General features: G+C 44.0%; 1 protein-coding gene across 3 annotated transcripts; it reads left to right on the forward strand.

Annotated features, from left to right (window-relative positions):
- The first annotated feature begins 1,568 nt into the window (after positions 1 to 1,568).
- Positions 1,569 to 39,565, forward strand: LOC112454118 (protein apterous-like). 3 transcript variants are annotated; one of them, XM_025015341.1, is made up of 6 exons: positions 1,569 to 2,369; positions 15,026 to 15,389; positions 15,566 to 15,977; positions 32,263 to 32,789; positions 35,103 to 35,320; positions 38,055 to 39,565. In XM_025015341.1, exons 1-6 carry the CDS (start codon positions 2,325 to 2,327, stop codon positions 38,268 to 38,270), a joined length of 1,782 nt encoding a protein of 593 aa, XP_024871109.1. In that variant the 5' UTR covers positions 1,569 to 2,324; the 3' UTR covers positions 38,271 to 39,565. The 3 variants fall into 3 exon arrangements, with proteins under 3 accessions (XP_024871109.1, XP_024871110.1, XP_024871111.1); XM_025015342.1 differs by having other exon boundaries at positions 15,029 to 15,389; XM_025015343.1 differs by having other exon boundaries at positions 1,573 to 2,369; positions 15,026 to 15,317.
- Positions 39,566 to 72,089: the final 32,524 nt, after the last annotated feature.

Raw genomic sequence — 72,089 nt, forward strand, 5'->3', positions numbered from 1 at the left:
GGCGACTGCGGGCAACGATGATAACGACGGCGCGGGTCAAGTGGGACGCGAGTGCTGTTTTCGCGGATTCCATCATCGGGACACCACCCGGGCATCGCATCAGGAATTTCTGATCGGAGAGCGACGGTTTCCGTCTACGTTGTGACGAAACCGGTTTCTCTTTATGACGGGATATCGAATGGTCACTCTACGGTGTCTCTTTCTCCCCCTCGGCTCGGAACTTGTCTCTCTCCCCCACTTCCACGTCGTTTTTTGAGCAAAACGCAACCGTGACGAGAGGGTAAAGGGTTTAAACATTACGCTGGAACAGAAAAAATGCTGTTTGTTTTTATTGTGTGTATCTCTTTGTAAGAAGTGCCTGATCTTGTGAAAGCTTAAGGAATTCTGTTTGAGAATCATAAAAATGTTACGATAGTCTATCGTGAGTATTTGTCCATTGACAGTAATGTCCATTTTTACCTATGCTGATTAACTTTAATCTCAGTTTCATTTACTTTTTATCCTTTTCTACTTTTAAGAATTAGAAAAAGATAAAAAGTAAGTTAAACCGAAATTTTAAAGGTAACGCAGATTAATTTTAATCTCAGTCTAACTTACTTTTTACCCTTTTCTAATTTTGAGAATTAAAAAAAAATAAAAAATAATGTATTAAATCGAGATTAATGTTAATCTGCATTGGTACAAATGGTCATAAATATAATATCTAAGAAAAATAAGTCATTATTCTGCAACACCTGTTTTGTACTGATGAGAATTATTAAGTTAGAAAAAGAAAAGTATCAATTTGTATATAATACGTATTTGATTATACATATATCTGGACATCTTATATCTCTATAAATACATGATTCCATTTTTCATATTTTAGAGTATAATATTGATTGACGTACAGTATCAAGTTTTAATGTACATATAAATGTCTTCTAAGTTGTCATAAAAAAGACATTGAAGAGATTTTAGAGGATATAAAACTCTCTTCAAACGGTTATAAAAAAACCTTTGAAAAAAATTTTAGAAGAAACATTACGGTAGAAAAATGTATATTTAAATTCGAGAACTTATTTCGCTTTTAAAATGTGTAACTGTAATAAAGTTCTTACATGGATATGACACTCACCAGAAACTTACTAGAAATGTCAGAGAAAACTCTCCTATAATCATAAATTTCACGTTTCAAAGCGGAGGAAAGCTTATGGAGGAAAGAGATGTTTTTCTTCTTTTGTCGAGGAAGAAAAGATCTTCTGGTATTTCAACACGCACAATTTATGATTACCCTGGAGGTTACGACAATGCGTGGCGCAGCGCGCAGCGGCGCCGGCTTCCTTTTCTCCCTCGGTCTTCCTTCTGCCCTTCTCGAGGCAAACCCGTTCGCCGGGAATGAACGCTTCATCACAGCGCGCGCGAGACGCAAAAGGGGTAGTGCCCACATATCGCGCGACGAGTGGGGTGGCGTGGGAGTGGCCTCACGCGTGCCCAGTGCCCGCCCCTTTTCGCGATGTTGCCACTGATTCCGATTTCGTCGCCAGGCGGCGCTGCCAAACACCCGGGAACTGGACTCGGCCTTGCCGGTACCCTCACTCCGTATCGCGGCTCCGGCTCGTCGGAACCGTTCGGAACCTTACCTTGGCGCAGCAGAGTCGTTCCTCGTCTCGTGCGCATCAAAAGCTCCGTTCGCCGTCGCGTTTTTCTCACGGAGCACATGGTCCCGGAAGATCACCCCCTTACACTGAACGTTCCTCCGGGAGTAAAGGAACAGTTACGAATGGGTGATCCTTCATCAGTGTGACCAGTGGGCGAATTATTTGTTCAGTGCGAGTGCGCGAACGCTCAATTCGGTGGTTCTTTTTTTTTCTTTTTGGTCGTCGCAGTGCACCGGGGGGCGATATGGAGTATAGACCGCGAAGTACAAATTCTGGATTGTCGATGACACCGATGACGGATAGCGGACTTCAGTGCTAATCTGTGAAGTGGCATGGGTGTTCCTCGCGTATGATAATTCGCGGGACTGTCGTCAATTTCGTTATAAAGAATCGCGAGATGCGCCCGTGAGGGTTCCTCCCTCGACTATTTTCAAAGGTGTCACGGAGGGATTCAACCCCCTCTGCGTTAGTGTCGTGATATCGGGGAGTGTTTGCGGGGGGAGGTAACGCGAGAGAGGAGAGGACTCGAGGGGTGGACGGTAGAGGTGGAAGGAAGAGAGGACTCGAGCCACAGCGGACGCCATCTCCGCGTTATCGGCAAGCGGACCCCTCGGGACTCCCCCCCGAGCAACATCGGCGTCGCGCACCCTCGGCGGGAACTACCCCGCGACAGCGGCCACCCTGATGGGAGTGTATGAGGAGCGCCCTCCTACCACCGGCATGCACTGGGTGAGTGTCATCCCTGTGTCCGCGTTGCCCATTGGCCGCTGCGCACCAGCTGGTACACCCCGCCCGGGGCGGAAGCTCCTCGCTCAGATTGCGAATCTGCGATAGCATCTTTGCCTTCGCCAGCATTTCTCCCTATCGAATTCAAGATGGTGAATCTAGGGCTGCTTACGCTTTTGCGAGTGCAATTGAATTTTCAAGAGCTTGCTCTCCAATTCCGTAATTTTAATCGGCGTCCACCAAGTATATCGGGATTTGATTTGTGCAACGTGACAGGGTCACTTCTGATAACGTGCATTGTGAAAATACAAGAGACACGAAATGACTTATACTTTACGATATAGAAATAATCAGAAGAATAAAAACTTAATTAAATTATTCGTTAATATTTTTTTGAGGGGCGAGAAGGGTCTTAACTTTTGATTGATGTTTCAATTGTCAGTCGTGTTTAAAAATCAAACGCTATTAGAAAAATGGATGCCAATTGTACCCTTTCTGAGTTAATTTTATACAGTCAAATGAAATTGACTGCTTGTTCTCCTCTTTGTTTTCGGCAAAGATAGCATAAAATCTTTTGTAAACATTTGAGATAACGATACAGAAATGGAAAAAAATCAATCAAAATTTGTTCAACAAATCCCTTTATCTCAGCTGATTATTATTGTAACATTTGATCTGACATTTCTCAGTTTGACATTATAGGAAATTGGATGACAGATTAATATTGAACATAATTTGTCTAGATTGAGAAATAAAATCAATTTTTATTTATATATGTCTTTACCGGTATTTTTAAATATATACTGCTGCAAAACTATGCAAAGAATGGAAAGTATTCATATATTATTTATTTAATGTGTACAAGTAATTTAAAGTAATAGACTGAATATTTTTTCTGGTCTTATCAAATAATTATGAATAATAGAGCTAGAATTGAAAGAAGAATTATTTCAATAAGAAACTTTGTCATTTCGACTCAAAAAATGTGCATTTTCTTTCACTTCCCAATCTTTACATGAATTGTTTGTATCTCTAATTTCCTAAATAAATAACAGAATTAACAATTTTACTTTAAACTTGCATTAAAATAGTCAGGAAATGAAATTACTTAGCTCAGTTACAAAATAACGTTGCAGCAACAAAATAGTTTAATATAGATTCGCACGAATATAGAAAACGGGCTAATTAAGAATCAGGCGCGGTAAATGATGCGCAAAAGTTTTATTTATATTTTTATTTTACATATTTACCAACCCATTTAACTGCGTGCCAACTAGATTTGTCAGACTTGAAACACAGCTCCGGTTGGAGTAGTAAAATTCCCCCCTCTATACCTAATTAAATCGATTCGATATAATTTTTGATGCTATATGCATCTAAATAACTGTAAAGAAATCATTGCGAAAAATATTACCTCAGCCAGGGTTCGAACCTGGAACTTCCTTCGTTCCGTGAAGGTGTCGTACCAATTCGACCACTAGGCATGTATTATGTAAAATAAAAATATAAATAAAACTTTTGCGCATTTACCGCGCCTGGTTCTTAGTTAGCCCGTTTTCTATATTCGTGCGGATTTCCATTGGAACCTATACTTCAAATTTTAATGTAAATTATTTTGACGGTTTTCTGTAGCAATCAAATTATACAATGCAGACAAATTTATGTACAAAATCTTGTAATAATGTCAGTAATAATACGAACTGTCGTAAAACTGACAGGTCCTCTCTAGTCCTATATTAATAGATTGTAGTTTTCTCCCTCTTGATTCTGTGATTTCGCTCAGCTATTTTCATAACATAGTCCACACATATTTTCTGTTTCATCACAGTAGAATGTGCGTGCGCGCGCACGACTGACATAAAACTATAATACAGACTCTAATACTTGTTAGGTGTCCATATTTACGGAATGATATATATATATCAAAAGTCTAAATATAACTTTTAAAACGGCGTCAATATTTAAGATCTACATCAATGGAGAAATCAGTAAAACGTCTGAAAATATGATATGATATATTATCGAGGAAATATCAATTCGGATTATTCGATGAAACCAGTTTTACGTAATAGCTTTGGCAAAACCGGACTACAGCTTTAGATTCATGTGAGAATATGGTTTTGTACGAGTGTTTGATGAACATAGATTTTGATGACAACACAGAATTTATGTGCAGACATATAAATAATCTCTCTGCCTTTGCCAGCGCTAGAATTTCATCATTATTATCACCATCAATGGTGTTGAAGTCCGATTTGAACCTTGGCCCCCTACAGAGAAGCTATCTTATGTGGACTTTGGCTTCTTTCTGAATTCATTACAATCACAATTTTTATAGGAAATTCTCATAAGCATCTTGTGGTTCGATCTTTGAAGGGCCGAATTTTGTTTTCGAAACTTATTCGTTATTGCTGCTATTGTTTGAGGGTTTTCTGTTCAGGGACGACGCAATACCGCGATTTGTTTATCCCCAGTTACTTTAAGTTCACAATTCAGGTATTTTCTTAACGCTGGAATTTACGTGTTTCAAATAACATTTTAAATTTGTATTCACTGAGTTTATTTTACGGTTTATTATATAACAAACCTTATAATCTCTTTGTCGTGTGACCGTCGCTGCAGTGTCGAATCAGCTTGATTTGAAAGTATAGGTATGACAGAACGTCATGTAGGTTGAACTTAGCTCGCACAGGTGCGATTCCGAGATGTGCGACGGGCGCACTCCAAAGTACAGATCCGACCACAAAACGTCTTGGACTTTATAAAATGATAAACTTTATGATACTATTCTAAACGACATTTTATCAGTATTAGGAGTTGGAGGATATTAATAGTTACATAATAAATTCTTTTGCAACAAGTTACTATTTAAAATAAAGTCTAAAAATCCACTTTTATCGAACGTGAAATCGATGTGAAATGTTAATTTACGCCACTGCGAGAATCGCAGTAAATATAAACGAATTTGTTATTTTGAAAAGATTATAAACCGTAAACGACTTTAATCATTAATTTATTGAACTGCAAATATAAATTTATGTTCGATATACTGAATTATTGATAATTCATCATTTATAGGCACATATCTTCTAGTTGGGAAGTGGACTTTAAAGGCGTAATTATATCGCAGTTTGACATTTGGAAAGATTATCTAAAGGTCATAGTACGTTATGTAGAATGACTGATTCTGCGCAAATTTGATATGATTAATTTACCCGATTTACCGCCAGCAGATACGCACTAATTAATATTTAAATCAAATTTCTTGAGATTAACCCTTAACTAGCACACGTCCGCGATCGAATGTTATCTACACACGGAGTGTTGTACACTTTGAACGTTGAGTACGGCGAAATGGAGGCTCCAATAGGCTTGAAAAAAATGAAGTACATACATTAAACACTGGAAAATGATACCCATTAGCTTAAACTATGAAATTTTTAGTTTTAAGGCTTCAAAAAAAATCTTGAAATAAATTTGTTATGAAAAAAAAATGGTTATTAATTAATTTTATGCGAAATTCATAGATTAACCGACCGAGAAAGATGCCTAAACTTGACGAAATTCGTTTTGGGGTGTTTGACACCCCGCGTGCTAGTTAAGAGTTAAAAGACAAAATTACAGATAAGAAAGTAAGATTGTAAATAACTACGTATTACATTTTTATGTGGAAGTTGTCCCGAGAAATTTTGACGTCAAAATTAATTTCTATTAAATTGACAAGCGCAACAATAATGTTTTAAAAATATATTTGTTATGATTTAACCATTTCTGATGACAAAACTATGATCCAATCGAGTGAACTAATAAGAAAGTTCAATAGGCGATTTTTATTCGGAAGTTGAAAGCAGCGGGATTACGTGGCCAGGTGTGATAACATAGTCCACCTTCGAGTAACATTAATTTGCTCTTAATCAACCGGTCGAGGCCGTCGCAAGCAACGAGTACCTACTGCTTGTAAACAAACGTAATTAATTGTCCCTTGTCGACGATTAATTAAACTGACGCATTAATCACGTGTGCGCCAATGAAAGAAGCGTAAAATAACATTGCTGAGGAAAATTAATGCGATGTCTCTTCCTTTAAATTACGATCCACGAAACACTATTAATCAACGTTCGATGAAAAAAATATTTATGCTTCTTAGAAAATGTCCAAAAATTGTATATTATTAGTATTTCATATTATAAATATAAATTATCGTTTTATATCATGTCGGTCTATTCAAACAATTATGTGGAATTTTAAAACAGAAATTAAACATACACAAATATATTTGCATTTTAGAATTCGAATTTCAAGCTTTTAAAAGCGATATAAGCGATACACAAGAAAAGTAGGCTTTCTGTTGTGGAGAAATAATTTACGAATATTTTCCATCTTAAGCAAACGGAAATGTAATTAGCATAGAGATATTACAGTACGAAATTTCGTGCAAGCCATATATCTTCTCAACTTTTTATAATGCTCTTTCCTTTCAAAAGAAAATTTTACAATATAAATATGCATATTATGATAATAAACGAGTAAATCAATAAATTTATTCACGCCCATTAAACGTGTATAAATAAAATGAAATTAATAAATACAACTAATTTAGATTTAAAAATGAGTTTGTACATTTTCATTGGCAATTAATCGAGGCCGAAATATGAGAGTTCCAAGGACTGGTTTTGAGCTTTCATTATGCATAAGTTACACGCGTTTATCTGCGTTTAAATAATTTTTGTTCGATTTATGTATAATTTAAGTAAAAATAATATTTCTTTTATATTTGACATTTAAGATTTAAGATTATTTTGAGCTTATATAGTTAAACATTACACGCGTTAGAGAGAGATTGGACACGTGTATGCGTCCATTGAATATTCCACGGATGCTGATACATGCTTCGCACCGTTCGGAAAACCGTTTAATTCACAGTTGCCGTCTCTTCCGGGAAAGCGCATCGAGCTTATCAACGATATATCATTCGATTTGGCGTCGATTAGTCTCACAGCGCGAACTTTTCCGAGCGCGTGACTGCCATGAGAGAAAGTGAGAGGGGCACGATCGATGTATAGCTTCGACGAGATAAAAGGATATCTTGCTGCGAACGTATCTTGGCTGAGATAGCGCGCGCCGTTTGTGACGAGTATAATTTATTATATTCCGAGATTATATCCGTCGCCCTTCCTATCCTCCCCGCCAGCCAACGCCCGTCGCGGCAGCCGTCGTCGCGGCCGAACGCCCGACGTTTAACTTCGCACTCGAAGCTCCAACTTGGTCGGCTTCATCGCTGCACTTGTTGTTGACGTTATCACTTATTTCAGAAATGGAAGCACGGGTGGGTCGTTAAGAGAAGCGTTTCGAGCGTTCGAGGAGGCAATCGACGAATGGCGAAAATTCTTCGCGCGCTAAAATACCGACGCAGTTCTCATTTGATTTCTTTAATTCCCAACGTTACGTAAATCCGTGATATTTATTTGATAGTTTAAAAAGTGACGCTCGTTTTTCAAGATAAATCGTGTAATATTAGTTGAGCTGATGTATCGAGGGTTTAAGGTCGGAATATTATTGCAAGCTGATTGACGTATATAATCGTGGGTTCGCAAAGGCAAACCGCGGTGGTTTAAGGAGAAAATTGATGGCTCTCAAGTTGTTTTTAAATTTTGGAGACGCCATTCAGCTTGCGCCGGCGGATTATTTCACTTATTAATAATATTGGTTCGGAATGCGTACTTTACCACGTTTATTCGGTTTAATTTCCCAACGGGATAGAATTTCTCGGCCTGATGTGATCTCGATATGGGAATCAACTCCGATAATACAAGGAGAGGACAAAAAGCTCGACGAAGCGGACGACGCCATATCGACGCGACGAAGAAAATGTCTTACATAAGTTACTCGTTATTGATTGTAGATATCGGAGAGAATATAAACTAAAAGAAACACTTTTCGTTTTAAGAGGTGGTTCAAGACGCGCGCGTTGATAATATTGAAGTTATTTCGTATTAAAGTTAATGGCGAATTTCGAGGAACACGTAAAGTTCGGTTTTTTTTAAATCGATTTCGCCTAAATTGCATCTTAAGAGAGATTTAATTTAAAGGTTGCCATGGCGTCAAAAGATTTACCGTTGTAAAGATTAAAAATTCTTGGCGGCCACGTCAAGGGGTTAATGTGATTATCGCGCGATTCTTTCTTGTCGATCATGTCATGTCGTGTCACGCATTGCACTTAATTTACCTCGATCCAGAGGGAAGCCAGATTTCGGGACCACGACGTTTGCGTGTCGAAATCATTTAGCATGCAAGCGCGCATTGAATGGCGTCGATGAGCCGCACGCAAATCCGCAAAGATATATAACTGTATAACAATAAAAGGGGTAATTCTACACTTGCATCCTCCTCTTTACCGTGGGCAACTTTTCGACATCTTGATGCGAATCATGCTTTTTGGTGACGCAAACTTTTTTGTACGAAGATTGAAATAATTGTCTTTGATTTAAATATTTTTTAGACTATTTTAGAAATACTGAGAGCAAAATTTGAACGTTAACATTGCTGGGAATAAGTTTTAAACGTTAGCCTCGCCAAGCTCTGGGAATGTTAACGTTTCGCTTAACTTTCGTTTAACTTTCCGATCCACCAAGAGGCCCCGAAAAGCTTACGCGCCTGACGGCTGTATACCGTTGAGCATAATAATTGAATTGATATAAGCGTCCCTAGCTGCCGGGCGATACTCGTGGAATGCAAGAGAAGCAGGATGATGCCCATCTAAAGGGGGACCGCTAATCTCCCGGGGTCAGGTCGCGATTCTTGGCCTCCTCGGCATGCGACACTCGCCGCTCCTCCAGCGTGTTAACAGAACTCCGTTTATCAGGGCAATCACGGGTGAGGAGGGGTGAGAGGGAGGGGGAGGGGAAGGGAGAGGAGAGGAAGAGGAACGGGTTTAGTTTAAACCTCGCGGGAACTGGTAACCGACTATTTTTCAAACGCCTCGTGTGTTTTGGCCGCTGCGAGCTTTGAAAATACAGCCGTGATTTATGTATCCATCGCTCTCGTTCGTGATTTATGCAGCGCTCAGAGCCATTTTTACTGACTGCAAATGAGGATGAGGAACAAACAAAGAACAACGACAGTTAAATGTAGAGTAAACAGACGCATAACTGAACGCATAAACTGCATATTTGCAAATCGTCTCGTCGTGAGAATACGATTCGTTATTATGTACCAAAAGGCTACGTATAAAATTATTTATATATAAAATTCCATACATATATATGTACATTAAATATATGTATTAAGTTCTTGGCAGTGAAGTTCCGATTGCTGTACAGTATAAAGAGGAAAACGAACTCACAGGGTGATAAGTTACTTCAAAGTGAAGTGAATTTATGAGCCGCCTGATATATGTACATTCTATTCATAAAGCCGAAGCTGTTAATTGATTCTCGGTTCAGGAGATATTTTGCGAATAAAATTAGCAGCGCGTAAACCACACTCGCGCGATGCACCATCGATACTCTTTAGGGCGGTCTAATAATACGCTTCAAAGTGGAGCGCGATGTGGTGCGAATCAACGATCCGGCTAATTTGCGACGTACACACGTCACCGTTCTAGAGAGACAACGCTTCTCGCTTTGGCTTAAGAAACGGTATCAAAGGAATAACACCTGCGACACGCCGGGCGACCGAATGTGTATTCGCCGAAAATCCGCTGGGATAAATTTGACTCCCACAACGCACATTGAATCGCGCCGCGATTATTTAATCTGTCATGTGTCTGGCGCAATTCTAGCGCATTATTGTTCGTCGCCGTCGCTGAAAATAAATTCGCGCGTATCGGAAACTGTACTCTCGTCAATGAATTAGCGCGGGTAATGACACGAAAGTTTGGGAAGATGTTAGAAGTCAATATAAGTGTCCGAAAATTTTATCACACATTATTTAAGATGTACGTTATTTGAGCATCATTAAATTCTGGCAGCGCTGCATCGTGAAAAATCCGCCACCTAGACAGTGAAACAACCGGTAGCCCTTTTCTCCCCTGACCTTCAGTATCTGCGATCGGCGAGGATTTGGCGACATCCCATATATGGGGCACGGTAGCGCGCCATCCAATATTTCCGTGGCCGTTCCCGCGATGTTCTCGCCAGTCCGATCGTTTGGTAGCCCGCAACGACAACGCGGAGAAGTGCAGATAGCCGCCGGTTTATCGGCTCTCCGCGGTGTTAAGCGTCGCCCACGCGTTTTCAAGAGCGAGAAAGAGAGGAGAGAAAACCGCGGTCGGCGCGATGGACGAGGCTGTTTATTGTTATCGCTATCGTTCGCCGAGGGAAGCTGATACGCGCGTCACCAGCACACGTGCCGCTTCGCGCGTGCATGAGCCACCGAACGGCGAGACGCGAACGCTTCCAGTTTTAACGTTTTGCTCGGGAACGCTCACCGGTTTTTGCTGGAGAAACCTATCCGAAGAGATGCTCCGTTTTCTTCTCGCATCTTGAAGAAGACTTTATGAAAGAGAAACTATCGGGGGATATCCTCTCTCTCCGCCGGAAATAACAACACGTTTATTCGATCGTGAAAAGACACTGTTATTTGCAGTCGAATATATCGAATGTGTTTCTTTTGCGATTTATGAGAGGCTATTAATAATATTAAATTGATTATCAATTTAATATAACGTGATGTTACATTTCCAATTTTGGCATAAAACTGCGTTTTGAGACCGATAATTGATGCATTGTTCAAAAGTATAAAGGAGGAATGTAAAAAATTTACAATTTATTGTTAGGCATAAGATTCCGTCCGACCATTAAAAATATATTTTTTGCGCCATGTACTTGTAACATAAGTGTTAAAGTACGTCTGAGATTTTGCATCTTTTTAACATTTAAATATTTTTGTAAAGGAAATAAAATACAGATACTTTCTTTCTTTTGCTAAAAAACGACAGAACGTTTCAAAAGCATCGGGCGATTCTTTTTTCAGTCGTCGATACAGAAAGTTATTTGCGATTCGGTATATCGAGGTTCGAGTTAAAGTCGAAGAACTCCGACGTCGGCGACGTTGCTGCGCCACTGATATCGAGGACGAGCCATCCCGATAATTTTTTACCCGTCGCCGTCGTTGTCGATGCTGAAAGAAATTTCGCTGACTCAGCCGCAGCCGAGCCGAGCCGCGGGCTTCTTCTTCGGGCTTGAGCGCTGAAAAAGAGAGCCGAGTTACAATTTACTGCGATAACGCTGTATCTCGGTAGGTCGTGACGTAAGGTTATCGTGCATGCTTTTCCGTGGTCGGAACGCGCGCTCGGTCTCGCGTTTTCAAACAAATTACCGTCCGCGACCGGCACGACGGCTCCATTTTTCAAGCCCCGCCGCTGCGCAACGTTTCTTAACAACGTTTGTTCTCCGCTGCGTCGTTCACCAGGTATCCCAGGATCACCGGATGTCCTTTCGATTAGCGGCGGTAGAACTTCACACAAAATTATATAACTGCCTTCGCACGCGCTTAAAATTCGAAGCGTCGAAATCAAAGAATAAACGTTTGACCTTCAATAAAAAAATATTATAATTATTCTATTATGCTTTTGCATTTGACTTTACGCTTTTTACATAAAGTTAATAATATTTGAATGTTTAAAGAAATTAAATTGAATTACGTAAAAATTTTATATTCAATTTTACATTTTAAAGTGACACTGTTTTATCGTTACTTCGTTTACGCACGGTACTATTCTTTACTTTGTTTTTTCCACTATGAATCCTCAGTTATGATAAAACAGGTGCTCTTTCTCGTGTTCTTTCAATTATCGCGTCGCCGTCGCAAAGTGGCACTCGCGCGGGTCTCGCGCGTATATATATACATATGAAAAAAAAAAGAAAAGGAAACATAAACAGATTCGCGCAGGTACGAAACGGTAGGACACTGCGCTTTCTGCCGGCAGCCGAGCGACATTTCTGACGGCATTCTAACTCGTTTCCGTGCCGGCATTCTCGTGACCGCGGATTCCGCGCACGCGCGCGTTATTTACTCCGCGATTTCGCGAAAATGAGAGGAGAAAAAGGGGCAAGGATGGGGAAAAAAAAGAGGAAGCAGAGAAAAAGAGATGGAAGGCGAGCGCACACGTTTGCTCTTGTGCAAGCTTCGCCGGCGCGCCGGGTGAAAGTCTGTTTGCAGTCCGCGAGAGCACGTCGCCGGACCGCTCTCGAGATGGATAGGGATCTCGAGGATCGATCGGCTCTCGCCCGTCGATCTCGTGAGAAAATTTATCGGTCGATCACGTCAGTCCAGCCTTTTCCTGTATTGTCTCTCACGTCGCAGTCGCAGTCGCGGGAGACGCGGAATCTCGGAGACGAGAGCCGCGGATTGGCACCGTTCGAGCTCAAACTGAATCTTTCGGAATCGTTATTTATTTTACGTCTCTCTTGAGATTACGAGCGACGTTTGCGAATCGCTCGCGAACGTCGCGTGCGACTGTGACGCGCCTATTTTTATTATCTTTTCCGTCAGCCATCGTCAGGGGAATTAGGGATGAGTCACGCCCGCAGTTGAATTCGTTTCCGTGCGGGATTTCCGTAAAATTGCATACGTGCATATCGATTCGCAAATAATTCGCGGCGCGGCTTAACGAGCCCGTTACCGCACACGACGGCGGGTTCATTATGGGATAGGACAATGCGCGGGGAGACACTTTGAGGAACGCGCATTCCTGTAATGCCTGCGCCGAGCCGATCCGCCGTTACATAAGGATCAACAGCGTGCACGTGAAGATTACGTCGCGTCGCGAAAGCTTGCTGAAACAAAGTCAACGGTTAAGTAAAGCCGGGTCGGGGAATTAGCGATTCCAATCACGTCCCGCGCGGTGGTTAATGCGATATGATCGCCCTACGTAGACTTTTATTCCCCGTTATTCCACACGGAATGCCTTTAATATTTATTAATTAAACTTGGAGAGATTGGAAACTAATCCTACTCTAGCTGGCAAGATCTTTGGGAAATTGATTTTTGCGAGATCGGAAGTTGACTCTATATTCGACCGAAAATTTTCTCTCTAAATATAGGAAACTTTTTGACTAGGAAAGCAGGCATTGAGGATTTGTGGAAAACTTGCAAGAATCTTCAGAAATTTCACAAATTACTAAAGACTTTTACGATTTGTTTAAACTGATTCTAAGTGTTGACGGTTTTTGACATTTGTGAATCTTTGGACAACTTTGAATTGTGCAAAGAAAGATTTAAAAGAAATTGCAAGTTTTTAAATTTAGCAAAAATATGATCTATTACCTTCTTTTCGCAAACTATCAGTGTCTTGACCTTTTTGCATTTTTTTTACAATTCTTCTTTTTCTCTTTAACGCCTATTTCATTTTAAGTGCGGAAAACGCAATGTATAGCGCAGTTGCAAAGAACGGGCTTTGTGTATCGGATTTAAAATTCAGCATTCTGGCAGCGGGATGTTCTGAATCTATACTTTCCCCTCGCGGTCCCAGAAGCTAAAACAAGAAACATTGAATTAAACAAATGGATAAATAAATCGAAAAGAGAGTATAGAGAAAAAGGGGGGCAGAGAGAAAGAGAGAGAGAGAGAGAGACAGAAAGAAAGACGACAAGGAGGCAGCTTACAATTTATATCTACGCAACCAGCGGCGGGCGCATTGCGAACACTTGAAACACACGGTGTCTGCCATCGGATTGGCCGCCTTCGGGCGCCTTATAGGGCCCCGCGCACATGCGCGCGGGCGCGCGGTGCGTCTTGCGACATCCATCAGAGGCGACCGGCGCGGCGGCGGCGGCTACCATCGCCGGTGTGTGTGCTACTCTTTCTCTCCGCGCGTTTCTTCCCTCCGGTGACAGCGGCGGTTGCAACCCGTCGTCACTTCACCTCCATTCCATTCGCGAGCTCCGTCCGATCGGGCCTCCTTGTCCTCGCCGTGTCGCCACGTCCTTTGTCCTTTTACCTCTCTCTCTCTCTCTGTCTCTCTTAGCTGCCTCTTCTTCTTCTAGTCCTGTTGGTCTCTTTAATCCGTTGATCCTCTTCGTCTTTCCAGTCTCCCTAATTGTTTTAATATTTTTGCCCTCTTGATTGTCTTATTTTTATGATGCCTTGGTCCTTCCGTTAAACTTTCACGTCCCTCTCTTTTGTTCTCATTTGCATTTCATTCTACTTGTCGTTTTTCTCCTCCAAACTTCAACAGTATCTTCCCTACATTCATTCTTATATTTTGGTACTTCCAGTTCTTCTGTGCCTACCCGATTCTCTTTTAATATTTTTTATTTTAATTTTTTTATTGTTGATAATCTTTTATCTATTATATCTATCTCCCTATAATCAACTACAATCTCCTTTCACATGCCCTCTTTTTAAATTACACATCTCGATCGCTTAAAGCTTAAAGGAAGTCACAAAAGTGCTTAATAACCATAATGCTACTTTTACTCGCAAATTCCCGATAGAGGATGTTACGTATAAGAGGGACTTTTTATTGGTTCTCAATTTCAAGAAAAATGACAAGTCACGATTAATGCGGATTTTTCGCCGAATATAACGTAAGAAATATGTCTCGTACTTGCGTCATACTCAATATTACCGGCTTCACCTCTCGCATGACAAAACACACACGGACACCGGCCGATTCGATGCGCCAACTAAAGTGTCGATACATCGATTTGTTCCAGCAGCCGCCCAGCTCGCAGGAGCGTGGCAGCGGCTTGGCTGTGGGGCGCCAGGTGGGACCCGGCAGCACGGGAGGGCCCGGCGCGGTGGACCAGGCCCGGGATCTGAGTCCCTGCCTTCCCGCGTCGATGGGCGATGCTGCGCGACCCACCACTCTACCGTGCAGTCCTCCTGCCGCCCATCACCACGGGTCCCATCATACGCCCCTGCATCAGACCCACTGCGGCACCAATAACAACTGTTACGACGGCTCGACCACCCCTTATGAGTCGAGGGACTACGACTCACCCGGAGGTACGATTATCTCTTACCTGTCGGAGGGGGTTGGGACGGAGATGTCAGGATCCATTAAGAAGAAGAGACTCGGTTAATAGAATTATCCATTTTTTTTCCTATTCTTCAGATTTTTTTTTGTAAGTCTCTAAAGTCTTTTGAATCTTCTTGGATATCAAGATTAGTTAGTTTGTTAATATGGTACTAATAACGCTGGCGATGAATAGAAACACAAGATTAATGACGAATTCTTCCGGCGTGTTCCTCAGCGGGCGGACAGGAATACCGAGGCAGCGGTGGGAACTTCGAGAACGCCAATGACCTGAGCATGCCATCGCAGACCGCGCACCATCACCACCAGCATCACCACCACCATCACCATCATCATCCCCATCTGCAGGCGCATTCCCAGGAACAGCAGAACACGACGGAGCAGCATTTGCACGCCATCCCGAAGCTGGAACCGCCACCCACGCCACCCTCGCAGTCCGAGGACGTTCCGGGGAACGTGGTTTGCGCGGGATGCGGCCTCAAAATATCGGACAGGTTCTACCTCCAGGCCGTCGACAAGAGGTGGCATGCCGCGTGCCTCCAGTGCTCGCACTGTCGCCAGGGCCTCGACGGGGAGGTCACCTGCTTCAGCAGAGACGGGAACATCTACTGCAAGAAGGACTACTATCGGTAAGCGAATATTTTTAAATTTGCGTTAACCAATCTAGACGAGGTAGGCCTACCTTAGCGCGATTAGCTCTCCTATCTATTCGACGTTAAAAGGGAAAGAAGGATTTTAATAATACCGACGTTAGCCGTGGGCGAGATTCGCGCGCAAACCGATGTTTGACAATAAGAGAAAAACGCGCGCAGAAAAAAGAACGTGTGAATCGGCGACTTGAATAGAAGAAGATACGCGAAGTCGCTATTTAACGCGCTCGCAATTGCACTTCAGGCCCGAAGAGGCCCCCTCTCAGCTCGAGGATCGCTGAATACCTTCGCGTAAGAGAGGGTCCCGGCACTCGAGGAGAGAATCTTGATTTCTCCGACGTGGACGATCTTATCGATGCTCCTCGCGACTGCCTTGAGCGATTTCGTCCTATTTTCGATCGGGACGAGGCCGCGATTCGTTACGAAGTCGTCGAGAATAGCCGTCGCGCCGCTCACGCGAGCAAGTCAAGCGCGAAGTAATTTTTGCCGATTTGAAGAGCCGCGCGCTGAAGAAAAAAAAAGGAATCGCGTCCCGCCTGTTGCGTAACCGCGCGTTTCTCTGCGAGCGTGCACCTGTGATTTCAGTCGTTACGAGTGCCCGCAAATTGCGTCGACGACGGTGCCGCATTACGGAGGATAATGCGGAGCGCAATTTTTGAGCGAGTTTGCCTCCTCGAGGCTGTCTCGCTCCGAGAAATACGCGATTCTCGGAACGTCCTCGAAGCCTCGGGGTTCCGGAGTTTTCCGGAAATTTTCGGATTTCTCGTGAAACGATAAAGGAGTATGTATATTTAAATTGAATCGTATTGTATATATGTTTATACATGCGCATCTTCTACACTGTTAAATATTTAAATCAGTACCTTGAGTTAAATAACATTTTGTTATTTTTAATTACCATGTGTATCGAAATTTATTATTTCAACACAAAACAGTATTATTTTAACTCTATTGTTTCAAATTAACGACATATTAAATAGGAACAATGGCGACTTATAAAAATTAAAATGATTCAAATTGAGTATAATTTGACACTATAAATTTAATAGTGCAGAAAGAAGAATGATTGACTAAACTCTAACTTAAAATTTGTAAAAGTAGGCCCGCAGTGAGAGTAACTTCCGTCAGTTTGTCGTAGGGATTCAATAAATGAACTCTGATGCACTCTCTTACAATATATCGACGGCCACTTGGCGACGCGTCGTTATGCAGGGCCTGAGACGTCGTGTCGGGATCCAGTCGGGCCTCACACGGTGTCGATTCGCGCACGTTGTCGCTTCGCAGGTACGGGGCCCCCGGCCCCATACGTACCGTGGTCCACGAACTAATGGTCACGACTCGACCATTTACCTCCGGCGGAGCGTCGATTGTTGATAAGTAAATCACCGGTCGATCTACATTTCGCGAGCGGCGGACGTGTACGTACACGTGCATCGGCGTCACCCCCGCCGATGCACTCGATTGGCCGTTTTCGTGTGACCTCTCGGGCCACGTCAATTACCGGCAATTCATCAATCGCCGAGTTTCCAGATCGCTTGGCGGAACGTGACATTTCCTTCGTCCAATGTAGATATTCTCTCTCACGTCCACTGACTCGCGTAGTGATTGCAAGAAGAGAAACAATTAAACAGATAATATTATAAATAAATGGATAAGGAGGATATTAAAATTAACAAGGAAGAAAGTGGGCTTTGAGAGTCAAGCGCGATTAGTTGAGGTAACGTTATGTAACATTTAATTAACAATTTAATATAAAGTTGTAAATCGTACGTTTTAGCTCTACTTCGAGCGGTGACAAATAAATTAAATAAGCTTACGCTCTCCGAGACGAGCATCTTCTAGTAGACAATATAATTACTCAGAGGATGTATAATTCGTAGTTTGACTCGCTATTAATAAATCCCGCTGCAAATACTGTAAAACTTTAAATTTTTTGCGAGTTGCGGACATCGAGGCGCCTGTCCCGCGTTACATGCCATGGATTTAATTTCGGCGTGTCCGCCATTGCGGCGTCGTCACGCCACGAACTCATCAATTACTGTGGCTTCATCGGTGTCTCCTTAATGTCTTATCGTCTTAAAATCGTCGCGAGCGAACATAACTCGCCCGTTGGTTCTGTCGCAATTTCGGGAACTCGCCTCTCCGCGTTCTCCCCTTCTCGCGCGCTGCGCCTTCCAAAATCGCATTAGCCGATCTTAGAGAGGGTGAACCCGAGATCCTCGGGATAAGCAGCTGGTTCCGTCGTCGCGCGTGCTCCGACTTCGCTTCGCGGCCGAGCGCGCGGGCAAGGAAGAAGGACGAGCGAGCGGTCACATGCACATGCACGCAGTTCGGCGAGCTAAATTAGCCAGCGCTCGTCACTTACGGTGATTCGGTTCGTTGGGTACCTGATGCGATCTTAATAGCATAATAATATAAATAAATATGTAATATGATTTACTTTACGCCTAGAGATTCGGGGGAGACGTCGTGCGAGATCCGCTCAATCCTCTCGATGATTCAATCTCGTGTTAATTATGATTAGGCAGCGTCGCAGCGATAACTTATTTCGCTTCTTCAGGCCAGGTACAACGTTCTCCAGGGAGACGCTCCATGTCGAGCTTTTTGTCATGTTCGCGACTTCGTACGTTTCTTGTTTGGGAAACGCGACATCCCGCGAGAAGGGTCGCTCCGCGTCGCGTTCACACGTCGCGTCGCGCACTCGTGCACGCGAGTTCCGCGGTGCGAGTGCGTGCGGTGCCGCATACGTATAGCCGACACCGAGGATGGAATAGCACAGACATCCCGTCACGACACGGTTTTAGCCCAAAGCCTTATCTTCGCGCCGCATGCGCGTTTGCGGCGACCGGCTGTTATTAGCCGCGGACGTCGCACGTCCGTGCGACGAGCTCGATTCTGCCGTAACATCCATTCGAGTGTTCTCGACAGCATTAATGAATATCTGTTTGGACCATTCACGTTCTTAGACAATATCCCCGAAAGCACTCTTTCCAAACAATCTATAGGGCTCCAAACAGTCTAAAAAATATCTGAAAGAAGTTTAAAAAAATATCTAAGAGTCCGTACGATATATATTTTATATTTTAATTTAAAACCATTGAAAAATTTATTGTCTGTTTACACTGCTGAATTTCTTGTGATTTGAAATTTGGCATAGTTTGCTGTATATTGTCACTTTGATATTCCATTATAATAATTTATTTGTTTTACAGAGAGCAAAAAAGCTCTCGGAAATTTGTTTCGAAATCTTTACCTCGTAAAATCGTAAAGAGATAAGTGATATTAAGCTCGAAATTTCGCCCGAGTCTTCAAACAGATGGCCATTACGATTCACTGATTGTCCGGTCGCCCCGAGGCGATCGCAAGGCCAAGGATGGGCCCTGCGTGTCGACGGCTCTTAAAGCCTTAACGAGTCACTTTCCAGGAGAAGAATACGAATATCGCCGCGTTACATGTCGAAAGTACCTCGTCACCTCGCGTGTTACCTCGGCCCGCCCGGGTGGCTTCGTCATAAAAATTGCTTGCCCGTAAAGAGATTGTTGCACGCCGAGGAAGTAAGAGCTTCCTGGACTCTGGACTGTTCCGTTCCTTTCTTGCTCCCCCTTCCCCTTGTTTCTTTCTCCGCCCTACCTTCTCTCGCTCTTTTTTTCCCCTCCCTCTTGCCCGTACATTTTTCTCGAGCGCGCCTTCGTCGTGCTTCGATCCACGATGCACGGCGAACTGTACATTTGCTGTTAATCGAGGCGTGAATGAAAGAACACAAAATTGCAAAAATTTACGTTTCCGTGAATTCAGGTGAATGCAACACACATCAAAGTCGGCATATATACAGAGATCTAGAATTATGCCAGAGTACCAAAACGCGAAATTATGTAGGTATATGCATGAGAATTTAAATTTTTGCTGCAGCTTCAACACTGCAGAATTGCAAAGCCATAAAAATGCCAAAGCTTAAAAACTAACGAGCCTCTACAAAATATAAAGTTCTACAAAATTTATAAAAATCTAAATTTTGAAAGTAAGAAGCAACCGAGAGAGTAATGGAGATGTTTGATAATTCAATAATTCAAATAGATATTAATATATACATATAAAAATTCTGCAAAAATTTTTATAATTTGTTTAAGTTCGAGGAAAATTTATATAATAATATATGGATATGTAAGCGCGAAGCGTTCTCTCTCTGAAAATTCACGGGCTTCCGCGTGTCGGTCGCGGCAGCGCGAAGAACGAGAGGGACGAAGTCGTTAAACTTGCCGACGATTCCGAGTAGCGAAGGATGCGTCGGATCGGATTTGCCAGAATGTAGATTTCGCGGTAGGTTTATTTTCGTTATGGATAACCGTTGAAGTGATCGCCGGTGTAGGGCGCTCAGCCCTCGCACTTTCCTTCGCCACTGGTTATTTATCGGCCGCACTCGCAACCACGTGGGACGCTGGACACGCATAATTTATCGCGCGCGACTCCCTTACACATGGCGGTCGTAAGGAAACTCCACCCGAGTCGACGTGAATCCCGATCAGCCTCGCGTTCCCGTTTTACTCTCGATCATCTTTGAATTTGTCGAGAGTCTTGATTTCTCAGATCAATAATTAACATTGATCCCACGGTCATTACACTCGCTATATAATGATTAAAAAATTAGACCGAACGATTAATAGATTCGGGAAGCGCCTTAAAAAGCATACTTGATTAGTAAGTGCGCTTAGATATCAGAAAGTTGGGTGTAATCTCTGATGAACCTCCGCGTTTGATCCTTTACCCCTTAATGAAGCCTTTATTGCGCAATGTTAATTTTTCATCGAGATGGACAGCGGGGGGATTATTCGATGATTCCAGTACCTCCCGTATACCATCATAATCATCTGCACTCATTCGTAACTAATTTCACGCAGCACTTAACGTAAATAACGCACGCAGCTGGTGCATTTACCTTCCCTTCATAAAAAAAGAGAGCATCGAATGGCACACGGAATTCAGGTGTATGTACGTACCACCGGATCTGAAACGTGTATCTGCTCATTCATTAAATGCATTAGCGCGATTTATCAGCGATCAAGAGTATAGACACGCTTCGATTCCCATCCGTCTACAGTTGCGTCGACGAACGGAGCGGAAAGGACGAAAAAAAGTGGAAGAAAAGGGGAGAACAATGTGATTGAGGAATCCGTGGCTTTTCAACTGTGTTTCTTTGAGCCGCGATTCCAGGCCTCACCCAGTTTTTGACCCTATTGCTTCTTCATCTTGAAACTCAGACCTTCGAATTTTTTTAATCTTTCGAACATTCGAGTCTTGCTATCTTCTGACGATGTTTGAGCAAATTTGAGCCACTTGAAACTTTTAATAATCCTACTGTTTAATTACTTTGGAAAGTTTCAAAGATGCCCGATTTTAGAATCCCCCAATTCTCGTAATTTTTGTCGAGGCATAAATACGTTTCTTATTAAGCATTTTTAAATGTTTTAGCACGAATAATAGCTAAATAGTTGTGCTCTGTCATTCAGTATTATTAGGCTTACGATTCCACGTTTGAATTCTCCTCGGTTTTGAAAGCGAAACTGTTTGATCGTTATCAGTAACGGGGATCTTGTTAAAGGGACGGCGAAACAAGTTTCTCGCGAATTCTGTCGTCCGCGCGGCGATGATCACCGGACGCTGTTTCCGTTGTGGGAAGTTTGCCGTTTTAAATCAACGGCTCGCAAAGGAAATAGCGAGTGGTAATTGAGCCATAACCCTCGGCTGGCGAACACACAAATATTTCAGCGCCGGGAACCCGCTCATAATTTAACCCTTATAATTAAGATGCGCCGGCGACTCGCTGCATCTCGTCTTCGTTGCACTGCGCGAGAATCGCGCTGCTCCGATAAAACGAGGATCAGTATCGCGATACCCTTGCTAAAATAAGCGTAATTTGTGCTCATGAATACTACGTTATTATGGATAAACCGTAGCTTTCCAAGGTTCGACTAACTTGAAGTTCACGATGCGTTCCAAAATTGAAACAGAGCTAAATTCGCAAATATGCGATCTCGAAGCTTCAATAAAAACTCGAAATGAAGACAAACTGTTCTGAATATTACAAATCTCTCTAATCGCGACGCTATATTGTGGCACTGTAATGGACCGTACAGCTGTAAAATCTTGAATTTGTTGAATCTAAAATTATAAAACTTATCTGTCGGGTTTACTTCTAGATTCCAAAGTTTGACTGTGAGTAATGAGTTTCAAATTCCTTATATTCGGAGACATTTGTCTCTTGAAGACAAAGACAGTTCTCTAAAAGGGTGTAAAATCCTGAAACTTAACAGACTTCCAGATTTGTACTTATAAAGACACCTTCGGTGATGATTAAACCTCGATAACGATAACGGTTAAGCTAACGCGCTCGAATCTCCGCGGTGTCTCCCGGGAATTTCAACATTCTCTCTAGCTCCGAAAGGGTACAGAAACGTGGCCGTGGGACATAAATATGACGACGGAGTCACGACCTCGGCCGGCACACGTGTCGCGGCACCGACGGAACGAGCAGGGTAACATAATACACGCGCAACGACCGGCCGGGCGACTCTCGCGCACCGTAACGCATCGCGGGGACATGCATCATCGGTAGCCATTCCGGTGTCGCAGTATCTCTCGACCCTTTTCTTGGATCGCGGTAATCGGTACCGCGCGGCCCGGGCTTATGCCTCCTCTTCGTCATCGTGACTTTGGAACTTTAGAACTTTGGAAATTTTATGGTAACCCCCTCCCCCCCTTCGCGTCCTTGCAGGAATTTCCGGGGACTCGATACGGTGAGAAACTGAAGCGTCGTTTTCTACCTGCGAAACTACTTCGACACTCGAGGAAACTCGTGATTGCTTCCTTATGACATTTCGAAACTTCGGCGCTTAAGAACATTCGGATATTGCAAATCTCTCTAATCGCGACACTATATTGTGGCACTGTAATGGACCATACAGCTGTGAAATCTTCATCAATTTGTTGGAGTTTAAAGTTATGAAACTTATCGGGTTCACTTCTAGATTCCAAAATTTAATTGCGAGTAATAGGTTTCGAATTCCTTGTATTTGGAAGCATTTGTCTCTTGAAGACAAAGACAATTCTCTTCAGTTTTCACAAACGGTGGCGTCCAGCTGATTAAGACATCAAGGAGGGGTGGGGAGGAGGGGGATCCTCCTGGAAGTCCTCGACGAGTGAGTTATATCCGCTCAGTTGGAACACAGCTAGTCTCTTTATTACAGATGACAGGACGCAAGTGATCGGCGCGATACTTCGATGTAGTAGATCCCGTGAGATAACAGGCGTATTTGTACAAGCGACACCTGCACGCGCGGGGGCCCCGCTTTACGCATCGCCGAGGAGAACGCGGACGAGGTCGGTCCTTCCCCGTCGGCGATGTACCAGCTCGCGTTATCAGATTCACGGACAATGGCGCCCCGCTAGTATCCGTTTGTCCGTCCGCACCACCGGACACCCCTGCGATATTAATTCGGCAAAACGCGGTGACCTAAGCTCGAACATGCTCAACGTCGCGTCGCCCCGTGTTATCGAAGGGTACGCGCTACCTTCCGAAAGAAAAATTTGATAATTTAATTTAACTTTACCTAACTTTTAACTTTACGCGAATTATTGTATCCGGAAAACATCTCACGTGTCATAAAGAAAAATTAATTAGGAAAATTGCCGTTCTCGATATTTTCACAAATACATAAATTAAATTTTTAAAATGTTTTATTTAACATTTAAAAAAATTTTTAAATCAACACCGAATATAACTCAGCGAAAAAATTTAGCTCGAGGAAGAGAACCGCGGATATAAACTCCGTTCTCGCGTCTCGGCGGGAATTCGTTGGTGGTTTTTACGAGCGGCCGGTCGTCGCTCATCGCTGTATTCATCGGGGATTCGGCGCGTATCTCGGCAGGGGGTGCGGCGTTCCCTCCGCGAGCGGAGGTCTCGGGGGCCGACGGGGGTCTCGCGCCGTTCGCCAGCGGAATCGCGAGCGTCACCGCATAAACCATCCCCTCCTCCCAACTCGTCCTTCTCCACCCGCGAAAGTATCGTGTTACCGCGTTGCGGTGAGCCACCGCCGCGCAAGATGGACAGCTGGAGATTGCCAGCTCGCGTCGCGTGACTTACAGGCCCGCGACTTCGTAATCCTACGTGTGGGTTACATCGCGCTCGGCTCGGCTCGGCGTTCCCCCGTAAAACGGGGGCGGAGATTTATGGCGTAAAAGGGCGGGTTACATAAGTGGCGCTGCAGTAGACAACGAATGCGAGGAATGCGAAAGGGTCTCCGGCGCTTCGTTGTTCCTCCGGAATGTGGCATCTTCAGTCTTGGGATCCTCGCGGACTCTTAAACTTAAAAGTTTCATTAATTTCGACTCTATTAACGAAAGAAATCTGTGGTCCAAACCCCTACACGAGCTAAAATGTTTCTAAGCGGATATACACTTCAGATGAAGTGTTTAAAATGACTCGTAAGATTATCCTTGTGTCCTCTGGAGTGTTCTTCCCGGATAAGAGAGGCTTGATCATCCTTTTATCAGGTGGAATCATAAATTACGTTTGAAATGCATAGTTGCCATCGGTGGCGAACGCGAGAAGCGCGTTCCGGATAAATTACAACTTTATAATTTCCCGCATCTATTACAACGTCCGATGAGATATGATACAAGATTGTCTCCAATCGCGGAAGCATAAATCCACGCGTCCAGCTCCGTGTAAAGCCATGTACTCGGTGTACGAGCAGCGAGATCGTTCCTCCGCTGGTAGATCGCTACTGACTTTTATTTAATGTAGCAGGTAAGTTAAGTTGGAAGCTGGAGTCACATTTCTGCGATGACTTTGGTAAAGAAGGAATGAAACTGGCTTCGCCTTATAAAAAGAATATAGCGTGCAGAAATTTGCTAAGATTTGCAGTGATCTACAAGTCGTAGAATTCAGTCGAGTGGAACCAATAATGGAGTGGAAATCTAAGAATACGAGAATCGAAGAACTCGAAAACGTGAGAAGAGTTAAGGATTGATTTATTATTTAAAAAATGTTGTTAAAAAAAGGAATATAGCAAGAAGAAATTGTCTATACTTGCAGGAGTCATCATAGTTAGGATTCAGTCGAGTAAAACCGATAATAGTACGGAAAGAGATCTAAGCACAGGAAAATCAAAGAACTCGGAAAGAAGCAAAGATCGACTTGTTAATTTACGAAATACGATAAAAAATATATGCACGTTTACAAAAATATTTTAGAAAAAGGAATTTTCTTAATTAATTACTCGCATGTTGTTTTTTCACAATATGCGGAATCTTCTGTGGATAATTCCAATCAGAAGATCTGCCAGGAGCAGCCAGGGATTCAGGGCCCTGACATAATAAACGGAATCGAGATGTCGCCGAGGATAGGAACGGGCGTCAATGTCCCGCAATATATTATTTGTACGTTAACCGAAGGGAGGAGGCCCTGCTCATTCGCGTGGTATGCCAATAAGAAGGCGGTCGGGCGATATAGCGCCCGTGATCTAGATTAATGCGAGCACACTGCCGGTAGCGGTCACGTAGAGCGTCCCACGCGCAGCGTGTGTCCACTGTGGTTGCGCGCGAAGCGTCCCCGGGCCCCAGGCTGGAACGTCCGCGGGCTGTCGCTACATTATTCATAAAATAAAACGTGCGAGGAGGTAGCAGGGCCGAAGGAAAGGAAAGGGAAAAAAAATACTCGAGCGCGTCGAACTCCGCGCAAGTCCCAGCGCCGTGTCGAACGAGTCGCTCGGGATTAACGCTAAAATCATTCATCAGGTGTTCTTTCGCCGAGCATTTCCGGCGAGCACGCCTGTGTCGTTAATAACGCCGTACACGCGAGCGCGCCTGTCTTGCCCGCTGTTAAAACTACGTTATTCGCTCTGACAGCGATTTTCACAATCTTCGATCGTCGCGGGAACGTTAGTTTCTAAATTGATGATTACGTCAAGTAATACGAACGTAATGAGGGGATAGATAAGTAAGAGTATCAAAATATTACACATATACGTAACATAGTTCATACGAAAGTATCTCCTTGAGACGCTTGGAACCCAAGGCTCTTGGGATTTCGAGTTTATTCCCCCCTCGGGAATCCTCGTACGAGAAATACGAGTGTGGAAAATACAAATTAATGTTGGAGAACTTAAAGTTTTTTACGGGAACTAGATAGGGGTATTCGCGAATCGGAAATGCTGACGCGTCGTTCTGTTATGTCGCGTAGAGATGTGGTCAGCAACCTTGATACAAATTCTGTACGCACTTTATGGTGCCCCGTGTTTCTGTCGTATTAGTCAGCGGTTGGATATCCAAAAGCAACGAAGGCCTGGCGACGTTTATCCGTACATGCGCGGGTCGCTATATACGCAGTGTCCAAACAATGCGAATAGTTCTGCTAATATATAACATGTAACACAATATAAAATTTAATATATTTGTAGATATTTTATAATGGTAACATTTTTGCTAGCAAACATTTTACTCGTACATATATTCGCATTATGTAATACATATATTACGATTAATATAAATAATTGCCGATATAAATACCGTAGAATAAATTTTGGCTTACATAAAAACTGTCAAAACGATCATTATCAAGACAAATAGTCAGTACTTTCCATGCAAATATCGCCAGCATAATTACAAGAGCAAATATCATCGGGCATATTTTTTGTCACAAATTTTTTCATTGATTAATATATTATCTTGATGTGATCGGTAATGATGCCATATTAAAATAATAGGAGCAGTACCTGGGTTGATCCCGCGCTAAAATTCCCTGTCCCTGGATAAGACCGGCTCCGAAATCGCGCGTGTATGTAACAGCCGCGAGATCGCATCTCGGGACACCCTGTATCGCGGCCTCCGATATACATTTTCTGCGCGGCAACCCGTTTTCTGCGCGCGCGTTCGGGGATTAAGCGGCCCCGGCCTTGCCTGGCGACACCGATGCCGTAAATTATTATTTCCACGATAAAAGCCGTCGAGAGAGGCAGCGCGGAGCGCTGCTGCCGAGCGGCATTCCCCCCGGCTACACCCGTAATTAATGCATCTGACGATAACCGCGGCCGCGCAGATCTAATCGGGCAGATCCGCCGATTGTGGCGCGGCGCGCGAAATAAATGTGCGCGCGCGGTTTGAGAAATGCGCCGGCGACACACGGGCCGACGTAAAAAAGCGGATGAAACGGATGCATGGGCGTAAGGACGCTAAAGTGTGACATCGAGATACTCCGGTTCCCTTCGCCCGGCATCGCGAATGCGTCAGCGCTAATGTCGCCATGTAAATGGCGAATCTGGACCGCCGTAAGAATCGGCCTCTCGGTAGTCTCGGTAGCCAGATGCGGTTGTTTGTCTCTCTCAGCGTCGTCGCGTAGGAATGAGGAAGTCGTTCGGCGATACGCACGTGAACTCTGACACTCTGACCGTCAATTATCATACTGTACTCAAGACTCTCAAGAGTCGCGACACGTCGAACGTTACATGGAAATGCGAATAAGGCGTTTCTGCGGCCGATCTCGCGTGCATGAGAAGAAATCTCTCTCTCGTTGCGCGACGCGCCCCGCTTCCCCTCCCGGAAAACTAGGAGAAACGAGAGCGGCCGTCTCTCCGTCTCTTTTTCGGGACCGGAAGAAGAAAGGAATGAAAGAGAAGAAAGAGAGCAAGGCGAGTCCACGTGGTCCGAGTGTGCGAACGCGCGGCGAGCGGTCCGCCGCGCTCGGCACGAGCTCCATAAAGGATTTCCGCCGCCCTTTTCTCCCCCTTCGGAGGTGAGAGCGACTGTGGCGCGCTTAGAGCGCGCCTCTCTCTCCCGCATTGTATAATAATGTATCGCATATGGTGCATCTTGTAAAACTCTGCGGGCGTTCCTCCCCTCCTCCCCCTGCCTCCTCCCCTTTCTCCCGCTCGCCGCTTCGTCTTGTCCCGAGCCGAGAGGATGAAGACCCGGAATGAGATTGTTCGCCGGGGCCCCGGTTCATTCATCCGGCTCGACGGGGCCTTAGAGGTGACGAAAGGTCCCGAAAAACCGCCTCCAGGTCACGTTCGACGGGGGGGCCGAAGTCTGCGGATTCCCGGATCGCCCCGGCGAAACGTTTCATTCGGGATGGGCTGGTCGGATCGGTCGGACGCTCGCAAAAGCACGGGGTGTGGTGTTTCACCGAGAGAAGTATAAATAAGGGGGGGATGAATGTTTTATGGGATTTTGAGGGTAACACGGTTGGGTTGCGAGGGCTTTGGTTCGCGTTATATGCGTCACATCGCGACTGTCTCGCGCTGTTTCACGCCACGTCTCATGTTTCCGCTTGTAGTAGCCCCCCGGGGGGCGTGAAATACACTCCTTCCGGAAAACGCCGATCTCACCTGTTGACGATGGATTAGCGGCAGAAAGTTATCTAGTTGAAACTCTCGCGATGATAAGTCCGTTTTGATCGCGCTGTCTCCGACACACTTAGGTTGCAGTCCATTTGATGCTACAAATGCTTTGAAGAGCTAATCTTCACCTTCTTTCTTCAGTTTCTTCAAAGAAAAGAGAAGAAGAATGCTTCGAAGCGTTTGTAGTGTTAAGTGGACAGCTTTAGTATTTGAATCGTTAAATTGTCTGTCGTTATACGGTACCGTTCTTTTGACTTCTCTTCTAATCCTTTCTCAAAATATCGGTAATATTGTTTGTGTCTTTTAGAAAAATATTTCCATATACTTGTTATATATATTGGCTCTGTCTATTGGAAGAAACGTTAAGCTATTGTTCTACACAGCTGACAACTGCTTTGTGTACCTTCCCAGTGCCACCATGCTAAAGTGGCTTAATTACCCGCATATTTAAATTTAAAGCGAAGCTGAAACCTCTTAGGAGGCTTCCTCTTAGGATATTCTACTTAGGAATTAAAGGAATCTTTTATCATCATCATGATATATATTGATAAAATATTTTTTTAATAGCTTGCTCGAAAGTTGTTTCTTTTTTTACTGTACATCTATTGTTACCACGTATTTTTCACTTTCAATTTTCTTCAACCAGCGGTATCTCGCTCGATTAGCGAACAGGGTACGACAGATCCGATTAGGTGAAAATATGCGGTCTTACACGCCGTTGGAGACGAAGCAGCCGCACCCGTGGTCATCGCCCCATTGGAGGGTAGGGTAGTCAATAGGATCAGAGACGATAACAATGTGTCTCGAGTCAAGAGCCCCTCGAAGGAGCGGGAAACTTAGTGCGGTTAGTCTCACAGATTAAGTCTCACACAACAGCCCTTCGAATTTACGATTCTCTTCCGTTCTGAAACTGTCAGAAAGAATATCCTACCTTTATAAATAGGTATCGTCACTTCAAATTACTTCTTTTTTGAAATCTTAATCGTATGTATTCGCATTTTCATATATTTTAATTTATTTTCATTCTGGTTGCAAAATCCAGAATACATTTTTAGCAGAATAACTATTTTCATCTTATTCGTATTTCCGTCAACGGTCGATTTACGTAACTTTTATTTATGCAGATTATCCTGTTCCAACAGCCGTTTCTCTTGTGCGAATGTATTTGTTCCGCATTTCTTTATTTTCCAATCATGCAGATTCTATCGCGAGCGGCATTTCATACATTCACATCCTCCCTTTGTCCTCATCTATCTTATTCTCGTCGATCTGTGGAAATTTCACTTGCAACACCGCGAGCGTATCCATCAATCGTTCAAGGGGCTTGACGACGACCGAAAAGTCTGGAGTGAAATCTTCGCGTCGAAGATGTGAAAAACCGTAAATGTCAAAGTTTCGAGATTTCAGAATCTATATCAATTTGAAAATAAAATCAATCTAAATTAACCCGGGAATGGGCGTCTGGGGTGAATTTTACACCCCAGTATCGAAAAAATGAAGCTCGCGTCACAATAATTTTAATATGCTTCTTTCGTTTGTTTAATATTTTTTTCTCCTACCTTTTTTTCAGAAAATATTGAGTAAATCTATATACATATTATCTTTAAGGAGGTTCTACAGATAATGGATGTATCTAAAAATTGGAAAAAACTTTATGGACGTATAAACTGAGATGCGAGAAAAGTGCTCGAAAAATTTTAGCATCGGTTACCGTGTAAAAATGTGCAAAAATGAATTTTGAAATCACAGTTTTTAACATAAGCTACATATGGCAGAGGGGCTCTTGGAGACAGGAAATGAGATATTAATTATATAAAGGCGACCTACCAGAGATTCAAAAAACGGAGCTCTTATAGATCTTAATCTAAGCTTTTCAGAAATATCGAGAAAAACAAGGGTTATCGCGTAAAATTTTGTGATATTGGCTATTGAAACAGGCCATATTACAGTTCACGTAGCGTGCTTCGAATAACAAGGGAGATTTGGCAATGTCGCAGCGACTGCACCCGCGCGAAAAGTGTACAGCCAGTACAGCACCACAGTATGACAGCACCTCAAACTTAAGCACCTAACGTTTACGAGCGCTTACAGAGAAGTACTCGCTCTAGAATTATGTGAAATTGTGAAATAACCACGGTCATATGAGCAGAACTGTCAAGTTCGCGACGTTACCACATTTTCTTCCATTATAAGCCGCCAAAGTCAAAGGAGCACTTACACGATATTTTTAATTATTTCTCGCTTCGACTAATATGGGTATGATATAAGCTCTAACGTCATCAAAATTCACGAAAATATTTTATGAATACTTAGAATCGATGAATTTGAAGATTTTCTCTTCATCTCTCAACTGACTAGAGAGTACCTGTAGAACCTCCTTAAATACCAACAAATTAGAACAATAAAAAGTATGCAATATGTAATCAATAAATAGTTATTTGTGTAACAAGTACGGTTACCGCATTCGCCTTCGGCTCGTGCGTAAACTCCGCACCCGGGAATTTTAATCTTTACGCACGGCTTACACACCCTATTTTATGTTGCAAGTGCCTGGAAAGTGGTCTATCACGCACGCGTAGCGTGCGTAATGGGGCACTTTTCATGCACGTGTTGCATAAAATGACTTTTTAATTATACGGTTTAAAAATTATCCCAAGTGACCATTTATGTAAAACAAAAATCAGGCGTACGCTCCGGGGTTAAGTGCATAGAAGAGCAATAAAGTAATGAGGAACATGGAAAAAATGGAGGTTTAGCGCATCAAGACAAGATACTTCATCATTTAAACGTAAACGTGTAATGACCGCCACGAGACTCGCGGCGGAGGTTGAAGACCGCGCGGAGCTTTTCTGCCGCGTCCTTTTTCTCCGCGACGGAACGTGCGTATCGCGCCGCTCGTTCTACCGTCGCGTCGCCGAAATCGTCCATTTCCGATCCGATACCCCGGCACCGGGGGCGACGTCGTAAAGGGCCGCGCGCGTCCGCGTACCGGGGGAGGACCGGCTTCGGGATCGGCGTTATAAGATCGGGCCACGTCTTTATCTAGGTTCTTTAGTAGGGGCGCGCGCGGGGGGCGGGGGGTGGTAATATATTTGGAAGGCGCGGAGCGAGATAAGTGGTTAGGTAGGTAGCCGCGGCGTGGTTGTCGGCCAGATAGTCGACCGGCTCCGGTAATGGAGACTGCAGGGTGCCGCTAATGCAGTAGCGATGTCACGGCGTCCGGTGCATCGGTATATTCCTTCCTCTCTCTCTCTTTCCGCCCTTCCGCTCTCCCCCGTTCGCGCGAGGCCACCGGACGTATCTTCGCCGGCCTTCGCAGATCGGCCGACCTGCACGTCCTTCTCCGTTTTTCTCTCTTTCTTTCTCCTTCTCGCTTTTTCTCGTCTTTTTCTCGCTGCCCCCGTCGTCTCTCTTTAGCGGAACTCTATTGAGGACATTGGTCGATACCGACACGGGGATATCGCGATAGCAGTCGGACGTGCAGAATGTGTTTATATTGGATAACGCTGCTGGTCACGATGAGGCTCATTTTCGTGGAGATTATTTTCCTCCTTTTCTCTCGATTAACTGAACGCGAGAGGTTTGTTGAAGGACAGAAGCCGTCCCTGTAGTTTTAATAGTAGGTGTGTGCGTCGTACGTTTGTCTCGTCCTTTGATACCGCAAGGGGTAGAAGGCAGAAGCTCTTTTCGTGGCGTAATTTTTATAACCCATCATCCTAGTCCTCCCCAACGTTCAACTGTGAAAATCAAAGGAATATTAGAAATGTAATCATTAACGTATACTGAAACGCAACCTTCGCTCGACATGGATCCGCGCAGCGTGCAGCGTGCGTTACACGGTATATAATATTGATCTCCGCTCTCTGTGTTCGCAGGATGTTCGGCAGCATGAAGCGGTGCGCGCGCTGCCAAGCGGCGATCCTGGCGTCCGAGCTGGTGATGCGCGCGCGCGAGCTCGTCTTCCACGTGCGCTGCTTCTCGTGCGCGGCGTGCGCGGTACTCTTGACGAAGGGCGACCACTTCGGCATGCGGGACGGCGCCGTGCTCTGCCGGCTGCACTACGAGATGGGCGCCGAGTTGCATCCGGCCCAGAGCCCGCCGGTCCCGGTCTACCCGCCCGGGCCGCACTACCCCGGCCAGCCCTTCCCCTCGCCCGAGTTCCTCCATCACCATCATCACCATCATCACGCGCCACCGCACCCACATCACTCGATGCACCCCCAACACCCGCACAGCCACGTCAGCCCGGTGCCGTTGCAGCCCTCCACGCCTTCCGACGCCTCCTCGCCGCCGAAGGTGCCCTACTTTAATGGCGCCGCCGCCGTGGTCCCGCCGCCCAGGCAGAAGGGCAGGCCCAGGAAGAGGAAGCCCAAGGATCTCGAGGGTATGACCGCGAGTCTTGGTAAGTGCAACTTTTTCTAATTATATACACTTTGTATATAGCAATGCGAAATCGAGGAATGCAAAAAGAATTGGTAACGGAGTTTCTCTTTCACAAAATTCCAAAAATCGGAGTCTTGGAATGTCTAACTTAAGTTCCGAAATTTCTAATTCCGAAAATCTCATGGTCCCGCAGTTTGGATGATCATTCGCGAGCCTGAGCACGGCACGAAAGTCCGCAGATCGTGAGGTCCAGATACATTGGTCGTTCTCGAAAAGTGACCTCCGATCGCGTCACGGGGGGGAACGCATGACCGACCCGGCGTGATTTACGGGCGTGCGTGGGCGCGCGACGCTTGCCACCGAAGCCTGATAAAATTTGTCGGCGAGACATAAATTCCCGAATCGAGTCCCCCGACGGAGTGCGCGGCGCGGCGCAGCGCGTGGGCAGCACGCCGGTTAGGCTGGGAGAACTCAATTTCCGAGTTGATTGTCGAGAGACCGATCGTGGGAACGAGCCGGCGGGTACCGGCCGGTGGCTTTGGTCCGAAGAACCACGGCGGACATCGAAACTTCTACTTGCCACCTCCTCGCTGCGCTCTTTTTTTTTCCCGTTCTCGCTCCTCGCTGGAGGAGGTCGCTCGATGTCGCCGTGTCGCCGTGAAAAAGGATCGTAGCGGCGCGCAGGTGATCGCCCGATACCACAAGCTGGTCTCTGATCTATCGTGGATCATGCCGGCAATTTTTCACGGCCATCGCTAAGGGCCGCGACGAACCATACTTCCGAGGCCGAGATAAATGGCCGTGTGTTTAGTAACACCTGAGTTATGGTTGTAGTTCGCAGCGTGCGGTCTTGCGCGGGAACAAATCGTTCGTACAGATTGCTTGTATTAATTGTTTAATAAGCGAAACCACGGTCGACTGGATAACGAGCGGTTTCGTGTCGCTGGATTGCAACACTAAAAAGCGCAACTTGTTACGACATTGCAGAAATAGGAAAGGGCCAGGAGAGATAACTACAATTGAAGTTAGGAAATAATTAACCCTTAAAGGCTAGTAGGTCTATATATAGGCTGCGTTCGCTTTGGGCGCTTTCGTGCTGAAAGCGTCAGTCTATCTTTATTGCTCATTACATGTTGAAAAAAGATGGAGTGATGGTTTCAGCACGAAAGCGTCCAAAGCGAAATGTTTTCAAAAATTGATGTTTTTGGACAATTTAATATTAATTATTGGCAATTACTCTAATTGTGAATCTATTATATACTTCAGTCTCTTCTACTCCTATTTCATATACATATAATTTTTTAAAATTTAGTTGATTCTATCCAGAGTTATGCGCGATCAAAGTTGCGAGGTCATATAGTGGATAGTGTAGCCTCAAGAGGTTGAGACTTGAATTGTGGCCTTTAAAGAGATAATTTTCCGAAAATTGTCTAAAAACGACCGTTTACTTCACGAATCCGTCAAACATCCTCCATCCGTCACCTCGGAGATTCTCCATATACAGTCCGTGATTCTCGGCTCGACTCGGATAGAGTTATCGACTAGGTTTCGAGTACGACGATCGCACGCTGAGTCGACGCCGTCGAAAGCGGGTTCTAACGCTGTTTGATGCGTATCACAGCTCATTAGCTCCTCGAGGCAAAGAGGCGGATTAAAGGCCTCGGGGGAAGGGGTAAGGAAAACGGCGAGATAGCGTATGTATGCGAAAGGCCGATGGATACACGGCCAATTACAGCTCTATGCAGCAAATAGTTTCCAGGCACGATACACCTCATTCACAGCCACGCCGATCTATCGCGACTCCTCTGCCTACAAGGATGATACTGTCGACATTGCGCGTGCGAGCTCGAGCAAATTGATTCGGTGGGATAAAACATGAGTTCCTTCGTATCTGACTCTCGTTCGGTTCTTTTTTTAAATTCTCCTCGAGATAGATCTTAGATGGTTAAACTTTAACACGGCTGATTGCCGTGATACGTCATGCTTGTCACTGGCACCTGATTTTTCAATGACGCCCTGACGGTCATTGGCGATCGAAGGTGTTTAAAACACGTTTATCAAAAATTATTGCCATTTAATATAAAATTTTAATATAAAATCACATAAATATATAGATAACAATGTAAAGTAAAGAGTGTGCAATTTAACACACTACCCATGAGTATATAATCTTATTTAATCATATACAGTATTTTATCATGCATGTTTATAAAAATTCTGCTGTGGCGTAAGACACGTTAAAATTCGCTGGGCAGACAACGTGTTAAATTCTAGAATAGCTTTCAGTCCGACCAATCTCGATGACGGTGCCGTTTCTGGATTTATGTTGCAGACCTAAACGCGGACTACATAGACATGCCCTTCGGTAGAGGAGGCCCCGGGACCCCCGGCATGCCCGGCTCCAACAGCCGGACGAAACGGATGAGAACGAGCTTCAAGCATCACCAGTTAAGGACGATGAAGAGCTACTTCGCGATCAATCACAATCCCGACGCGAAGGATCTCAAGCAGCTTTCCCAGAAAACTGGCTTGCCGAAAAGGGTGTTGCAGGTAAACAGAGACCGTCCGACTCATGCCATTCGCGATTCCGCGTTTTCTCTTAATGCGAGCCGACCGCGCGGTGTTGAAACTGGAATTTCCTCGTTTCGATTTCGTTAGCTCTTAACCGTGTCGCGTTCAACTCCGAAAGTGGTTACGCGCTGATGTAATTACAAAATTATTACTTTTAGTCGTATCTAATCTTGATACAAATTATATTGCATTGTATATATAAAATCTAATTACGTGTAATTAAAGTTTGAACGAAATCCTTACATGGAATTTTAAACATTTGAAATGTTGGGTCTCTCTCGTGAATCTCCAAACAAAATATCGGATTTTAGAAACTCTGAGTGTTCGTAACTCTATCTATTTCAAATTGGATATGACTTTAGATTTTCATAAAACTGGGTAAAATCCACTATAAGATCTTATTAGATCCTTCATATATATATAAATCACCATGAAAAAATAACGAGATCACGGCGACCCGAGCGCAAAAGGAAAATCCAAAGATGGATAGCCGGTGGTTCTCGCTCGATCCTTTTGCCTCGCTCGCATTTCGGGAGGGTGCGCCCTATAAAAATATTCACGTACGCGAGCCGCGCGTAGACACGCGCGCTTCTCCCAATTAGTGCGGCGCGTACGGCGTGGCTGCGAAGTTAAAAGAACCGCGCGGAACGGAGCGATATTTCCGTCGACGAGAGGCTGCGGCCTTTCTCCGTAATTACGAGCCGGCGTCAATCCGGAGACAGTCAAAACCCCCCGGCGGACGACTAAGCTCCGTCGTAACGTCGGACCCGCGCTCGCCGGCTCGCTCTCGTTAACCCACTACCGTTAAATTATTAGGTTGTTACGAAAGTTTCGCGCGCGTTCCTTTGTGAAGCGTGCCATGGACGCGCGGATGAAAAGGGAGAACGATCGAGTGCGGGAGATACTGACGATTTAAAGGTAAATGAGGCGAGGCGAAACGCAGCGGCATGGAAACGAGGAGCTTAGGTCAGGCGAGGTTCCCTTCTATATTCGGTTTGACTTTTTACAAATATAGACTTAATTTCAATGAATGTTGAATTTCCGTAATTGTAATGATCGAATGCTAGAGCTAGGCTGTAAAGACTTCGAGTCACTCAATCAAGAATTCCAAAGTACCAAAGCTCGAATATTCTTTGAAGTTTTGAAGCTTTTAACTCTCGAGGTCTCACAACGCGAGGTTCCAGAGATTTCAAATTCGCAATTTTGAACAACAGAAGATTTAATTAGTCACTTAGAATATGAAGTTTGTAAAGGGAAAAATCTAACATATCGAATCATATGCATTATATCAAAATATGAAAAACAATTCTATTAGCTATCAATTTTCAATTATTGTATATATAATCATACTTTTTATTTCAATACATTTTTAAGACAATGAATTAATTTTTCTAGACCATTAAAAAATATTCTGAATTTTTGTCATTAAAATGGTTTTAGTCATTTAAATGCTCAAATCAGATTTTAATTTAAAAAATAAAGTGATTATTTTTTATTGTTAAAATTGAAACTTAATTGCGTGGGAAAAAATGATGAAGCAGTGATCTCTAGTGTTAAATCATTGTAAGGACAAAAACTCAGAATATTTTTTTTAGTGGTATATAGAAAAATTGATTCATTATTTTAAAACATGTATTGAAATGAAAAGTGATTATATTAAAAAATAAAAGAAATTGTTTTATTTTTTGTATGCCTTGAGGCAGAAACTTTTAAATCTTGCTACGTAATTCTTAACGTAGATCTTAAATCTAGTCTACGTAATACACCTCTATAACAAAGCTGTTTTCTCTAAAGTACAAAAAAAAAACCAGCAATTTTACAGAGAAAAATGACGTCATTTAAAACTGATCGCCATGTTTTCTTCGATCTTCCGCATAACAATCATTCCAGTTGTTACATCGCCTCGCTTCTGCGCCCATTCGCCGAGCCGAAGAAGAGGGTTGGAGGTGGCCGCTATTGTATTCGTAGGGTTCTTGGTCGCCATCTTGCTTGATATTGATCGCGAAACGCACGAATACTTGCCCGCCGCGCGCGCACACAGACACGCCGGCACACGCGCGCGCACGCTCGCGTTCACGCACTCGAGGGGGGACACGCACGAGTAGTCGGTTCGCGAGTTCTTTCGTTGGAAGTCCGCGGGGGAGGAGACTGTCTTGAAAATGGCGACGTCGGGATCGCGTCGTCTTTCATCTATTGTGAACATAGAGGAAGCCTCGCGGAGGTGCGCACGTGAATAGGAGGAGGAACTCTTATCTAACGTACCGCACGTTTGCGGATGCATGAAGAAGCGCTCATTCTTTTCAGCATGGCATAAACGTTGTGTAAACTTAATATCCCTCTGTTATTCTTCAAAACGTTTACGTTGCGCCTATTAATTAACGCTTAAAGGCTCAATTACTTGAGACTCTTCAAAAATTAATGTTTTTGGGCAATTTAATATTAATTATTGGCAATTTTTCTAATTCTATATTATATTCTTCAATCTTTTCTATCTCTATTTCATATATAATTTTTTAAGATTTGGATGATTAGACCCAGCTTTATGCGCGATCAAAGGTCCATATATGGACCATGCAGCCTTTAAGGGTTAATTAAGATTAAATCGCGTTCCACCCCCCCCCCCCCCATTCCGTTTCTCGAGCTCGCGCAAATTTCAGCGACGACTCAAGCCGTCGTACGTAACGGCCGAACCCTCTGCTGGTCTTGTTCCCAGGTCTGGTTCCAGAACGCGCGGGCAAAATGGCGGCGCATGGTGCTGAAGCAGGAGGGCAAGTCCGACAAGTGCGACGGCGGGGTGGATGGCGGTAATCTCGGCGACCTTGAGCTCTACGGGAACAGCACCGGAAGTGGCGGGCCGCCGATGAGTCCGCCCTTCATGCTCGGCGGTCCCCACAGTCCTGCGTCCCTGGCATCCCTGGACTGCGCGTGATCCCTGACGTCCGGATTCGTCCTGTCTGGCTAGCGTCGCGCGTCCACGTCCCGCGACGGGACATCGGTCGATTTGGATGTGCACCCTTCCGGACGGTTTCTCACGTGAGTGATAATCGCTCGCGAGTGCGTGCGTGAGGACGATGAATTGTGAATAGTCGGTGAGCGTGTAAAAAAAAAAGAGAGAAAGAGGAATAGCGTTTCCGCGAGCGAAAATTCGCGGACCGGATTAGCGACGACCGATCGAGCACAAGACTTCGAGGAGTGCATTTTTCGAGAGCGCCGAGTTGTGAGTTTTCCTTTCAACCAGTGAAAAGCTTGCTTCTCGTTATCGTCCCGCGAGCCGAAAATTGGCTTCTCGAGGCGCTCGCTTCGGATCAAGACGATTGTAAAATTTGACGCGCCGATGCGTAGATTTGTTTTAATCAATAAAATCGTTGTATTTATTGTAGCTCGAATTGCGACGCGAATTCGCGTCGCGGAACACTAAAGTCGTTCGTTGAGGGCAATGTAATTAGTGAACGAGATCTATTTATTCGCCTAAGTCTAATTAAGGATCGCGAACATTACCAGTGCTGTGTGAAAATCCGGTGTTTCGCGAGTTCTCGAAGAGCTGTCGGTTGCTGTCATCTTTAATTTATTGAGGAGCGTAGTGGCTACATATTGGACGGATCGACTTGTTGAATTATTAATTATTAATTATTTATTTTTTATTTCTCTGTATATGTCTTTTCTTTCTTATTTGAAACAGGTTTCTAAACTTTTGATACTACTGGTCGATTGACAAATAATCGAGATTTATATTTTTCTGATCGTGTCATGTTTTTTGTAAATAAAAGCAGAGATTTATACCGACATAAACAAACTTGAAGATCGATCAAAGCTCTATCGAGCGCTTGAGCGAAACGCTGGATTTTAACGGGAGGATATAATTATTTATAAAAGAAAAAAAATGAGCTGCGAACGCGAGTTATTGTAATTATTGCTCAAGATCAGACCGCGACAGACCCATAAAAGAAGCGACCCACGGTTCTACCTGGTTATTAACTGTAAATAAAGGACGTTCCTCGTGCGTTTCTCTTAAGGCACCGTTATAGGTTGTAGGGCCCTATTAATTGCATTCGGTAGCGGTCGTGCTTCTCTAGGCGAGAGGTAAAAGTAATAGTAAATGAGGATTACGCAGGACACTACTGTTATTATTGCTCCTACTAATTATAGTCCTCCTTGTAACGATGCGGAAGGATTGTCCAAACTTTTGCAAGATCATTTTTTCATTGAATATATTTTGACAATATACGCCGCGTGTCTGTATGTGTTTGTATTTCCCCATGTCTCTCCCTCTCACCATCTTCCTTCTAATCGCGAGTTTTCTTTAAAGCCGCAGGTTTCAATTAACACTCTTAAAGTTTCTTTGGTATGGATTTAAATTAAAAAATAGCCACTGAATAATAAATAAGAGTTATTGCGACAGTTTATATATAGGAGAATATAAATGTGACGACAAAAATTAAAAGATTCTTGTATGATTTTTTTGCGCAGAAATGCCGTTTAATGTTTTTCCTTCTGGATACATAAACTGGATCCAGAATTGCATATTTTATTCTTCTATTCGCGCAGTTCATAGAATCGGCTCTCGACAAACAGAATCCGTGATTTTCCGCGAAGGAGACGCGATGGAAAGTCGCGTGATATGGCGTGCAAACCACGACGGTGAACCAGAATTTCACCCAACAAAAACCGGCGCGCACATTGTCCGTCCTGTCTTACCAGTTGGCCAACCGGTAGGCTGGATTCACTGACCGGCAATAATGGCGGAATATTCCAACGCGCTCCATTTATACGCGTGCAAAAAAAAATTGAAGAAAAAGAAAAATACGTAAAAGCCGTTTCAACGTAATATAACGCATTTTTAAATCGGTCAAAGAGAAGGACTTGAAACTTGTAACATCGTGTCTCAATGCTTCTATTCACAATTTTAGAATGTAAATCTATCGCTTGGAATCTCACAAAGTATCGAGAAATAAATTCAGACGGTATTATTCATATAAAACCGAGAATCGAATCTCAACAGCTTCCCGGGCACGAGGCTCCCGCTCGTTATTCATATTTCCCATCTTATTTACGGGCTTTGTCCATCCCGGATTGGCGACACGCGGCATTCATCGGATTTCTTCTGGACGGCCGCGGCGCGTCGACGATTTAACGGCCCGATTATGCGGAGCTATGAAAATGCGATGCGTCCCGCGGCTATTAAAGCTGAAATTATATCCCGAATGGCGGACCGAATTACGCAAGACTGGATACCCAACTTCGCGTAAATTACGCGCGTCGAGCCACAGAAGCGGAATTCTGTACTCGGCCAAGATAATAATTTTTTTTCCGCCGACGAAGGCTCGCAACGAGCGCCCGTTATGGGACATCATAAACATCCTACTTGCCGGTCTATTATGTCGTTATCGATTTATATATTTCCTTCAATCCTTCTCTTTATCGAAAAAAATCGTGACGCGAGAAACACGAGTTGACAGATTTAACATAAAAAAAGCATGCAAATCCGCCGCTTTGGTCACATTCGTAATAATAATGCAAAAATACAATAAATAAATATACATTTTTTCGAAGATTTTTATGGACCAATGACAGGAATAATCGGTAAATTTAATATTAATTGCGACATAATAGCTATAATTTATGATACACTAAACCTGACAATCGAGAGAGAAAACAAGAGGTCTCGGTGATTTATTTATTTGCTTCATGCTGAGATTTTACTTGTTCGTTCGGGCCACGATTTCCTGTCCACTCGTCGAGAGCTGTAAAAAAAAGGTCTATATAAATGTTGTTTCACGAACGTCGCCCCGCGTTCTGATTTCTAACAGAACTCCGCGTTCACACAGGATTGCGACGCGAGCAGCAGCGGCGAGCGGCTTTCCTTCGGCCATGCAATATGCATCGTGCTGCATTCAGGACGCATAGCGAGCGCGCCGATGCGATTTCAGCGCGCGATTATTTGTTGAATTTCTATGCCAAAAAAGGACGACGGCGGATAAAAGGAACGGCACTATGGCGTCATCCGCGTCGACGGAGAGAGAGAGAGAGAGACGGACACCCCCTAGCTTCGCAACCATGCAGTCTTAGGTTCCGTTACTTTCGAAAAATAAAACTGCTCATCTAATAGTTATCTTTAAACAAATATTTATTATGTTTTTCTCTCTCTATTCTTTCTTATCATTATTCGTCGAATCGCTTAATTTTCTTTCGTTCAACTTTAAGTTGAAAAATATTTACAATTTAGTCGAGAAAAAATTGAATTCTTTTTTGCTTCATCTTCCGAAAACAGCTTTCGGAAACAGAATACGCAAACGTTTTTACGATATTCTCTGCGGCAGTCTTATCCTGCGAGGAATCCACGAGAACACGATCGGTGCCACGAAGGATCGCCCTATTGCATTCGACGAAGTAAATGAGACGTCGATGTTCGACACCGTCGACACTGTCATCGACGATCTTCAGTCCGCGTAGTCTGGCATCGATCATCCGTGTTATCGGTATCTCGATCCTGGAACCGGTCAGAGGACAGAGGACAGTAAACGAGCCTCTCGGCATCGGCCATGGGGATCTAGGAATCCATCGGTCGCCTCCGTCACGCCTCATCGGCTTTCAGAATGAACGATCTTCGAATGTGACTGAAACACGCGCGAGTTTGTTCTCCTCCCCATTGATTTCGATAGGAGATCGAAAATAGCTCACGATTCCGGCGCCCTTCTCGATCCCGGACTCGTGCGCCTGTGAAACTGATATTTGGATAAATATCGGATGGTTGTTGAGAGCTTCTCGGAATCGATACATATCGATAGAGTTCTGTGGGAAATATAAAGAAATCGTCTACCAGGATCTGCGGTTTTAATAAATTTTTTAATAAGTTTGATAGCGTCCGATACGTATATAGTACAGAATAAATAAATATTGACATATTTTTAGTCATTGGGCGGGATAATCTTGTGTTTAATAATAATGTTTAATAATAATTTTTGTGAATTTTATATTTCCCGCCTTTGTACTTTTAACCATGCGTCGATTACAATTCAATTTTGAAATGCAATTTTATGTCAAAGTTGGATTTTATATTCTAAGTTCCAAAGCATTCCAGATTCAAAAAAGGCCAAATATATATAAAATTTATAAAAACTTATTATGCATAAGATTCAGCCCGGTGACTGAAAATATATCAATATTTATTAATCTATTTTTCAGTTTTAATTTTTTATAACGACTTGTGCATTCTCAAAACTCGAGAATATGAGGAAAGATTTAAGTTGACGAAAATACAAATAATTCTATAAATATACGAAATTTGTTCTCACTAAAAAAAATATCAGAAAAAATATGTGAAAAAAATCTCATCACATTTATCTAAATCGACGAATAATGCATTTATTCCTGCATAAAGTATTTAAACTATCAATGGAATTCTCGTCTGGTTAGACGGTTGGACAGTTTTATTAATGCGATTATCTCTAAGAATTCTTACGTCTCACTGGTATTTATGTCATCGATGATTTCATTAAATTTTTTGCACGATAAACAATTGCACACGTCTCGATAAGAATGACTGAAGTTGAGATTAAAACCGACGTTTCCAAATTTGAGAAGGACGTAAATTATAAAAATTTATATCCTCGATAAGAAGACGAAAAATAGCAAGCAGGTGAGTTCGGCACATCAAAGAATCCTAGTCGCCCAGACTGGTGGCAATCAAAAAAACGCGCAAACAATCGTGAATTAATTAAGACTTTATTCCGAATGAGTAATTCCGATTGCCGATGCCGGCGGTGGGTCGGCATAAAACGCGCGTTTGGTTAATTAATGGCCGCGAACGGCGGTGGGAGTTATGCAAGCTATGTAGATAACGACGAGCCGAGTGATAACGCGCCCGTCGGCATTGTTTATTTTAATCCGCTGCTTTGATTGCAGAAATTTTGCGCCCGCTTCGACAAATCTTTAAGAGCGTCATTCGTTACTTTTAATTGCATGTCTAATTACACCGCTCCTGTATTTTATATTTATGACGTAAATAAGTATATATACTTTCGCGAATACGTTCCGTAATCTGAAATGCATTTCGCCGCGACTGCGTGTCGCGTCTAACTTCTCCTATCTCTCCTCTTCCATCTTCATTTCACTTCGGCTCTCTTATCGCGATAAGAGATTCTGCGAGGCAGGTCTTTCCGCGACCGAGAAAGTGTAAAAACGAGCTCGTCGTTAATACGCCCCCCGCCACGTGACATTATTTCCTGGTGCCGGTCGCTCATTAGACTCCGCTTCCTGATTTTTTTAATGCCTCGTTCTTCCGCCACGCGCGGATACACCTTCGCTCCGGCTTCACTTTCAGTCGGGGCTCGTCTCGTTTCATCTCGTCTTAGTTCGTCTGGTTACCGAGCTCTCCTCCTCGAGCGATACACCACTCGCACGGCCGTTCTTTCGCCGAACCCTCTTTTTTCATCACCCCCGTGCTTGAATCACCGCGTCACGAGAGACCCCGAGCTTCGACGCGACGCGTTTGTGCGATTTCTCGTGAAGCAGACTCCTCGACGGAGAGGAGTGGTGTTTGTAGTGCGCGCAGGCAGCGAGTCCTCATCCAAGACTTACTGACGCAGCTACCAAAGTGAAACACGCGGTTGTCTCTCTCGCCGGACTTGTCGAGCTGCTGCAGATCTGATTTCTAGGCTTTTCGTGACGGAAGCTTGAGTTTCCAAAATGTGAAGCTGCGCAACGCAATTATCGAATCTAAAATAAACAACCTGTTGGCGAAGTAATCGTGATTCATTGACGTCTCATAAAACGAAGATTACTCGAGGATCACAAGCGTAGATTCACGGATAATCGATTATTCGTCAACCTGCAATTGTTAATCCAACCGTTGGATCTTTTGGGAAAGATCTGACGTCTCTCGTACACGCTGTTCTTCTCTCCGCGGTTCATCTCCCTCGTCTCCTTTTTTCAGTCCCGCGGAGAAAGGAAGTGCGAGAGAGCACTCGTGTGCACGCGTTTGTGGGATATTTGCGGGCTCCGTTTTTCTCCGCCACCCACTGGGTGCTGTTGACGTCACGCTCGGATACCATTCGACAAGGGGCGCCGCTCTTCTGGGCCAATAATTCAGACTTCAAGGCGCGGCCGCGAAGATCGCCGTGACGGAGTATCAAAAGCCACGTGCTCACCCTCCGCTCTCGTTCCCTCGCCCTTCGTCCCCTCAGCTGGTCAAAGCGGAGCACAGCGAAGCGAAAGAGAGTCGGAAGAGCAAAGGGAGGCACGGGGAAAGAAGGAGAGAGATGCAGGAGCACGATGCTATTTATTCATACCCCGTATAGCAGCGCAGCACGTAGTCCCCTAAATACGTTGGATAAACTTGAATAGGGTGTACCGTGAAAGCTATAGTTCAATAGTATAGGATCTCTCCAACATCTAAAATTACCAGCACTTTAATAAATCCGCGATTTTCATATTGGTAAGGTAAGATAAATTTAAACATTTTACAAAGATCAAAATTAAAAAACCCAAAAATTTAAACTTTCAAAAGTTCAAATCCTAAACTATTATTTGTTTAATTTTTAATCGAGCATCCGCGCATCGATTTATATAGAAACTTCTCCTATATTTTATCCCGTATTATATTTAATCTTATAGAAGCGATACGGTTCGTTGGGTTTTAACAAATATTACTATCGACAGAGAAAATTGATAAACATATCTAAGATGCAAAGAAGACCGCGCGGTAGCCGCAACGGCAGACGAAGCGAAACGAAGGAGAACCGTCACTAAGAACTGGTAGAGGAAAAAGAAGGCAACTACCGATTCTAGCGGCGCGCAGACGGGGTGCGTTAGAGAGCCGCGCGTGGAGAATTCTGGAGGAACACGAGATGAGGTAAAGAAGCAGGGAGAAGAGGCAGGGAGAAAAGACAGAAAGAGAGGAAACTTCCTCCGGGTGACAAATAACCGCGCGGATTCCACGGATCCGCGCGGCGCGCAAAGTCCCCGCTAATTAGCGGCTCACGAGCACGCCGAAAAGAGAGACGGCCGGGGCGAAAAAGGAAGGCTGAAAGAAAAAAAAGGCGAGGCGCGAGAGTCACACGTATAGACCACGGGATCGTGCTTAGGAGAGCGCGGCAAGGGCGGGAGGGAAGGCACTTAGACCGAAGAGAGATGGCAGAGCGAGGGGAGGGCCCCGTCGCAAGATGGCAAGCCGAACGGCGGCGGCGGTCGGGCATTTGAATATATCGGCGCGGGGACAGTGAGCAATGTTGCACCTGCCGCCACGAGTCAGCGTAATAGCTGCGAGATGTCACGCCGGTACAAGCTTGAACAAAATTCACGTGGGGCAACCCTTTCTCCGGCCGGGGCAAGACCGTCCGATCCTTCGGCGATAATTCTCGTGATGGAGTCGATGAATTCTCCGCGTTTTGCGCTAACGCTGAATTGATGACGTTTTATTAATTTCCGAAAGTGCAGTCTGCGAAGGATTGTCCACCGTTCTGCCCCAGCTGCGACTATATTAAGAATTAGGAATGCATTATCGCGATATTGATATTTAGTATCACGCGCAATTGGTATCTTGACAAACAAGCGGTATATCGATCATCATTACACGCAGATCGGCCGCGTAATAGTTTGGTAAATCGATGACTGAGTACGCAATCGATCGCGCGCGATTGATATCGCGCGTGACAAACGGGCGCGCGCGAGTGCGTCGGTTTCTAATGCGTGACGACGATGCGACGACGAGCAAAAAGGACTTTTGCGTCGCGATGTACCTACGTCGCTCGCGATATATGTAACAGTACGCATCGCTGCCGAGCAAAGTCGGTAGGCGGGACCACGGGAAGACACGCATGGTTGTTGCACTCCCCTGCGTATTTGTCATCGCGATCGCCCACGTGGTAATCTGGGCCAGTCAACGTCTCCTACCACGCGGATCCTAAGATCGTGAGACTGAACTGATAGAATTTGCCAACGGCGGTAATTGCAACACCAACTTCGAGTTTGGCGTCAACGAGACGAACGGTTCCCTTATAGTCCTGCGTTTAACATCAATTTCAGTCTTGACGCAACAGAGTAGTTGAAATCGAAACTTTTTGACGAATACTAATGTAAGATCCCGAAATACATTGCAAAGCGAAAATTTTGGAATTATTGTAACGGTACCCAATCGGGATTCAATTCGGGTTGGGATTTTTAATCAAGTACCCATCAATTTGCAGAAATTCTATATTATTTGATCTTATAAGCGCAATATATTGTTAAATTCGTAGTGTTGAATTATGTTAAATTTGAGTAATTTTTAACTATTCCTATAGTCGCCACTGCTCCTACTCAATATGTCATTAATTTAATTAAAACAATGTTGATTTAACTAAACCAATTGAATTAAAATAATACTGTTTTGTATTAAAATAATAAATTCGACACACACGGTAGTTAAAAATGTTATTTAATTCAAAGTATTGGTTTAAATTTCATTCTTTAATATTTAACAGTGTACGCTCCGGTTTTAACAAACGTCGCTACAAAAAGAATTGCCAAAAATATCATTTCAAAGTTTTTCCAAGTTTCTTTGGTTCAGGAATCGCGTTAGGGGATTGTTTATGAGAATCAAGCCAATCTCCAAGTAACCGGTCGCGATCGGCGGCGCGGGATTATGTCATTAAAGCTGTCACGGTTCAGCGGACTGTCATTCGCGATCGATCGCGGTGGCCGGTGCACCTGTGTCGCCCTTGTTACCCGCCGCTTTTGTCGCGTCCCCAATACCTGCGTCGCCTCCTCCGCTGATGCCGAAAAAACGCACCACCACACCGTGAACACGCACCACGTGCGCAAACGCCCGGCCACGTGTGACGCTCGCGCACGCTAACGAGCCCACGAGCTCGTTCATAAGCTGCCAATTAACGACGTACGAGTCTTGCGCGGGATCGGCCGTCAATTAATTAGAATTTTTACCCCCTTCGCTCCCCCTGTCCGGGAGGGATCGTCGGGAGCGATCCCTTTCTGTTGGGATATGTTGCTGGAGTGTGGTTTTCGGGCGTATCTCTCTTGCTTCTAATCGATTTATCGGATACGGTGCCGGCGCGATTCGAACGCAGTCTGATTTATGGGCTTTTCACATCAGTAATGTTTTAATAAAGGAGAGGGCGGGTACTTTCTGGATGTGATATTACTCATCGTTGGCGAGCATCTCGCGTCAATCTCGCGGCGATCTTGGGAAGAAGGAACAATGTCGGCGCCGCGACGGCGCGTCGCAATAACGCATCTCGACATAATTAGCTAATAAGCCGCTTCGTTAAGAATAAACAATGACCGCGACGTTGGTGGCGAGTGGCGACTTCGAGGAGTCACGGGCGGTTACGTCATGCACGACATTTTTTGCGTCAGTAGAAAAATCGACGATATATGACGTCCTATAAGACGTGCATTGTCGGGCCCCATAGAAAGAAACGCGATGAGGTCAGAGGGGGAGAAGTCAGGCGAAAAAACGTGGCGTTTACGAAATCTGAGATAGATTTATTGTTTAAGGTTCTTAATATTATTTTTGGAATTAATTAATGTTTCCTCACACAAGTTTCACTAACTGATATTAATTGATATCGTTTTACATATGCCGTTAATAGAGATTTTGGAGTATCATAAATCACAATCTCGAGCTTCAAACATTATTAATCGGTAAAACAAAATTATTCTTGATTATCCTGGAATACACAAATACACAAAAAATTGTATAATTACATTCGGAAGTTGCAACAGATCAAAGATCTGGCGCTTAGGAAAGTCCAATTGCGAATGTTAGAGATCATTATTTGTAATGTAGGTATCTCGAGATCGTATAACAATAATCGGAAAAACACATTCGCGGAATAAACTAGGAAATTGAGATGTTTGAGTTGGGAAATTCGCGGGAATCTTCCGATGGAGAGGAAGGGGGAGGAGAAAATAGATTTCTGCGGGATTGGAGCGCAAATCCGATCGCCCTCTCGCTCATTTACCCGCCATCTCCTTCGGGCAATAAATCCAGGCGAATGGTAAACAGCGCGGACCGGCGAAGTGCATCGAAACCCGAAACCCTAAATCACCGACGACGATCCTCGCGAGAGGATGAGAGAGAGTGGGAACACGCATGTGTGTACGCTTCGCGGTCTTCCCTCGTTGTCCCGATGAATAAACAAATACAGATTAGTTCCGAGGGCGCGAGGTGCGTAAATCATCGCGAAACTTGTTACCCGCGAGCATATATGCCGATGCGATACGAGCACGGCCGTGATTTGCTCGCCGATCGACTCACGCGACGTCCCTCGAAGTCAAGTAAAGATTATTGCGAACAGTTGTTGCGTATATATGTCGAGACACGTGTCGCATCCATCTTCTCTTTATTATTAATCTGTTTAGAATTATACTGATTACTAATCCAATCACTACAAACACATATCGACAGCATTAAAATTCCTGCAAAAGTTTTTACATATTGAAGTTGTTTACGCGATTATTTCCGTTGCGAAATAGCGTGAGAGACAGATTATGTAAATCTTTATACAAATTATATTCACGTCGCAGATAGATTTATGAATTTTGAATAACTGAAATCTGAATGTAGTCGGTATTTTCACATAAAGTATGAAAGAGAAACTTTAATCGAGGAACATCTATATTATATTTCACCTTTTGAAGACCGAAGGGAGAGAACACGCTCCACAGTCCGTGGACGTCTTGTCGATACCGAGACTGTCTCGCATCTTCGTGAGAGACAGTCGTTTCAGACGCGTCTCGATCGAAGCCTGGTGTTTTCCTCTTCCTGGAAGCGACCAAGGATCATTAATTCTCGGGCCACATCAATTTCCCGTGAATGCGAGGAGGAGCGCGAGGCGTCGGTCTCTCCCGAGGAAGCTGGTAACCAGATGGCACGCCGAGGAACGCGCCCGGTTGTTCCTCATTAGGTCGTCACCGGACCTTCGCGCGCTTCCTCGGTGTGCCTTGCGCGAGACATCGCTCCCTGGTCGCGCCTACATCTGAAATCCGACGACGACGACGGAAGGGGGAGATATGTGTGAAAACGACGCCGCGCGACAACGAGCCGCGCGTTCCATTCAGGAAGCCGGGGGAGTGCGCTTTCGTGTCGGACCACCCAGCGCGGTGCCACGTCTCCCCCAAGGTGATCATCAGTGGCCCGGTGCCCCTCTCACGCTCCCCCCCACCCCACCCCTCTCGAGAACGCGTCGCGTGTGATTAGTCGCGTGAATGAGATACCCGCCTTTTCGAGGACTTACGAGATGTAGGACGCGTCTCATTCTGCCGTATCGCGTGACGAAGTGTTTTCCTCTTGAAAGGGAAATGTACTATGTCTCCATAAAATATATTCAAGTTTCACCCTAATAAAATTAATTAAATGGTATATACACTACCCTCCATAAGTTTGGAAACACTCTATGACAGATGCCGTACGTGCGACTATTTACAGATAAATAGTCGCACGGCAGCGATCTGTGCAGATTTTTGGTATGAATATATCGTAAGACGTTCAAATAATCATATATATTACCATCTGGGACACTTGCAACACTTGTACATGCCGAAAATATGTCGGATGATTATTTCGCGACACCGAAGTGCTCGGAGTTGAATTTGTTGAACAGCGAATCACAAGTGCACCTTTGGGATCGAAGTTCTCCAGCAAGAATGGAAACGTATCCCGACTGAACTCCAAAAGTTGATCCACCGTATGCCGAGAATATGCAAGGCAGTCATTAAAGCAAAAGGTGTGGTTACTTTATTTTAAAAGCCTGTTGGATAACATATGTACTATTATGTACTATTTTCTGTATATTGCATTTTATAGAGTGTTTCCAAACTTATGGAGGGTAGTGTATGTATACTATATATGTATACTATATATGTATGTATACTTACCGTAAGTATTTTCATCGAATTTCGGTCGATTAACGTAGACGTAATTATTAAAAAAAAAAAAAATCTTTTGGGGATCTCCGCATCCCGTAAATAAAATTCTGTGCCAAATACTTTTTTTCTCAATTTCATCGCCCATCGAAACGCTATCATTGATCACTGGTCGAAACGTTAATCTCTAGGAGCGCAAGGTGAAGATTCGAGAGTGCTCTCGGCCGGACCGTTACTGCTCCGCCTCCCTCTTTTCGGTTTAATTAATTGGCCGTAACTCAGGAAAACCGTAAATCTCCGTTCGCATTTATACAAGCACGCGCCGTTGGAACGAAAGAATGGGCTCGTAGGTGGCGATTGTCTCGGGGCCCACGCGACGCCATGTAGGTGTGCAGAAACCGGCTCGACACGAAAAATGTTCGACCGGCCGGGCAAACCTGACTACTTTGTTGCGCCGATGCGCCGCCATCGAGGAATGATTTTTAAATAAATGCAACGTATATCTTTCTCAATGATACATCTAAATGTGTCTACGGATTCTCGGATGCAAATCTGAGAAGTTAACTTTTTAATAACGAATAAATGAACATTAGTTGTTTTAGCTTTGGTTAGCAAATAAGAATAAAGAGCTTTTTGTGTATTAATGTTTACGTACTTTGAGTAAACTTATAGAATTTATAACGATTAAAAACGTTAACATTTTTATACACGTCCGTATATTAATAATCATCAATATTAAATTGTATTAATATTAAATATCATATCATACTTTTGTTAATCGTTCAAACATTGATCACCCAAGAACTTTGTACTATATTCTCTTGCAACACATATTCCAAAAAGATATTTCTTCACGGAGGATGATAAGCGACAGATCGAAAACGGCGAGGGGGAAGTTAGTAGCTGGTTTCATGTCGTCCGGTCCGTGGCACGACATCATCGATCATATCTCGAGGAACACCGTCGGGAAGAATGAGGAGCAGAGCACGAAGCGAACGACAAGTAGGACCAGAAGGATAAGAAGAACTTTCGAAAGTTTCGAGCCGAAGAGAAATATTGTATCACGTGTTTAGCGGACCACACGTGATTTCGCCGACGACCCTAATATGCAAGAACATTAATATAAAGAGCTATCCATAGCTCTTATACACGTTCCACGTTCCACGATGAATCCGGTTTTTGTAATTAATTTGGATTCAAAAATAAATGATCCACGGAATGTTCCGCACATAAATGGATATATATAATTAATATAGTTGATTCAATGCCGTTACAATTTTTTTCAATAAACCATCACGAAGTATTTGGAAGAAAATAGGAAGGGGGTTGTAAAAATATTTTAATTTAATAATCGCGCGTGATACAGAGAGCATGTGTTTTACAGCTGGGAGAGGATGAAATGGCAAGACACATCTATCGGGATCGCAACAAAGTTTCAGTTGAGGCGTGAGCCACATCGATGCCTGGACGATCTCATCGAGGGGGGGCCCTGGCGGGCACGCCACGGGGTTCTCGCTACCCGCCAACTTTACAAACCTCTTTACAGATCGTTATTCGTCCGATCACGGGGCCACACATAAATCGGGATCCGAACGAACGGGCAGGAGGGTGGGAAGACGCCTGTGCGCGCCACGCTTGTGGCGGTAATATAATAGTACGGTCGGTCGGCGCGTATTGCGAGCGTCGGGATCACGTGTGCGAGGATATAACGCCTCGCACTCCAACGGAGTAGAAAACTTATTCCGATCGGCCGGAGGTCAAGGCTGTCGTAAATATGATACGCGAACACCTGCTGGGCGCTTCCCTCGACCTCGAAGGAGGGCCCCGTCGCGCCCTTTACGCGGCGCGGTTTCCCGCGGACGAAGCGTGAAAGACGGGATACGGCGAGGCGAGAACGGGAGCGCAGCGGGTTGGCGCTTCGACGGAATCCAGGAGAGGAAATACGGTCTCGATGCAATAAGAATAAGAATATAAAAGATATTCCGCGTCCGCATTAAGTTCTACAAGTACGTATCTTAGAAAACCGACGACTGTCCGAGAATCATAAGACATATGTAACTTGAGAACAAAAATTTGAAAATTTAAACATTTCGGCAAGCGAGAATGTTTGGAATCCGGGAATAAGAAATTCTGTGAATTCAAGAATGTTAAATAAGTAAAGACGCTGGAATTAAATATCTGAGAGTTAGAAGATCTCAGAGTGCGCGACCCGCGTGCGTCCAAAAAGTAAATCAAGAAATAAACGATATTTATATTCGCTAGCTTGTAGGAATGCCGTTTTTTATTACTAACACTCGTTTTTGGTTTTGTTATTTCTCCGACGTAGAGTTGATTCGGTATAACGCAGATACATTTCGTCGCAGGAAATCGTTAGATCGCGGATCGGCGTCGTGACGGTTCACTTGATGCCCGCCGGACGTGTAATGCCTCCACCACCGGGTAAAACCGAATGGACTCATAAAAGTAAAACGTAAAAAAGCGAGGAACGCCCACCGTACGCCTCGCTCGCCGGCGAGCGTTTCTTGCCATCATTATTCATAAAATGCTAGACGAGCCTCCGTCGTGTCTTTCTCCTTTTTTAGACCATCGCCGAGATCCGCCGTGACGCATGCGAATTTTCCCCTCGTTTCCACATCTGGAGATTCGGAAAATTTTGGTGAACTAGCAATCCAATAACTCGCGGAAATTAACGTGAGGAAAATTGTTTCTTTATTTGTTTCTATGTAGCAGAATGATATCGCGTGATATTGCACGATTTAATAAAAGAGAAAGTGAGAATGCGAAATATTACGTAATATTTCGTATCGCATTACTTAATTCACAAAATTGCACGTGAAGCTTTATACACTATGATCACCATTCATAAAGCATTTTATAAAAACATTAATTACATTATTTCAAAGTAGCGATAAAGACGAATATAACACTTTACCAACCCCATTAAATTGATTTCAAATTTCTTATTTTAAATTACAGAAATGATTAAGGTGCTTTTGCCGGAATTTACGTTTACTTTTGTCGAGATAAGAAAATAATTATATGTGCTAGTTATTTTAGTGTTAAAGGCGTTTTTAAATAACACTCGCGAATCAAATCAACGATCTTTGAAAAACACTCTGCTGTTTTAAAATTTTTTCCCATTCATGTCAGGATATACATTCAGACTTGTTGTTAGACCGAATATATATATCGCGATATCGAGAAGCGCGACGAGAAGAGAAAAATAAATTACTTGTCGCCGAATTGATTGGCTTAGGAAATATTCACGCAACCATAGTATATTCCATGGCGAAAGTGCGGATTGTTATCGATGATAACAAGGTACTTGAAGTGAGATATAATACAGAGAGATCGGCTTTTCCTCGGAAACTCCGCTCCGAAATTATCTACTCGAAGAGAAAGTTGATGTGATTCCGACAACTATATCGCGATATTTCGTCGAAGAAGCACTCCTTCTGATCGTTACGGTATTATCAAAAAATAAGGACGAGACGAATAAATAAGGATATGAAATGTTGTTATAGATAACACGATTTCCTTTCCTTATATTGTCCATTCCCGTTACTGTGCGATCACCGGAGGGTTAACGTCATGGAAGTGACCTCGGCAGCACGTGTGCCCCGATCATTTTTGCGGGCCGCCACAAAGGGCCCCGAAACGGACTACCGCGTGATGATCCTGGCGCCAGCTCATTGCGTGGGTGACACGTGATATGTCTGCGGGGGTGTGAACCCCGTTGGTTCCTCGTGGTCTCACCCAGCTTCATTCCCGCAAGAAGGGCCCTCCTGCCCTTAGGGACGCTAATGACGCGTGGAGGAAAGGAAGGCAGGGCGTGCCGTGGAATCTGAGCTATTTTCAAAAGACGCCGTTCGAGTAAACGGAGGACGAAAAGGAGACCTTCCGTCTGGACGGCTCGTGACTAATCATTTGTTACAGCCGGTGTTGTCGCGATTCTCTCGGAGCGACACCGCGAGAGCTCGAAGAGACGGACGAAACTGGGTGTGAGGTGTGAATAATGGAAAACTGATGCACGTGTTTGACAATCGGATTATTGATCTGGCGATTATGGACGTGAGTCACAATGGTACAGGTGACAACGCTGACTTTCGCCACTCCTTCTCGTTTATGTAAACCAAGCTATCAATCAAGCCTACTTAGAACTTGATCCGTTCACTCGTTATTGAGATCTCGAAATCTCGGGTACTCGCAACTCGTGGCGTTCGCGTAAAAGGGTCACGGTGCGGTCTCGCTTCGCGTGTACTTGGCGCGAGACACTACCGTGTCTCTTGATATTTCCGTTATAGATATAAATACACTACCGTTCAAAAGTTTGGATTTTGGAAGCACTGCCTTCTTAAAAAAAAAAAACACCAGTGGTGCCAATACTTCTAAAGAAACATGTTATATATGAGAAATTTTACTGTGTGTTTTAACTATTAAACACAGCATTATTTGTTTCTAATTTTCCAAGAAAAATTTTCATTGAAAGAATTTTATTGGCACCACTGTAATGTTTTTCTTAAGAAGGTAGTACTTCCAAATTTTTGAACGGTAGTGTATATATGTGTATTTATATAGATACAAAATAAACTTTAAACAGAATCTTTTTTTTATATTAGTAAACCCTCTTGTGATTGAGAAATATATTGTATAAATATATAAATCTTCTTTCTGAAGTGTAAGCAACTGAGATCGGTCTAATTTGAATGAGATAGAAGATGGCCCATTCGCCACCCGTTCCGCCTGTTCCCTAACGCGAGTAGCAAATCTCCGCGTAGCAGATTTGACAAGGTACTTTCGTACAATGACGTGATGATTCCCCCCGGCGCGCGCGATTGATCGTTCATCAATGAACTCCATTTATCTTCACGAAGATAATAATCCTCATCGTGGGCTAGGGACCCTCGTGTCCCAGGTGCGCGACGAAACCGGAACCCGTAAGGCAGCATCCTTTTGTTGCAGCGTCGCGTCGGTGGCGATAGATATTAGGGGGGTTCGAGAAGGAAAGTGGAACTCGAATGTCGGATTCTGGGAACTATAGAAATCTCAAAGTGATCTCTGTTTGGTATACCCTCCCCTCTCCCCCCTCTTAATATCGCGTACACAATCTAAGTGTTGTCTAATTTACTTCCCCGGCAAAAGGTGGAATAACCTCCCGGGTATCTCCCTCCTTATCGTCCCCCTCATCGTCCGACAGCCTTGCTTCCACCTTCTTCCCTCCCTTCTCGCGCTCCGCGCCAGAGCGCGCGCGTGTGCGCGACACAGCGTTGGACAGAAAATAATAAAAAGTCGTTGTCACGACTGACCATAAATCCCGAGCGTCTCGTAGCGACTCGGGTTGCTCAGTCTCTGAAGGAACCATTACTTTCGTAGCATCATCCCCAAGGGCTGTTCGGAGGAGGTAGCGAAAATAGCGCAATAAAATCCTCCTCTTAACACCTATGTGTATACATATATGTATACATCCATATTTTTTTCTTTCTTGAAAAAAAAAAATATATATATATATTTATTATTTATTAACCCGTGTATATAATATATTTCTTTCTCTTCTCTCGGAGCGATATATATTTTTTATATGGCTATACATGTATGGCGCTTCAGGGAAAGAAAAAGGAAGCGACGAGAAGAGTAAAAGGGAAGGGGCACTAAAAATAAAAAGAGAGGGCAAGTTCGATACAGGGGTTGGAACGAGCCGAGTTTCGCGTAACGAAGGTAATTTCACTCTTCGTAAGGAAGGTTAGCTCTGACGGGTGGTGGGGAGAAGAGAAAAGGGGGAAAAGAGCGGGAGGGGGTGAGAACCGGGGATGGAAACGGGGTGGAAACCGGGCGAGCGAGTGAGAGTCGCGAGGGTTACGCAATGGGGAGGAAGTCGGGGGAGGAGAGGAGAGGGAAGAGGCTATTCTGACAAAGCAGAGGGCTCAGCAGGCTGTGTCGAGTTTCTCGGGATAAAAGGAGACTTCTGCAACATAACAAACTGCGAGGGGAGGAAAATGGCGGAAAAGCTTAGTGTCGGGGGTGGAAGGAGATGCGCGAAGTTGGCGTTATAGTAGAATGATAAATTGACTTTATAAACGATAAGATGGCGCGTATCACGACACGCGAGAAACCCCACAGAATACCTGTTTTTAATCTAATTAATTGTTCTTAATATGCGATCTTTCAGTTATTAATATTCAACATCTATTTTTTTCTACCGCGATAATGTTGCGGTGATTTATGGTACAATAATTATACGTGGATGACTCGATGGTGGAACACGCTGTCGAACGACCCTTCGACGTCGGCAGTCACATATTTACAAACACACGTCACCCCGCGTTAACCGTCGGCGCACCTTTTGTGTGTACGCTGAAAGCTTAACATAACACAAAACGCAATAAACCTGAACCTGGGAGCGCGCGATGCGTGCCGTGGGGTGAGAGGAACACGCAAGAAACGTTTCACGCTTTGCCGAGGCTAACGCGTGGACCTAATGCGATCACTTCCGCTATTTATGTTAAGCATTCACCGGTGCAATGGCGAATGATTTTTGTATACGTTTTGAAATACCGCGAAATGGGGCGGGGAGGGTGCAGGGAGGAAAATCGATCCGTCGAACTGAACTGCCAGATCTGTTTTGAAATATACTTGCAGATAATTTATCTTGCGATTTATAAAGAAATAAAATGCTGTAAAATAGATATAGCAAAAAAATGCGAAGACTCAGAATGCCATCAATTTAATATCTTTGAAAAGAAAACTTTAAAACCGTAAATTTTTATACATTCTCCGTTTACAAAATTCGAAAATTTTGAAGATCCGGAATTCATAATCATGTTATTAAAAAGCAATTATATTTAAAGGCCCAAAGATTTATATTAATATTTCCGAGTTCCGATAAACGTAAAAAAGCATTTAATTTTTTTAGATTCCAGAAAGCAGAAATTTTAAGCTTTGAGCAGAAATTTTGAGTGCAATAAAAAAAATACATCGAAGCGTTCCAATCTCTGTCTTTCTCTTTCTCTCTTTTTTTTTAACTTCAAGAGTTAGCCCCTTTTTGCGAGCGTGTCTTCAATCGAAAATCCTATAGAGCGAAGCACGCAATCGGTCACGAAGAAGAGGGTGCTTGAAGAGGACGGTAGCCGGGGATTTCATCCCCGAGCGCCGGTCGCCGTCGCACCCCAATTAGAGAGGAACTTCGCTGAACGTGGTTCAACTCCCGTCCGTCTCTCTTTCCCTCCTTCGCGCGTCTCTTCTCGCGTTCTCTCTTTCCCTCCTTCCGCTTACCGCCACGGTGACGTCGAACGCTCTCGATTTCACTCAAAGCCGACGCTAACGAGCACATGGAAGTCACGTGGAAATACGACGTGAAAAATGTAGGTGGGTGCGACGTATTCGCCCCCGGCGCGGGCGGTCACGTGAATCTGACAGGTGAGCGCGACAGCGACATTTATCCGACGTCGCGATTGGTCTCGCCAAACCAAATAAGAACGACTGCCTGAAAAAGTATCAGAATTATTGTTGCGCGGTTTTCTTCGCTATTCCGTGAAGAAAAGACATACATCAAAACAATAAAAGAATTTACCGAAAATATGAAAAAGAATTAACGTTTCAAATGCTTATAATTCAAAGATAATTTATGCTTCGTGATTTCAAGTCGAAGAAAAATCGATACAAAATTGCTTAACTGCTAAGAAATTTTGAATAAATTATTTTCACAGAAATTTTGGAAAAATAAATAACTGCGATTTATGATAGCGTAACTATAAGATACAGGTTTATCTATTACACGCGGAACGAGTAGCTCGTTTCGATAAAAAAGGAGCTAGATGATAAAGACAGAAGGGGAGAGAGAAAAACATAGGAGAAAGAGAGAACCGTGAAGAGCATATGTTAGGGGTTTTCGTCGTTCCCCTGGGGGTTGCGGGTAGAGTGGCCTACCCCCCAATTACTGGCTCCCCTCTGGCCTCGTCTTCGCTATGTTAGGTGGGACTCGACCCTCCAGAAACTACTTCATTACGCAGACAGCCGTGTTGACTTGTATTGTGCCCCTGCTCCACGAGGGAGCCCCTTCAAATAATATCTGTGACGAATCGCTTGCACTTCCCTCGCGCCCCTTTCACGCTCCTCGTTTTTACACCCGTTGCTATCTGGTCCGTACCGTTTTGCCGATTTATCCCGAGGTTGAAGGATGCTTACGTGGATTTTGCAAGGCTTTTAGTTTAGTTACGTAAACGCATTTACGCTTATATTTTTAGCAAAACATTTATTTATCGTATTATTATTAAAAAATATAATAAATTTATAGATTTGAATTTAAAAGCTGCTAAAAGATCAGGAATAAACAACTTAACATATCGCTCCATCTGTACAACCAATCTTGTAAAAAATTACTTTTTTTGTGCAAAAATTTTAATAAAGCTCATATTATACAGTATTAGCGGAAATATAACTTAGGCTTAGGATAACATTGTTATAATCAATAGAATAATTAAATTCCATTTAAATCCACTACCACGCGATTGCATTTCCTCGCAATCCATCAAGTACGTGCCACCAAATGGCTGCAAAAATCGCTTGTTTATCCCTCTTCCGATATCGAGCCGGCGGATCGTGAGCCGCATTATGCCACCCTCGTGGATTTAATGTCGAAGAGCGACAGAGAGACAAACAGAGAGAGAGGGAGAGAGAGAGCGCGGGAGAGAATATGTCGGGCATTTGTCCCAGCGGTCCCCAACCCTTCCCCGATTCCGATCGTCGCCATATGAAGACATTAAGCGAATTTATGGTCGCCGCAATCAGCTGTACACCCCATGTAGGTACTCCGTTTTTTTTCCCCGACGGACATCCATTGGGAGGCCATGATCCTTGATTGTCGCGTTTAGATCCCGCTCTGCGTTTCACCAGCACTGATTTAATTTTACACGCGGGTAAAAAAAATCTGACACCGATTAATATACGCGGTGACGTTTCTCGCATTAAGATTAAACGACGGCTAATGAATGAAAATAATCGTAGCCATTTGAAGAGGGGAAAATCAATACGAAAGGACAGAATAAGTTCAATGCGTTGACAGGAATCGCGCCCGAAAAAAAGGGAGCGATAGCCATCGCGCCACCTGTTCAGTTTTCAAACAAAATGCAACGCGGAGCGCAGATAAAATCCATTGAGCTGCTCAAACGGATTGCGTTACGCGCGCGTTACCCGTCCGAGTCAAATCCTTACAAAACGGCGTCGATCGGCGCATCGAGCAAACAACGGGGACCCGATAAATGAAACACCCATCTTAGCGCTACTAGATTAGACGAGCGCGACTAAGTATTTAACCAAACACCGTTTGATCCGCTGTGCAAACATTGGCACAAAGGGACTGGTGTGCTCGGAGAACGATTGATGGCGCGGATTGCTCGGGTTCGAGTCACGGATATAGCGAATTATCGTCACTTTCATGGCAACAAAACAGAACTTGTGAGTGGGCCAACTTGAGCGGATAATTTTTTAAACGGTCAGGATTGGATCTCCGTTACCTAATATTATTATTTTTGCTAAGGGGAATTAAACGTAAAATTCACTCTAATAATAATATTAGGCAACTAAGACGGCCTTTACCTTAATTTGATTGTATATCTTATCAATCGTGTTTCACTTATTTATTGGATAATTTTAACCTTGCACTTTTATTTCGCAGATGAAGATTACAATCTTCCGCGATCTCGCATGTGCATCTCAAGCGAAATATTTCCGACGCGTTATCAATCGCATTTGTAACACCGTGGTCGTCATATCTCGAGACTCCTCTCGTCGTGTCCGTCTCTACGAGACGGTGAAAAATGCACGAGTCGCCCATGGAGATAGAGAGACAGAGAGGAAACGGGAGGGAAAGGGGGCGAGGGGGAGAGCGATCATCAATCATCACTCGACGATTCGGGATTTCGCGAAGCGCGCACCGATTTGCGGCGCGTCCCGATATATAATTAGACCAAGAAAGGACTCAATTCCGTCGGGAGGGAGAGAGAGCGAGAGGGACGGGGTTCCGCGTTAACGTGGCGCGAGAGGTAGCGCGAGACACCCCGCTGATTAATGATCCGCAATCAGAGCCAAAGGTGGAGGTTCGGCGCGGCGCGGCGCGGCAGCTCGTAAAGGCGGCGTTTAACGTCGCGCATCGCCTCATCATCCCCTCGCTATAAATCAATTTAAGCGCACGCCGAAGCTCTTCCTTTTCGACTAGTTCCGACTAGTCGTGTAGGGAAACGTTCGGAGAGCGTTCGCCGCGCCTGGGAACCAGCCTACCGGGGATTGTTCCCTATTCAAAGAAGCCGAACGCGCTCCGTCTCTCCGCTCCGCTCGCTCGTCGGAGGACGTGTCCGGAGGACGATTCGCGATGAATGAGGTAAATCAGGTTTCGCGCTCGATTTTCGATTTCGCGGAGAAGCGACTTTTCCTCGTGTAAAACTTCTTGACAAGTGCCGACAAATTCCGGGCTTCGGTGACTTTTTCTCGCTGTTACGTCGTGGATTAGCTAATTCTCGATCTCGGCTGTGTTAACCGATTGACGATTAGCTAATAACTGATTCACGATCAGGCATGGCGTATGCGCGTCTACGCAACGTGCATGACGACGTACGTATGAACATTCGGACGAACAATCGGGGACTAACGAACAGCGGATCCCGAACGCTTGTCGCGCTTATCAGCTACCAAAAGCACGCGTAGCCCGGTACAAAATCGTTAAGAGCATTATGCCGCGGAATTAAGACGTGAGTGTTGCGGCCCGAGGAGCGCGGCGGCGTAGCGGCGACGCATTAATCATTCCGATGCACAGCCGCCAACGATGACGATGACGACGATTCTCCTCTCTGTCGCTATTGTGGCGATATGTGGTTTCAATGCCGCGTGATTATACCACGTGTTATTCTCTCTCTCTCTCTCTCTCTCTCTCTCTCTCTCTCTTTCTCTCTCTCTCTTTCTTTCTCTGCACGTGGACACTCTCTCTTTCCGTCGAGAAAAGGCTTGGCTGCTCGTAAGCCGTCATTATCGGCATGAATCGTCGGCCAACTCCGCGCGATAGCGTGATGTAAACCAGCAGGTGGCGGCAAGGGGTTTGTTTCCTTTCGAGGTGTCGGCGATATTGCGAATATCGAATCCCCGAGTGGGAGATTAGGTGTATTCTTTAGGAGCAATGATACGCACCTCCTGAATGCGCCATTTCATTGAACAAGTGATTGCGAACGAAAGCAACGGCTTTTATATTACGCGCTAATTGAAAAACCAAGAAAATAATCATTTTTCTCTATATAGTCGGACGTTCGCAATAGCCCTATTTATTAAACAATTATTTTATCATTGCCATGGTCAACTTTATAATAATTAGAAGACGAAGTTTGGAAGTTTGTGAAGTTTTACGATTGATCTTCCGAGTCGTATTAAAACATTATGATTTTATATTAAAAATGACAATGAAATACTTAATTTATAATATTTACATCTCGTTTTTAGATATGGATTGAATTTACTGTATTGAGTTGCACAAGAATATGATATGTGATATTTATTTGATATATGTGTTATTGATTTGTCACTCCATAATGGTCACCGATATGCGATAAAAAAATCAGGGTTAAGGTCACAGGTGATTAATTTAATGTTTGATGCTTCTTTTGTAATCTACTTGGCGTCATCCAAAAGATAATACATCTCGCAGAATGGATTAATTTACGCCCAAGTAAGAAAATAAATTTTTGCGTAACAATCTTCAATTTTATACTACTTCCGACGCTCCATTTTTGAATACACGCACATACACACATATATCATTTCAAATACTATTTCAATTCTATTTCCTCGCATTTTCTCAGCACATCTCCAATGCCACCTGCAAGAGAATCCTTGTCTCCGCGTTATTGGCCGACGAAACGTTTCTCCTCGTTCAGTTCCTAACGAGTGAAGATTAAAATGTAAGAGAGGCCCGCGGACGTGATTGATGCGCGTAGGTAGAGCATCGAGCCCCGGGCCCTCGATGCGGCGCGCTCGAATCGCGGTTTGTCTCCCCGATTCCGCCTGGATCATGCCGCAACAAAGAACAATGGCGCACGGTGGCCGCGCGGATAGACCGTCATTGTTCCCGCTTGGGAGCCTCGTCCCAGGACTGCCCGGGACGTTCTGACCCCATCGTGAGATAAGGGGATCGCTGGCGGTCCCTTTGAGTACCAGCCCGGACGCGCACCGGATCGTCCAAGGAAGATGACTGTTCGACCGACTTTCCGGCGGGACGATTTCTCGATTCACGGCCCGCGCGCTCTCGCCGTGGCAGGTCTTACCTTGCAGATATCGATACCGCCGCGGAATTGTTCTCGGTGCGCTCGATCCCGCTGCCGCGAAGGATTGTTCTTTTATCGCTGACCGAGACGCCCGCTCGAAATCGTCGGCGGTAATCTGCGACTTACGACGATGATAATTTCAGATAAAGTTTCAGATAAAGATCGCGCCGGCCGCCGAGCGAATCTCCGTCGTTGCGCGCGGCTTTTAATCTACCATAGCCCGCATGCGGAGACAATTACACGTGTCAAATTGCCGGTACTTTAAATGTATTGGTAAATACTTTCAAAACCTCTAGAGTTGTCCTTCGGAGAAGAAACTAGAAACGCTAGAAAATATTATCGATAACAAAAATATCGGAAATAGCTATGCATAATACATATATGTGTATATCTAATTTATCTAATCAAGATAATAGCTTAATCTTAAAAAGCAGTCGTCATGCCGATGATTTAGGTATTATAAATTATAAATTACCCTCCAAGTGTTAGCTTTTAAATTCATTGATTGCAATGTTGAATTCAGAAGACTTGAGTTGTTTGATTGTTTGAAATTTTTATTTTGATTCATACGTAGCAGCTGTGCTCTTCTTTACTTCTAAATATATTAAATATATCAAATAGATAAACTTTAATCCTTTATAAAATATTATAATTGTGAGATATATGCACCATGTATTTTTGAAGTCTGATCTAGTTTTTATGCCATTGTGTTCCAGTGTGATTTGAAAGTCGAGATATCGCTATTAAACAGTCCCTTTTTAGAGAAGATACTAATTCTTTACGCACTTTTTCACGTCAGAGTAGGTATAAGATTATTTATTCGACAAACAATTAGGTTTGCAGAAGATTGAACCTTTTACTTGAAGTCTGCCTTGAATAACATAAAATTTTTCATAAGATTTTTGGGTCCCATAACGATCAACCTTATCGCGTCTGGCAGAGATGGCACCCAGCTTCCGTTCACGGAAGGTCTCTCACGGCCGACGCGACGGGACTTGCCTAAAATCGCTATCGCTTCGTCACTGTACAGGTCCCGACGGCGACGCTGACTGGCATATTCTTGTCGATGTCAACGGGTCTCAGGAAGATTCTTCTCAAGCCCTTCTTCGCCTCTTCTTCGCCGCGGGAGAGAAAGAAAGGCAGGGAGACCGAGAGAGGGAGAAAGAGAAAGTAGAGAAACAGAAACAGAGAAAGAGAGAAAGAAGAGGAAAGAGGAATACAGAAAGCGATCGTCCTGCCGATGGCTGGGGTGTCATGAGTCATCGTCCAGTCATCCTTAAACTGCCTTTTAATATCCTGGCTGCATCCGTGGTGACACGAAAAGAGGTGAGAGGGCATACGGTGATTGTGACGGCGACTACCTGACTCCTCGGCGCTTCGTGCCACGACGCCAACTGCAGCCGCCTCGTTGACTCGCGGGGCACGGGCGGCGCGCGGCGGGGAGATGAAACGGTGGAAAGCTTAATAATCGGAGGCTCGAAGATATTACGAGGCGAATTCTTTCGTGGTCCAACACACGCTCGCGGTGTACCGGTCCCGTGATCCCGGTTGACAGTCATCGCCATTGTCCTACCGTCCGGTCTACTGCGCGTGTGTCTCCCTTTAAATCACCGCAAAGAGCTCTGGGTCCACGACGTTCTCAGTGCGTTTTATTTGCGCTTCACGAAATTAGCTCGCAGTTCTATATATATATAAAGTTAAATTTATGCCAAAAAATTAGATAAGAACGCATTGCATTCAGAAAAATCATTTTTAAAAAATGAAGGGATCTTTTTAAGTAATAAAGTAACTTGAAAATTTTTAATCCAACTAAATAATCTGACGACGCCAGTGAAGAGAAAAGAATCGGACGAGCTGTTGTAAGTTTCGATCGCCTGTATCGCGGCTGAAATTAGCATCGGAAACGTTGGAAACGCGGACCCGGGAGCGACCGTGACGGATCGCGTGCGTTGTGGTTTTAAACGCCCGCCGATACGAAATAACCGCGTCCTTGGAAAAACATTGTACTTATGACCCGCGAGAGTCAACCTATTCTGTGACAAGGGGGCCCCCGTATACTTTTCCGGTTGCACCGGCAATTACCACGCGCCCCCCCGCGCAGCGGCATCGACACATTAGACGCGCGCGCACGCGATGCACCGCGCTGTAATCCCGCGTGTATCATTAGTATCGTCTTCTCTGTCTCTCTCTTTCTCTCGCCTCCTCTCGGCTTGAATTATAAGAACGCGCGTTCCGGGAAGCCGAGCGGGGAGAGAGAAAGAGGCGAAACCGGGACCCGGGCAAATTTTCGGGAAAGGAGGCGCCCGGTCGCGTCTTCTCTCGAAGAGGCACGCAACGCCGATTTCGATGGGGGGCTCTTTCGAGAAGGACCCTTCAAAAAATACCTAAATCTACCGGAGAATGGGCCCCCGCACCGGCTACGGTAGGTAAACAAACTGCGTCTCGGATCGCGTGCCCCCTCCCTCCTCCGCCGCTAATTTGCGAGAGCGGAAAACGGAAGAGAGGGGGGGAGGGTGGAAGGGTGACGACTATCGTTATCTACAACAATGTGTGTCGGTTAAGAATAGGGTTACGTCGGCCAAATCGGAAGCATCGCACTCCCTCGAGACGTCCTAGCCGCAGGCTCACCACCGAGATCCATGATGTTCCTAATGTAGGTCACACGACTTCTCCCTTCCGCCTCTGTTCCCGCCACCCCCCTCCTGCCTCATTCACGGTCCTCGCGCAGAATTGGCTTCGTTACGCGCGATTGCCTCCGAATAACGTTTTTCGATGATTAACGTAATGATTCGTGGAAGGAGCGAATCGGGAAAAAAATATGGCAAAGTATAGGTAGAGCAAAATTATTGGCAATCTATAAATTAGAGATGTCGTATCTTTTCTTTATTTATTTATTATTACACGTTATATTGTACAATATATATATATATACTGTACAATATAACGTACAATATATATAAATACACGTTATATAATTATATATATATATGATTATAATATGTAATACTTTATATATTCTACTTCTTTCAACATTTTTCAATTATTCTTCCTAATATTTTATATCTCTAAATTAGGTAGCAATATGTTAAATACCAAGTATATTTTCAGTATATTTGTGAACTGTGAACGACAAATTCTACAGTCTCATGTTATTATGATACAAAATTCACCTTGTTGAATTAAACTCTGCTACTTGGAACAGTTTTTAGTCACAAAATTCTTCGTTTTCTTTCGAATCCACTAAAAGAGAAGCGCTTGGGGGCTTCTCCGTGATTTCTTCTTTCTCCGAAAAGCTCAACCGGCTGCAACAATGTCGGCAAGATAAAAACAGATTGTAACGGAAAGGTAAGGATTAACAGAAATTTTTGTAAATGATGAATCCTCGTCTATTTCTTTGACTCCTATGCCGGTTCTAATACTTCGCTAAAGCGAATACTTTAAAGCGAATACTTTAGGTGGAACTTTTTTGAATAGAAATATCTCTAATTAAAGAGATGTCAACAAAGATTAGATCCCCCCGTCAGTTACCAAAAAATAATTTACTTAAAAGATTGTCAATTTAAGTAGATTTCCATAGCAAATTTTAGTTAGTTTTTCGTCAAAATTTCATTCAAAATCCCTCAAAGTGGTGACAGAAGGATAAGTCTATTCTTCACAGAATAAAACTACAAATACATATATGCCTTGGTGGCTAGAAGAATCGTATCTTTATTATTATAAATTAAAAAAAAAGGATTTAAAAGAAGCATTTTTGGTAGTTTCTGAACCCTTTTATATACGGTTAAAATGTGGTTAAAATTTATAGTTATTATAAAGTTCTGTTATAAAGATCAAAAGTTGTTAAGAAAGTTTTTTCTGCAGAATGTGCAGGAGAGAACCTATTATCCTTAAAATCCTTTGTTAGGAAAATTAATCTTTGTTTTGTTATTAAAAATTTATCATATTTTTTTATGTTATCCTAGATTTAAACCCCGGTAAGGCCCCCCCATTAGGTTCTATCAACTGCATAACATTGCATGCTTGTATGCTGTTGGTACATGCTTGTCAGTACCTATATTCTATACTTATTCTTAAATGGTGCTCTATGTATTTCATTTACTTCATTTATCACTATGCGAAATATTTTTATATTGTTACTCAACAATTCTGACAAGGCCCATAATGAGGACGCCTCTGTGGCGACAATAAGTCATATTTCAGATTTTATTGACATCGGTAAATTCCCTGTAATAAGGCCCTCCTCACGAGAGGGAATAGAACGAACGTATGGTTACATACCCGAGGGGACCAGCGGGATCCGTGCGGATTCAACCCGAAACAGAAGTATTATGCTAAACGTTTGCCACTTAAAAAGTATGACAGGAGACAATAGAATCACTCGAATCCGAATACAATTACAATCATTCTGGAAATACAAAGTACTTGGTTTATATCTTAATTGTTAAGCCGAGAAGCCTTAGGTGCCAGCTATCAGTGTAAGAATGATATTCGCAGTAAGTTGTTGCGCCCACGTGATGACAGTACTGTGATATTCAGGATATAGTAGACATTTCTCATCTATTCCACTGCCAGCGAGCTTCCTGGATGACGTGCCTGTAACCGTAGAAAGTAGTGATTCGAGTGATGAGGAAAGCGTTCTATAATTCGTACTTCGTCCTGTTCTAATGTTCCTAATTTCTCTCCTGCATTGGCTACAAATTTAAGCTACTGGTTACGTTAATCTTTAACATATGTTTTTGAATAAACCTTATTTAATTGTGTTTAAAAGGGCTCAGAATGGTTTCCTTTCAACACGACATTTTCTAAACATTGTATCTTAACACTAGCTCGCCACGTTCCGGTCCACTAAATGTTTTTGTCTAGTTTTCACACAATAATATAAATTTCTAGTTTCCTTATAATAAGTTCAGTTTAATTTCAAATAATTTTCTTGACTTGATATTATCATAAATATCTTATGCATATTCTGTATATTTCCAATTCCTATATCACAAGTTTAAAAATATTAATTAGTAATGAGAATAACGACAAAGTCTAGCGATCTCACGGACTAGAGTGTGACGAATTAAGAACTCGAAAATAAATGGCTAGTCAGAGTTAAGAAGTTGTAATAATAAACATACAGTAATAAGACCCTTTACCATTATACAATTTAAACTCTTGATAGGTATATTGGAAAAAGTATTAGGTAATTCTAATTTTGACACAAACTGTAGATATGATTCCTTATTTCTAAAGTACAGATATAAGGAAGGAGAGAGAAGAACACGCGATGCCTTTGTTAACGTCCCGATCGTCGTAGCTACCTTATTTACAGTCTTACTCGCTCGAGGGTGCTCAAAGTCGCTCATTGTTTGCGCCGACGATGTAATAGCCGTCGTTAGACCGCGGTGCTAGGCGGAGGGGATGGCGACGAGAGAGTGTGGACTTGACAGCTCGGCGATGGTGCGAATCGACGCGGCGAGGAAAGACATCGGCCACCCCCGCGGCTGTACAAACACGCCGACGTTTTTCCGCTTGACACCTTCCGCGCGCGACACACGTCGGAGGCGTACGACGCCGATGACGCCGCTCGCGCGGTGTCGGCGTCCCTCTGATGTCGTTCCCCCTACCGTCGTAATGAGCTACGCTTCGCCGACGTGCACGTCGCTACGCAAACAACGATCTTATTTTCAGAGAAAAAATCCACTGTCAGCCAGCTGGATGGATACCCGAGCATTTAGAAAAGTCGCGTACAAACGTAGAGCACGCGAGGTATAACCTTCGGTCTTCGGTAAAGAGCGGCAGAAAAGAGTCGTGAGACGGATCGAAAGTGTGTTTTATTCAGGTCTGTCCTTCTTTTTCTCAGGACTTTACCAACTGGCGGAGCCACGGATCCTGAATCATCGTGAGTCTCGGTCTTGTCGCGCCGGAGCTTGTCGGAGAACGGAGTAAGAAGCCGCCGAGAGGAACTTCTCGGCCTTCGTCTTTCGCGACGAAGACCTGTCAGATCGCGCGGCTTTCGTCCGCGGAATTATCGGTTTGATAATTTTAAGTCGCACGCACGCGCGGTATCCCCCTGAGATCGTTACGGGACTCGCGCGAGCGTACCTTATGCGCGTATGTCGTTATGTTACCTACCGGGCCCCCGGTGGAACGGGTTCGGGACGTTATATCCTTCGGCGCGATTAAAGGACCGACGATTTTAATCCCGGCGGGCATCCTCTCGGGGCCGAGGCGCGTCGGAATACGATTCCGGCATAAAGCGGCGACTTTATGATTATTCGTCGTACGATTCGCTGACGGGCTCACTTTGTGGGAGACAGCTACGAGAAAGGGGAGAGAACGACGACGACGACGCGAGGAAGAGGTGGCGGAGGTGGAGAAGAAGGAGGATAAGGATAAGGTGGAGAGAACGACAAAATGCGGCAGCCGCGCCGGTTTCTGCTACCTGAAGCTGCGCCGAGCGCACGCAAATTTTCTCTTTTGTAACGTGCATGCGAGACGCGGCATGATTAAGTCCTTTTTAGCCATTTGTCGATTTTAACGTACACGTGTTATTTTCGAAGGATTCAATTTCGTGCTATTTTTACGAATGCATATTTTGGCGCGGCGTCGTTTAATTGTATTTGCAATTAAAATTGCGGAGGGACGAACGATGACTGAATAACTCGTTTTAAACGAAGGTTTCACAATTAATTGCGTTTCGTTCAAGCAACAGTTTCTCAATCAAATTATTTTATCACAAATAAAATATTATAAACAATTTATCAATATTGTGAAAATATAAAGTGCTGTCTCATCTGCGCGCCAAACATAAATTTTTAATTTAGAAAAATCAGCACTGAAAAGTTAAATCGCTTTCAAGAGGGACACCAATGAATCGTCGCACACACACACATACGCACACCCGCGTGACGTCCGTTACGAGGTGTAGGTTGCGGAGAGAACTTGCGGCGTTAGAGAGTTGATGTGTGGCCATTGTGACGGAATTTTGATAACGACAGACGGCACCGCGGGATATCCCGCGGGATTCGGACCTCGGGCATAATTCTCGTAAAATTCTCGGCTTTATGGTAATGTATCTCTCCCTCCCTTCGCCGTTGCGCCTTTCCTCTTCTCCCTCTCTGTCTTTCCGCTCTCGGTCCCCGCAGATCTCACTCCGAATTTTGTTCCTCGTCCGGCGGGCCTTTCGAAACCGCCTGATATTTCTTTTTCTCTCTTATCGCGATCACTAACCGCACGGCGGCGGCCGCCGAGATGGCACGCCGCGCCGGTGGAGAACGATTTTCTCGTAAGCGGTTGTAATTTTCACGGCGGTATTTGCCGTTACGTCTCGTAAGTTTGTCGTAAGTTTGTCACCGCTGGGGCCCGCCGGACCCCCGATTTTACGTGCTGATTAAGCGCGAGGGTATCGCCACGACGCACGGGCCGGATCGTTATCTTCCCAAATTTCGGACTCGGCACGAAAACGTGATTTTCAAATTTCGGACACAGCTGCAAGACCGACCGAAGACATTCATATGCGCGTGTGAGACAGACCGAAAAAGAGGAAAAGAAGAAATGGAATAGGAAAAAAAATTTACTTCTTTGTCTGATTATTACGTACATGCGATCGAGAGAGAGTAATTTTCCAGTCAAGCGTACAATAAAAGCCGAGGAAATTGTAATTATTATATTCCGTACTTAAATTATCGTTATAAAATCGGAAGGATGAATCGCGCTTCTAAATTTAGTTTACCCATGCAGCAAGCAGGTCGGCGAAACGATCGCTCGCGTTTCACACGCGAGGATTACCTCGCGTATCTATATCTCTGCTGCTTCTCTCTCTCTCTCTCTCTCTCTCTCTCTCTCTCTCATCTCTACCAAATTTCTCACAATCGCTCGTCTACGACGAGCTGTGTTCTCTACCACTGTGTGCACCGTTACCAAGCCCGATAAGATCACTCTCGCGGTGATTACACGTAATGCTGGAAAGCCGCGCGGGCGCGCGCGCGCGCGTCAGCGGTCTTAAGCCAGGTAGTATCAGCTCCATCTTTATCATCGTCCGCGCGGCGACACCGCGGGATGTCGAGCCCCCTTTCGAGTTCTAATCTCACCGGGTCCTTTTACGTAGAGAGGATCGCGCGGGGCGCGCGGGGGCAAGGCTCTCTGCCCCGACACTCTCACGGCTGCTTCTTCCGGCGAGAAAGCGAGAGACGAAGCGCTACGAAAATTCTACGGAATTTCTGCTCCACGGAATGCTGTAACGCAGGATGTTTCAATCTTTGACGGTTTTAATTTCTGGGAATGTGTTTTTTTCCTTTTTTTATTTTTTTTATTTTTGAGAGTGTGTAATAGAACTGTTTGTTTCACGAAATCGCGCGATCATAAATTTTCCTAGACTTTCGAGATAATTGACGTCTCTATTTGGGAATCTTCACGTTTTTTCGATCATTAAAGTATGGAACACGTGGATTTGTGCTATTCATCATAAGGTTTATGACGGAATTTTTTCTCCACGGAATGCTGTAACGCAGGATGTTTCAATCTTTGACAATTTTAATTTCTGGGAATGTGTTTTTTCCTTTCTTTTTTTTAATTTTGGAGAGTGTGTATAGAACTGTTTGTTTCACGAAATCGCGCGATCATTCCTAGACTTTCGAGATATTTGACGCCTCTATTTCGGAATCTTCACGTTTTTTTCTATCACTAAAGTTTGTAACACGTGGATTTGTGCTATTCATCATAAGATTTATGAATTAATCATAAGATACAATCACGCACGTTTAAAATAAGCTATATAAATAGCGTACAGAATCTTGTATTCATTTTTTTTTCGATTCTTTCTACAAGTATCTTGAGAGAAAGAATATTCCAAGTGAAATGGATCTCGAAAATCAGCAGAAACGTGACGTTTGCAATTCAGGGTGCCCATTCCGCCACCTCGGATCTTGAATCTCTCGGCCGTTCCGGCGGGGCACGAGGGCTCCAGGACGTCTGGAATCCCGCGCGCAGAGCGCGGAGCACCATATTCCGCATATGGTTTCGTATGTGGCACGAATGGGTCGTGGCGCTAGCCGTGGGTTTTTTGCGTCGCTGAAAGAAGCGGAGCTATTTATCAGTGGGCCCGCTCCGCGCATACAAAACGAGCCTTAATCAGCGCGTCGCTGATTTTCCCGACGCGCCGCGCGCGAGAAAAGGCGCCAGAAATGAAAGAACGACGAAATTTTACAGAAAAGCGTATATGTATATTCATATCTATGCGTCAAGTGCATTTATGCATCACTGTTATGTCATTAATATTAAAGCAATCTGTATTCTTCCCCAACATCTGCATCTTTTGATAACATTGACTTATTTTAAAAGAACAATAGTTTATTTCAAAAACTTCTTGTAAAGATACGCTACCCCGCTGCCGTATCTCTTGATTGCCACATCGTACGCGATAACTATATAGTCCTGAAATCAGGTCGATCTCTTTGTTTAAAAAAATCGACACAAAACCAAATTAATCTTTATTTTTTATTAAGATTATATAAAAGTCAAAGTCAAAATCTTTGAAGAACCAGGATGTACTTGTAGAAATATTTGTGCCAGAACGTTAATATCCTTTATGTTAATTAATA

Source organism: Temnothorax curvispinosus, unplaced genomic scaffold (assembly GCF_003070985.1).
Source record: "Temnothorax curvispinosus isolate PA1 unplaced genomic scaffold, ASM307098v1 QBEX01004791.1, whole genome shotgun sequence".
NCBI classification, from domain to species: Eukaryota; Metazoa; Arthropoda; class Insecta; order Hymenoptera; family Formicidae; genus Temnothorax; species Temnothorax curvispinosus.

What these genes read in the sequence shown, in the direction of transcription:
- LOC112454118 (XM_025015341.1), top strand. Translation starts at nt 2,325, where the DNA reads ATGGGAGTGTATGAGGAGCGCCCTCCTACCACCGGCATGCACTGG. An exon ending in CTACCACCGGCATGCACTGG is followed by an intron (nt 2,370 to 15,025) that starts GTGAGTGTCATC and finishes GATTTGTTCCAG; the next exon opens with CAGCCGCCCAGCTCGCAGGA. An exon ending in TGCCGAAAAGGGTGTTGCAG is followed by an intron (nt 35,321 to 38,054) that starts GTAAACAGAGAC and finishes TCTTGTTCCCAG; the next exon opens with GTCTGGTTCCAGAACGCGCG.